The sequence below is a fragment of the Lepus europaeus genome, unplaced genomic scaffold (assembly GCF_033115175.1).
Source record: "Lepus europaeus isolate LE1 unplaced genomic scaffold, mLepTim1.pri SCAFFOLD_3_1, whole genome shotgun sequence".
In the NCBI taxonomy this organism is placed as follows: domain Eukaryota; kingdom Metazoa; phylum Chordata; class Mammalia; order Lagomorpha; family Leporidae; genus Lepus; species Lepus europaeus.
Window position 1 is genome coordinate 11,237,269 of NW_026909276.1, and position 72,089 is coordinate 11,309,357.

Below are 72,089 nucleotides of genomic sequence, written 5' to 3' on the forward strand. Positions count from 1 at the left end.
GTGCATCTTTCTTAGAAAGATGTGTTTCTTGTAAGCAGCAGATAGATGGGTTTTGTTCCTTAACCCAATCCGTAATTGGTGTCTTTTAACTGGATTGTTCAGGCCTTTAACGTTTAATGTGACTATCGATAAGTAGTAACTTTGCCCTATCATTTTTGGGTTTCCTGTGATCTTTTGCTGTGAAGTTTCCTTCCTTTACCTTCTTTCATATTGGTTACCATGTTTCTGTGTTTCTGCGTGTATCACACCTTTAAGCATCTTTTGCAGGGCTGGACGAGTGGGGACAAATTCTTTCAATTTCTGTTTGCTGTGAAAGGTCTTTATTTCACCTTCATTCACAAATGAGAGCTTTGCAGGATATAATATTCTGGGCTGGCAGTTTTTCTCTCTTAGTACCTGGGCTATATCTCGCCATTCCCTCCTCGCTTGTAAGGTTTCTGATGAGAAGTCAGGAAGTCAGCTGTGAGTCTAATTGGGGATCCTTTGAGAGTGTCTGATGTTTCTCTCTTGTGCATTTTAAGATCTTTTTTTATTTTTCACTGTGTTGAGTTTAATTATGATGTGTCATGGTGAGGATCTCTTTTGGTCATTTTTATTAGGGGTTCTATGAGCTTCCTGTACAAAGATGTATCTGTCCTTCTCCAAACCTGGGAAATTTCCTGCTAGTATCTCACTAAAAAAGGCCTTCTAATCCTTTCTCCCTCTCCATGCCTTCAGAAACTCCTAGAACCCGAATGTTGGGTTTTTTAATAGTATCCTGTAGATTCCCGACAATATTTTTTAGATTTCTAATTTCCTCTTCTTTTCTTTGGTTTGCCTGTTTCCTCTCCTGTTCTCTGTCTTCTAAGTCCGATATTCTCTCTTCTGCTTCACCCATTCTGTTTTTAAGGCTCTCTAATGTGTTTGTCATTTGATCTATTGAATTCTTCATTTCAGTATGGTTTCTCGTCACTATCAGTGTTTCTTGTTCTACTAGTTGTTTCATTTCATTTTGATTCCTCCTTAATATTTCATTTTCGCGCGAGAGATTTTCTATCTTGTCCATTAAGGATTTCTGTAGTTCAATAATTTGTTTTTGAGAACTTCTTAATGACCTTATCAATTTTTTGAGATCTGCTTCTTGCATTTCTTCTATCTCATCATCTTTATAATCTTGAATTGGGGTGTCTTTTTCATTTGGGGGCGTTATAGTGTCTTCCTTGCTCTTGTTTCCTTGGTTTCTATGTTTGTTTGTTATCTTGGAGGTGTGGCCAAAGAGCTCTGTTTGGTTCTTCAGTGTTGCCTAGGCTAAGGAGTTTGTTTTACTTATGTAAAGTGGTCCCTGCTCTTTGTCTTTCTGGGGTTTGTAAGGAGAGTGCAGAGAGAGGCTAGTATCCCAGCTGGACCCCCCCCTTTTTTTTTCTTCCAGTCAGCCTGGTGTAGTTCCCCCTCCTTCCCGCGTGAACTAGGACCAAGGTCTAACCTTCGCGGCCAATGTTTCGGGTTACCTTTCCTTCCATCACCGGATCTCAAATTCTGTGGGTGGGCTTCTGTAGCTTGGCTCGCTGTTTTGCCAACTCTTGTGGCCCCCGTGTCCATGGCGTGGCTCAGTTTTGGTCGGGGCGGCGCGGTGCGGCGCAGCTGGGCGCTGCTAGGTGCGGCTCAGCGTGGCTCTATGCGGCTCAGCAGGGCTCAGCGCGGCTCCGTGCGGCTCAGCAGGGCTCAGCGCGGCTCGGCTCAGCAGTGGGCCTCCTTGCTCTCCTCGTAGGTCCTCCGTGTCACATCCACTAGATCCGGAATAGTTTCCTCTACAGTTTTTTCCTCTGAGTCTCTTCTTAAGGGTACAGTAACTCCACCCCTGTTAAAATTTCTTTTCCCCAACTGTTGTGTGCACCCTCACTCCTCTGCCATCTTGGCTCCACCCTGGATGATAACCAACTTTATTATTTGTTTGTTTTTGAGTGAATAATAGTCACTTTAACTGAGGTAATGTGAAACTTATTATGGTTTTTCTTTGCATTTCTGTGATGGCTGGTAATCATGAGCATTTTTCATGTGCCTGTTGGCCACTAGAATTTCTTTCTTTTTTTTTTTTTCAACAAAGTAATTTATTTTTTCTGGAGAGAATAAATTCAGTACAATATTTGTTTTCATAACATCCAACATGTCTTATGTCAAACTTAACCACTCTCTATGCAGGGACTGTGATGGGGTGATCTACTTTATTGATTACCCTCAATGTAATTCATCTGGGTAGCTCTAAGGCATATATCAGTGATCAAAATGTTTCTCCCTACAGTTACTCCTGCAATCTCAATCAGTTTCTTCCACACATCATCTAAAGAAAATTTATGTGGTGTTATTACACTCTTTTTTAATACCAGGATTTCTAAAACCAAGAAAAACACCAACATTTTAAAACATTAGTGTTTCGGCCGGCGCCGCAGCTCAATAGGCTAATCCTCCGTCTTGCGGCACCGGCACACCGGGTTCTAGTCCCGGTTGGGGCACCGATCCTGTTCCGGTTGCCCCTCTTCCAGGCCAGCTCTCTGCTGTGGCCAGGGAGTGCAGTGGAGGATGGCCAAACTGCTTGGGCCCTGCACCCCATGGGAGACCAGGAGAAGCACCTGGCTCCTGCCATCGGAACAGCATGGTGCGCCGGCCGCAGCGCGCCTACCGCGGTGGCCATTGGAGGGTGAACCAACGGCAAAAGGAAGACCTTTCTCTCTGTCTGTCTCTCTCTCACTGTCCACTCTGCCTGTCAAAAAAAAAATAAAAATAAAAAAAATAAAAAAATAAAACATTAGTGTTTCTAGTCAAGGATATTTCAATTAAATTTCATCAGTACATTATATTTTAGTTTAACTCATGCTAGAAATGTTTAAAACCCAAGATCTTCTGAGTCACATAATACCAACATTTCATGTTAATGAATAAATTACTCGGGTTCCATACAAAGATAGTAAGTCATGAGAAACAGAAAAAGCCAAGCTTTTAAGAGTTCTTTTTTAAAAAAAAAAATACAGAAGTAAACTAATGAACACAACTACACAAATATACTAACCAATTGCAAACTAAACTAGTTAAAGATTAACCTTAAAAAATACATTTTAGAACTTCGTGATACCCTCAGAAAAGGCAGGAAACTAAGGGTATTAAAACAATAGTCATTATTCTAGTTACTGTGCATCAAGTCTAAAAGATCCAGATAAAGGAACTGTTTTGTTTTGATTCAATTTAAATACTTTAAAATTGGAATTATTAATTGATAGTATAATTAAATTTTAAATAATATACACAAATGATTTGAACAGGTTTTATATTCAGTAACTTGCATGGTTTTTACACTGGCACTTTTATCACTAATTTAGGAGAATCAGATGCATTTCCCTCCATATACTTAGGCACTAAGATTTCAAATTTATAAATATGGTAGTATTTTAAATTTTTACATGAATATTGGGTTTATTTTTGTTTTCCTTTGTTCCCTAGGTATTATCCAGTTTTGTAAGGAAAACACTTTTATATCACAATCAAAACTTGTCTTGGTTACTAGACTGTAGCCATAATTGGGTTACAGTCACTTAGATTCATTATTTGGAATTAATACTTACTAAAACAGAACTAAATGAAACTTATCTCCTAGAATTTCATATTTGCATTTACCTGCACTGCAGAATGGGTTTAAACAATATTTTAGCTGTTAGGAAATACTAATATACTTAAGCAAACTTGTTATCTTTGACTACTCAGAACTTTTGAGTAGTCAACTTTTACCTTTGAGTTCACTTTAAACTCTATCTGATTCATTCCAAAAAGAAGATTTTAAAATAGAAGTTAGACTTCATTAAGATATTAACTTCAAATCGGGAAGAAAAATTAATGTACTGAAAGTTTGACAAGTTCATTAAAATTTTTTTAGCATGTCTTGATACATTAACTTATCAGCTTTTTCTTCTTTGTGCTGGCATTTCCTTAATGTTTGTTTGTTTCACCTCGCTGGCTCATTGGATTGCTTCTACTTATACTTTCATGGATTTTATCTTCACAGTTTATGATATCTTGCAAAGCCTTTTCCATGTCTGCTTGACCAGCTGTACTGGCTGTTTTGGGCAAAGTCATTTGCAGTGCACACCACAGAGTAGTGCGTGCTTTCCTCGTTGCCAGGGCAAAAACATCTCTGTCATCTTTGCATCTAGGAACTCCCTGCCTTTGCCGATTTGATGCACTGACAATTTCATCCTTTCGACGTGACTGTACAATGTGAATGGACTCCAAGTGTCTATCAAGAGCAGTAGAGATATTAGCATGAAGAGGAGAGCTTCGGAGAAATTCCATTTTGCCTAGCAAAGTCACAACTCTGGCTTGTTCTCAAAGTTCATCCACAATTAAGCGATCAACTCTAGATGGGTTAGAGGTCAGCCTTGGAATTGGAGTATTGTTAGTGCTGGATACTTTTTTTCCTGGATAATTCTTGGCAAGGGCTAATTCAGTCTTTTTCCTCTCCTTTTCTAATGCTCTCCATTGTTCATAGCATTCTTCTAGACGAACATGAAGTTCACTGGCTGGTCCACCACTGGCGGGTTTTAATTGGTCTTTGAAATCCAAAAGTTGGTACGAAACCAGAAAAGGAATTATCACCATACATCATATCATTAAAATAAGGGTATAAATGGCTTAAGTCATCATAAGAAAACAAATCATAGGAATCCAACAGTGGAACAACTGAATGGCCAAATGGGTGAGTAGCTCTTAGGGGAAACCCATTTGAACCAAGTTGTTGAAAACCCTGATTATGCCTTAAGTCTCCCATCATATAATTATTAGAAAAGCATGATGCCTGTGTGCGACCCACACGGCTATTAATATTGCTATCTCCACTTCCTTGTCTGTGGCTATTAAAATGACCCTGTGACTCCAGCAGATCTTGATACGTGTTTTGAGATAAGCCATCTAAATGCTTTGGACCTTCCTCAGGATCATAATGTCCACTCTGGGGCTTGGCTTGAAAATTATGTTTGTTTACATTTTCAATGATCCCATACTGCTGAGCTGAATAGCTATCACAAAATCCATTTGGCTGCTTTATTTTTTTATCAGTAACCGATTCAAAGAGATTTTCTTCTCCAGTTTTTGTCAGTCCTTCCATATGATTGACAGATTGGATTCTTTCTGCACCATTGTAACTGAGATCAAAACTGGAAAATGCTGAGGGATTTTCTTGGCAATATTTCTGAAATAAATTGCTATTTGGGGTTAAATTTGTGGATGATAGTTGGGGGAAATCTGAAGAATGGTTAGAACCCTTTGAAGCTGCATTTAAATGACTGTTTAATTTCATCAAGTTACCTTGATTTCGATAAGGAATAGGAGTGTTGTTTTTTGTTTGAACATTCATCCATGTTGGTCTGTTTAAGTTGATACCTCCTGAAGATGCTGCTGAGTTTGATAATAAATTCACTGATTTAAAATACTCAGAATTTGGGGGATCAGGTTTAGCAAACTGTTGCTTTTCTGTGACATTTGCAAAATCATTAGTTGGACAAGCTGTGTGAGGTTTTAGTACATATTCTGGTTTTAAGCCAAAATCAGCAGCAAATGCTACTTCTTTTGCAAACTGTTTTTCTGTCAGGTGTGGTGTAGTTTTTGGAAATGTGAAATTCTGTTGGTCAGGTATTGTCTCCTCCATTTTTTTCTGATTTGCTGGTTTAACCTGAAATAACTTTGTGTACGTGTCTGCTTCTACATTTGGTGTTTCAGGTGTATTGCTATTAGCTAATTTTTTACTATCTTGGACACTAAAATTTGAACACTTATTAAGTTTAGCCTTATTAGGATGAGTATATTCTGGGTATCTACAATAATCTGCATTTTCATTATATCTGTTAAATTGAGAAAGAAACATCTCTGCTCTTTTTTGCTGTAATGGTGCTTCAAGACCTTTAGCACATATTTTTTCTCTTCCATAAGGGTATCAATAACTGATTCTTTCATGATATCAGACAGACCAGTCTATGGTGTAAAACAGTTTTTGATAAATGGATATTCCTGGAATGTTGTCTTAGCTGTATCATTTGTCTGGATATTGTAACAGAATGATCACTTCGTGATGGGTACATCCATTGTTCTTCAAGGTCTAAACCAGTAAATCCATGATAAAGTTCATCTATTTTTTGTTGTGGTGTGAGATTGCTATTATGCAGATACTGCTTCTCCACTGCTGACACAGATTCACCACTATAAAAAGCTTGCTGAGAGATGGCTGTATCTATTGGCCTTTTGGTTTCTGTTAAGAGGTCATGGTGATCTGCAAATCTGCTTGTGTTCATTGGCCAAACTGACTTTAAGTTGGAGGAGCAGGTCCTGTTCTTTACATTGATCTGAGAATTAGAAGATTGCTTAATATCATCTCCATAAGTAGACCACGGTGCATAGAAAAGTGAAGAATCTACAGAATTTGAATATTCTGTTGAGGAAAGTGGAGTGTAGGTCTGCCTTAGGTCTACATTGTCTTCACTCTACGGTTTGTAGCAGTCGTAGAAGGAGGCGGAGCCCGTGAGCAGCACGCTGTTGAAGACGTCGGTTAGCCGGCTGCTGCCGTCGGCGCTCAGGTTCCAGCAGCGACTCGCACCTCCCCGGAACGCCACCTTGGGCTCCATGGGGCTCCCCAGCCCCTCCTGGACGAGGTGCAGCTCCTGGGGTAGGGGGCTGAGGGGGGGGCGTCGAGGCCCGGCTCCCTCGACCCGCGCCCCGCTACCGCCGCCGCCGCCCCGGGCGCTGCCTGGAGCCGGTCTGAAGGTGGGGGGCCCGCCGCGGGGAGGGAGGCCCAGGGAGAGGCCGTTACATAGCCGACCACAGGCTCGTGACCCGCACGCGATCCTAGAATTTCATCTTTGAAAAATGCCTGTTCATGTAATTTTCCCATTTCTTTACTGGATTGTTTGCTTTATTGTTGTAGAATTTCTTGAACAATTTATTGTTTCTGGAAATTAATCCTTTATCACGTACATAGTTTGCAAATATTTTCTCCCATTTTGTCAGTTGCCTCTTCAATTTGTTGAGTGTTTCCTTTGCAGTCTAGAAGCTACTTAGCTTGATGTAATCCTATTTGTCTTTTTTAACTTCTATTGCCAGGGCTTCTGTGATGTTTCCTAAAATGTCTTTCCATATGCCAATGTACATTTTTCTTGATGTTTACCTCTAGTAATTTGATAGTATCAGGACATATATTTAGAACCTTGATATATTTAGAGAAGACTTTTCTATAACCTGTATGGTAGGAATCCTGTTTCATAACTCTGCATGTGAAGATCCAAATTTCCTGTATCATTTTGAAGACTGTTCTTTCTTCAGGGATTAATTTTAGCTCATTAGTCAAAGATTAATTGGTTGTAATGTGCAAATTAATTTGCAGATTTTTATTCATTTGCAATGGTCAACATGTCAATTTTTATGCAAATACTATGCTGTTTTGAGTATAAATATCATATAGTACGTCAAAATCTACCATGATGATGCTTCTGGTGCTGTTTTTGTTAAGATTGTGTAAGTTTTTTAGGGTCTCTTATGTTTCCATATGATTTTTAGCAGTGTTTTATCAAGATCCCAGAAGAATGTCATTATTATCTTGATTGCGATTATATTGAATCTGTAACATGCTTTGGGTAGTGTGCACATTTTGATGATACTTATTTTCCTAATCCACAAAAATGGAAGGTCTTTACAACCTTGCCTGTCCTATTCATTTCTTTAATGTTTTGTAATTTTCATTGTAGTGATCTTTAGCATCCTTGCCTAAATTTATTCCAAGGAGTTTAAATATTTTAAGCTATTTAAATGGTACTGATATTACAACATTTTTTTCAGCCATGGCATCTTCTATGTTTGCAAAGGCAACTGATTTTTGTGTGTTGTTTTTTATATCCTGAAACTTTGTTAACAAACTCTAAAATGAATTCCAATAGTATTTTTTAAAGATTTACTTACTTATTTGAAAGTCAGAGTTACACAGAGAGAGGAGAGGCAGAGAGAGAGAGAGAGAGAGAGCAAGAGAGAGAGGTCCTCTAAATGCTGGTTCACTACTCAATTGGCCACAACAGCAGGTGCTGTGTTGATCTGAAGCCAGGAGCCAGGAGCTTTTCCCAGGTCTCCTATGTGGGTGCAGGGGCCCAAGGACTTGGGTCATCTTCTACTACTTTCCCAGGCCACAGCAGAGAGCTGAATCAGAAGTAGAGCAGCTCGGTCTTGAACCAGCACCCATATGGGATGCTGGCATATCAGGCCAGGGTGTTAACCCTCTGCATCGCAGCACTGGCCCCAACAATAATACCTTATTGGAGTCTTGCTTTCCCTAATTATAGAATCATGTCATCCACCAACAGGGATAGTGACTTCCTCCTTTCCAATTTGTATTTCTTGATTTGTTTTCTTGCTTAAAGGTTCTGGATAAATCTTCTAGAACAACATTTAATAGCAATTGTGAGAGAGGCCATCATTGCCTGGTTCCTGATTTTAGTGCAAATGATTCCAATTATTACAATTTAAATATGTTCTGTTTGTGATTTTTTCATATATTGTGTTGATTGAATTAATGAATGCTCCTTCTATACAAAAGTTGCTTAAGGTTTTTATCAAGAAAGAATGCTGTTTTATCAAATGTTTTCTCTTCATCTATTGAGGTAAAATAATATTGTTTAATAAAATTAACAATATGTATCACATTCATTGGGTTTTATATGTTGAACAATCTGTATATAAGTAATGAGTTATACTCAGTCTGGGTGAATAAACTGTGTGGTGTGTTGTTGGATTCCATTAGCTTGTACTTTCTTGAGGATTTTTTCACACATGTTCATCATCTTTGTTGTATCATTTTCTGATTTTTGAATTAAGGTAGCATTGGTCACATCAATGCAGGCAAGTGAATTTTATGAACTTACTTTGGTAAACGATCAAATTCATAGATAACAATATTTTAAATTTTTGTCTAGGCTATGTTTCTCATAAATAAGGTAAGCTGAAAACTATGCCTCTGTCAGAATATAATATGTTGTCACAATGTAATATGTTGAATTATTACACATAGGCTTTAAAGTTTCAATTCTTAGAACACAAAATTTAACTGTAAATGTCTCATTTCATTTTTAAATCATTCATAATATATGCTCAACCTCAATATTTAAGTTTTCTATGCTTCTCATCAATGTACGGCCATGTTCTGGTCATCAGAACCCCTACAACATGACCAACTTTTAAAAGATTTTATTTATTTATTTATTTGAGATATAGAGTTACAGAGAAATGGGGAGAGACACAAAGAAATGTCTTTCATCCACTGGTTTACTCCCCAGATGGTCACAATGGGCAAAGCTGAACCAAACTAAAGCCAGGATCCAGGAGCTTCTTCTGGATCTCCTATGCAGGTGCAAAGACCCAAGAACTTCAGCCAGCTTCTACTGCCTTCCCTCACCTTAGCAGAGAGCCAGATTGGAAAAGGAGTAGCTTGGATTAGACCTGAGGCTTATATGCAATGCCAGAGCAGTAGGCAGAGGCTTAACGCAGTATACCAAAGTGCCAGCCTGAATGTGATGTAATTTTAAAGCCAATTCTTAGAGAGGAAGCAGACACAACATAAATAACAGAACGAATCTTGTTGTTAAAAATGTTAGGTGTCAGCACTGTGGAATAGTGTATAAAGCTGCCACCCGCAGTGCCGGCATCCCTTATGGGTGTCAATTCAGCTGCTCCAATTCTGATCCATCTCTCTGCTATGGCCTGGGAAAGCAGTAGAAGATGGCCTAAGTCCTTGGGACCCTATACCTGCATGAGAAGATGCAAAGGGAGCTCCTGGTTCCTGGATAGGTGCAGACCTAGCTGTTGCAACCAACTGGGGACTTAACCAGTGGATGGAAGACATCTCTCTCTTTTTGCATCTCCTCCTCTCTCTGTAACTCTGAATTTCAAATAAATAAATAAATCTTGAAAAATTGAGCTTGAGAGCATATATATTTTTTCCAGAAAAAAATAAAAAAAAACTCTATAGATTATAGAATTTTGGATCTTCAAGTATGTCTGAGTACAGATTTTTACCTGCTGTTAGATAAGTCTGAAACAAGAATTTCACAGATCCCACAACATGAAGACAGAAAAACAAAAGAATATATTTTGATGTCTTTACCATTGTTTTCTGATTATTGTTGAAAGATGTTTCACTCATCTTCTTTATTTTTTGATAAAAATCAGAAGAACCATAAATCTTTAGTGACAGACATTTCTATTCAGCAACAAATTATATTTTTAAAATAGTAATCCTTGCAGATAATCAGAGCAATCTTATTATGGACAATTAGGTATAGAAAACATGCAGGAGAAGATACAAAACTACAGATACATGTATTTTGAAAATCAACCTATCTATTTATCTATCTATCTATCAATCAAATTATCTTTCTATTTTGGGAGGGTGCCAAACCCCTTTGATGGCCTGGGCTAGGCCATTCCAAAGCCAGGACCACAGAATTCACTAAGGATTCCATTTGGTTGGAGGAGATCCAAGCATATGAGTCATCACCAGCTACCTCCTAGAATGCACACCACCAGTAAGCTGGAATCAGAAGTGGAGCTGACTCAAGAAACCACGTTCTCATATGGAAGGTGGGTATTCTAAGTGATGTCTTAACCACTAGGCCAAATTCTCACCTCTTCTGCCTACTGAAAATATGCCTGACTGAACAACTGCCTATTTTTTATATTTATTTTACAGGTAGAGTTATAGACAGAGAGAGAGAGACAGAGAGAAAGAAAGGTCTTCGTTCCATTGGTTCACTCCCCAAATGGCTGCCATGGCCAGCACTCCGATGATCCAAAGCCAGGAGCAAGGAGCTTCTTCCTGGTCTCCCATGAGAGTGCAGGGGCACAAGCACTTGGGCCATCCTCCACCACCCTCCTGGGCCACAGTAGAGAACTGGGCTGGAAGAGGAGCAACTGGGACTAGAACCTGGTGCCCATATGGAATGTCGGTGCTGCAGGCGGACAATTGACCAAGTGAACACAGCGCCGGCCCAAAATGCCTAATTTTTTTTATCATATATGAAGTACATTATTAAATAATTATATATATATATGTCTTTGTATTTTTTTACTGAAAACATGTAACATGTTTTCATGTGTAATCCCTAATCTAGAATATTATGGGAGTCTTTTATTTTTCATTTGTATAAAACATTTTTAGAAATAGTTGCTGTTCCATAGCAAAACTAATACATTCCATTCAGCATAATCTGTAGAATTCAAATTACATAAACTTCAAGCAACACATATATTTCCTTTTTTAAGGAATTATTTATTTATTTGAAAGAGTTACACAGAGACAGAGAGGTCTTCTATCCAATGGTTCACTCCCCAGTTGGTCACAATGGCTGGAACTGTGTCAATATGAAGCAAGGAGGCAGGAGCTTCTTCCAGATCTCCTCTGTGGGTGCAGGGGCCCAAGGACTTGGGCCATCTTCTACTGCTTTCCCAAGTCACAGCAGAGAGCTGGATCAGAAGTGGAGTAGCCAGGTTTCCAACCGGTGCCCATATGGGATGCTGGCACTTCAAGCCACGGCATTAACTCACTGCACCACAACACCGGCCCCTCAACACATATATTTCTTAAAGTCATAATCAAAACTTTGTAATAATACCCATGCCATTTAGGAAAATAATTCTTCATAAATAGCAATCATATAAAATTGAAAAGCAAAAATAAAATTACATATCTTTAAAAAACAAGAGTACTTATTTCTATTAAAAAAATTATGGAGTGAGCATTTGACACAACAGTTAAGATGCTGCTTCAGACCCTTATATCCCATTTCAGAGTGCCTGGATTTGATTCCTGGTTCCATTCCTGATTCCAGCTTCCTGATAATGCATTCCTTGTAAAGCAACATGTGGTGGTCAAAGTAGTTGAGGCACTGGCACTCATGAGGGACACTTGGCTCCTAGTATGGCCCAGTCCAGTCCTGATTGCTTGTCGTTGGTGATGTGAAACACTAGATGGCAGCACATGGTGTCTCTCTGTTTCTCTGCCTTTTGAAAAAATAAAAAAATAATAATAAAATGAATTAACTATGACCCCAATTAATAATGCATTGAAATCTCAGTCATAATTATCTTATTGGAAAATAAAATAAGAAAGACTAAAAATAAGAAATATGTTATTAACCAGAAGAATAAATATATTCTCTCATGCTCAGGAGACGATACAGAAAGAGAAAAACAAAGAGTGAAACATAACCAAAGAAAACTAAAAATTACTAAATTGGCAATGCAAATATACTGGTAGATACTGAATTACATGACTCTAATTTTACCAAAGAAAATCATGCACTGATGTGGAAATAATTCAAGAATAATTTCAAGATTTATTTTTTCTGTTTTCCTTAGACTCAACATTATAATTTTCGTAATGAAATAATGGTTTTATAAACAAAATACAAAAGGACACCATGAACTCGAACAACTCAGTAGAAATAAAATAAATTATTAAAGGACATGAAGTGTCAATTCTCACAAGAAGACATAGAAATGATCAACAGGTAAATATAAAAATGTGCGTAACATCAATAGTCATTAGGAAAATACAAATTAAAACCACAAGGAGATATCTCACACCTGATAAAATGGCTATTTTCAAAACAAAAAAAAGAGAGAATGTTGGTTAAAATATGGAGAAAAAGGGAACCTGGTATCTCCCTTGCAAGAATGTAAAAAAAACAGGTCTGTTATGGAAAACACTATGGAAGACTCAAAAGCATTAAAAATAGAGCCATCATATACTGTGGCAACAATATCTCTGGAATATATACAAAGCACATGAAATCAGAATGTCAAAGAGAGAGATTCACTGTGTTTTCATGGCAGCATTATTTACACAAACCATGTTATAATTGCAACCTAAATGTCCATCAGTGGATGTATGGATAAAGAAAATGTGATAACATGTACCTTAAAATGTTTGTTTGAAATGCAAATCAAGGAAAAGCTACTTTACTGCAAACATTTTTGAACCATGGGTAATTTCTCTAGACTTTTCTTAAAAACTCTTTGAAGATATGTGTGTGTGTGTGTAAATTTCTTTGTACTTAAACATATTTTAATTCCATTTTCCATGAACTTTTTGAGGTGTGCTTGTATTTAAATGATGGAATGCTTTCCAACTTTGATGGGGAGGTGGTTTCCTGCCCTGCAGAAACAGAAATGAAGCTATCAGATATTATGCCTAATTAAATAGCCAGGCACAGAAAGACAGCACTACATGATCTAACTAATATATGGAATGAGAAAAGTGTAGTTACAAAAGCAGAGTACGATAATGGCTAGTTGGGGCTCATACATGGGAAATGGTGTGATAGTGAAAACACACTACTGTTTAGTTGGATAGGAGGATCTGTTATACAACAGGGTAACTCTAGTTAATGACAATGTAGTGTTGCTGAACTTTGCTAAGCAAGTAGATTTGGGTATTCATATGACACACAAATAAAAATTCGAAATAAGAAAAAGAAACATTACATCCCAACAACTTGATTTTTTTTTTGCTAAATCCAAATACCCACAGACTTACTTTTCTTCATAAATGCAAGGTCTTATCTTGTTTTAGTTTATAGAAATATTGTTTTATTGTGGCAGAGAAGAACTTCTGGAGGAGCCAAATGTAACAATTCTTTCTCCCCACCTGATATGGACTAAATGTTTCTCCAAATGATTACTGATGCCATAAACAAGAGTGTCAAATTGTTAAGTCAACAACAGGAGTCACTGTGTACTTACTTATGTGGGATCTGTCCTTAATGTGTTATCCAATGTGAAGTAATGCTATAACTAGTACTGAAACAGTATTTTTACACTTTGTGTTTCTGTGTGGGTGCAAACTGATGAAATCTTTACTTAATATATACTGAATCAATCTTCTGTATATAAAGATAATTGAAAATGAATCTTGATGTGAATGGAATGGGAGTGGGAGTGGGAGATGGGAGGGGTGTGAGTGGGAGGAAAATTATGGGGGGAAAGCCATTGTAATCCATAAAATGTACTTTGGAAATTTATATTTACTAAATAAAAAAGAGTAATATTTCCTTTAAAAAGAGTGTCTCTCCAAATTTAATGTCTTGAAGCCTAACTCCCAGTATAATGATATTTGGACATAGATTTGTGGGGGAGGAAATTAGGGTGAGGTTGTCTTGAGCATGTGCCCTTCATGATGCGAGCTCAACTAGAAAAAGAAAAGTTCTAGACAGGCATGCCTGGAGGAGAGACATGTGAGGATACAGCATGTGTGGCTATCTGCAAGGCAGGAGCAGAGTCCTCACCAAGAGCAAAATTGGTGTCATGTTGGTCCTTGACTTTCCAGCCTCTAGAATTGTATGGTGTCCCCTAGTCTTTGATATTTTGTTATGGTTCTATAAACACATAGGCTACTAGCTTAGCAATACCTGATATTGGATGGTAAGTTGTAAGGAGATTGTGGTGGATTAATGGGAAGGACTTATTCTCTGATAAACGAATGAGATACCAATAACTTAGGCTTTTTTTAAACTTGAGCTGATCATGAATAAATTATGTGCTTAAATGTAAGAGTGATTTAACACTAGAATACCAGCTATTTATATAACTAAACTATATTAACATTAACAAATAGAACAAGAAAAGCTTTTTGATCCTCTCAATAGATGGAATGAATGTATGATAAAAATAAATGTTAATTTCAATTTAAAAATAAATTTTGAAAATTAAGAGCAGAATAAAACTGTTGTTCTCCAAATTATCATTTGTATTCAACACTTTTAATCAAAACACCAAAAGGTAACTCATGGAACTTTCATATTCTCCAAAAATCTTTAGATGATAGGAGAACAAGAATGTCAAAGATGCTGTAAACTGGGACAACTCATCTTTGCAAACTTAAAATTTGTAAAATTATAAGAACGCAGTGGGATATAAGTACAGAAACAATTAAACTAATGGATTCCTCTGCTATTAATTATGAATATGCTGGATCAGAGCTTTCTGCTAGTGTACCTGGGAAGGCAGCAAATAATAGCTGAAGTGCTTGAGCCCCACATTTTGAGAATGAACCAATAGACAGAAACTCTCACTTCTTTTCATATTCTACTTTCTCTTCTGCTTCTCTTCTCATCCAGCTTCCCTTCCTTCCTTCCTTCCTTCCTTCCTTCCTTCCTTCCTTTTTTCTTTCCTTTCTTCCCTTTTTCTTTCCTTCCTTCCTTCCTTCCTTCCTTCCTTCCTTCCTTCCTTCCTTCCTTCCTTCTTTCCTACCTCTTTCTCTTCATTCCCTCATCCACAACCCCATCTCCCCTCCCCCTTAAATTCGTTTGTTTAAACCTTTGTCAAAATAGCTTTTAAAATGGTACTGGATTGGTGCCTTCTCATAGGAGAATATTTAAATTAAAGCTTCACTTCTCATCTTTAAAAATTAGCAAGAGCATATGTGAACATTATAAGAATCAAATATCAGCGAAAATAGGATATCAGGATCAACCGATTATTTCTGAACTAAACAAAAAATTGTAAATGTAGAATTTGATAAATATATATATACCTAAAGTTAAATTTAAAATTTATGTGCATTAAAAATATAAAGACAAACTATGAGAATATATGTGCATATGTATAGACAAAATTCTGATATATCTATATCTTGAGTATACATCCATATATCAATAAGAAAATTATGGAAAAACTAATAAAATATGAGTCTATTTCTGCTACAGAGGAAGTATCTATATAATTAAAATCTATGAAGGCAATATAACTAGTCATCAAGTCATCAAAGAGTTGAAAATTAAAACAAGGTATCATTTGATATCCTTCAGATAGTCACAATTGTTGGTCTCAACAACAAAATCATAATTTAGGAAATGAGAACAAAAGTTGCTAGTAACAATATAGATATATACATATAGCTTAGGCATTAATTTGACAAACATTAAAATTGCAGCTATAACTTGGCGTTCAGGAATTCTAAATCTGATGTACTTTGGCCTACATACACACAGAACGACTTACAAGGATGTTATGACAGTGCATGTAGAAATCTCAGAGCCCTTCAGTAAGAAACTGATTTATTCCTACAATGGAATACAATATAGCAGGTAAACAGCTTTTTATTACAGATTCATTCATTTATTTGAAAGTTATAATTACAGAGGGGGGGGGCAGAGGCTAGAAGAGTAGTCCTCCATCCACTGGTTCACTCCCAAATGGCCTCAATGGCCAAGGCTGGGCCAGGCTTAAGTCAATAGCCAGGAGTTTATGCTGGGTCTTTCACAAGCATGGAAGAACTCAGACCATTTCTGATGCTCTTTCCAAACATCAGCAAGGAGCTGTATCAGAAGTAGAGGAGTCAGGACTCACACCAGACTGAGGATTGCCCTGCCATGCCACAGTACAGACTCCAGTAAATAGCTTTTCTACAGTGATTCTGCTTCAACAGGACACATATTCCAGAAGAATCACTGTTCTATCTGTGGCTGTTGAGAAATAACAAAGCATGTGGGAAAATTACAGAGAAAAATTGTAAGAAGCCCCCAAATTTGTACAACTTTATGACTAGAGCTGTAATAACTATTACAACAAACATTAACATAATGTTATACAACTAACATTAACAGATGAGAGGTAAATTATTAAACTACTGAGCTTTAGTTAAAAGTTGCTTGAGGAAATGCAGAGCTGTATCTTTATAAATATTAATGAAAAGTAGTTCTATAAAGATGTGGGACCTGGCTAATATATCCTTCCTACTCAGCACATCTGGGACTGTGATTTTGTAAGTGCTTGTTTTCATATAGATTGTTGATTATAGATTAAAAACCTACTATTAAAAACAATTGACATCAGGATTTGAAAAAATACCATTTAATATGTATTTGGAAAATAATTTTGAATCCTTAATATCTTTTCAAATTCACACAAATTTCTGCTTATATAGACCATATGATGAAACCCATTTCTTCTCTAGTTTGAATTTTTTACCACTATTAGCACTCTCCAAAGAAATATTGGGAGCCCCTGTGTCCTGTGTAAGTTACACATGCTTGTGTAGTAAAGCATTGGAATGGTGACTAATCTAAATAAATAACTGTAGTTTGACATGCAAGTCAAGATTCCCTGGTCTTAGCTATTGTGAACTGAGCTGCAATAAACATTAAGGTGCAGACAGCTTTTTTGTTTGCCAATTTAATTTCCTTTGGGTAAATTCCAAGGAGTGGGATGGCTGGGTTGTATGGTAGGGTTATGTTCAGGTTTCTGAGGAATCTCCAGACAGACTTCCATCGTGGCTTAACCAGATTGCATTCCCACCAACAGTGGGTTAGTGTCCCTATTTCCCCACATCCTCACCAGCATCTGTTGTTGGGAGATTTCTGAATGTGAGCCATTCTCACCGGGGTGAGATGAAACCTCATTGTGGTTTGGATTTGCATTTCTCTGATTGCTAGTGATCTTGAACATTTTTTCATGTGTCTGTTGGCCATTTGGATTTCCTCTTTTGAAAAAAATCTATTGAGGTCCTTGGCCCATCTCTTAAGTGGGTTGTTTGTTTTGTTGTTGTGGAGTTTCTTGATTTCTTTGTAGATTCTGGTTATCAACCTTTTATCTATAGTATAGTTTGCAAATATTTTTTCCCATTCTGTCAGTTGCCTCTTCACTTTCCTGACTGCTTCTTTTGAAGTACAGAAACTTCTCAATTTGATGCAATCCCAAATGTTAATTTTGGTTTTGACTGCCTGTGCTTCTGGGGTCTTTTCCAAGAAGTCTTTGCCTGCACCTATATCTTGCAGGGTTTCTCCAATACTCTCTAATAATTTGATGGTTTCGGGTTGTAGATTTAAGTCTTTAATCCATGTTGAGTGAATTTTTGTGTAAGGTGAAAGGTAGGGGTCTTGCTTCACGGCGCTGTGGCTCACTTGGTTAATCCTCTGCCTGCAGCATCCCATATGGATGCCGGGTTCTAGTCACAGTGCGTCCTCTTCCAGTCCAGCTCTCTCCCGGATTTCGTTTTTTGAAAAATATCTATTGAGGTCCTTGGCCCATCTATAAGTGAGCAGTAGACTGGATAAAGAAATTATGGGACATGTACTCTATAGAACACTATACAGCAGTGAAAAAAAATGAAATCTGGTCATATCTAACAAAATGGAGGAATCTGGAAAACATCATGCTAAGTGAATTAAGCCAGTCCCAAAGGGACAAATATCAAGGAAACCTGTCGAAGTGATATGGACACTATGAGAAACAGTGACTTGATCAGCATTTGTCCTAACTGTTGATGTACAATTTAATACTTTATCCATTTTAGTATTTTTTGTTCTACTTAATACTATTGGTTGAACTCTGTAATTAACACACAATTATTCTTAGGTGTTTAAATTTAACTGAAAAGAGATCTCTGTTAAATATAAGAATGAGAATAAGAGAGGGACGAGATGTACTATTTGGGACATGCTCAAGCTGACTTGACCAAAATGGTAGTGTTAAAAACATGCGAGGGGATTCCAATTTAATCCCATCAAGGAGGCATGTACCAATGCCATCTCACTAGTTCAAGTGATCAATTTCAGTTCACAATTGATCACACTAAGAGGACTAAGAGTCAAAGGGATCACATAAACAAGACTTATGTCTGCTAATACTAACTGATAGAATAAAAAATGAGAGAATGATCCAACATGGGAAGGGGTATACACAGCAGACTCATGGAATGACGTATGTCCTAAACAGCACTCTGGCCTCAGAATCAGCCTTTAAAGGCATTCAGATCTGGCTGAAGATCCCATGAGAGTATTTTAGGCATGGAAAGCCAAGGCACTCTGGAAAAAAAAATAAAGATCTCTGTGAGTGAGATCCCAGTAGAAAGAATTGGCCATCAAAGAAGGAGGTACCTTTCTCTGAAGGGAGGAGAGAACTTCCACTTTGACTATGACCCTGTCGAAATAAGATTGAAGTCGGTGAACTCAAAAGGCTTCCATGTCCTTGGCAACTCATGACAAGAGCCTAGGGAGATTACGGACGCCATAAGCAAGTGTCAAATTATTAACTCAACAACAGGAGCCGGTATGTACTTACTCCTCATGTAGACTATCTGTCCTTAATGTGTTGTTCAATGTGAATTAATGCTATAAATAATACTCAAACAGTATTTTACACTTTATGTTCTGTGTGGGTGCAAACTGATGAAATCTTAATATATACTAAACCAGTCTTCTGTATATAAAGAGAATTGAAAATGAATGCTGATGTGAATGGAATGGGAGAGGGAGCAGGAAAGGGGAGGGTTGCGGGTGGGAGGGAAGTTATGGGGTGGAAAAATCCATTGTAATCCATAAACTGTACTTTGGAAATTTATATTTACTAAATAAAAGTTTAAAAAAAATTCCCCGCAAAAAATGGTGGTTTTTAGAACACAGGATTATAATGAAAGACAACTAAAAATTGACTTACACATTCTGAACAGAAATAGGGCTTCAGAAATAGAAATATTCCCTTTGTAATGCTGAAAAGTCTACATTGCTGAATATAAAATTGATGAAATAATGGGGCAGAGCCAAGATGATGGATTAGTGAGGGCGGGCACCAATAGTCCAGGAAAAGATAGTTTAATAAAAGTAGAGTTCCTGTAGCCTCGGGAAAAGGCTCAGGGAAAATTGCAGAGGAAACTCTTCCAGATTTAGTGGATGTGACCTACAGGGAGAGCCAGGTCACCCGACACATGGAAGCCCAACCACAGAATCTGTGTGCCAGCGCTGGAAGGGGAAGTGAGACAAAAACCTTGGTAAATTGAGACATTGGTGGGGAAAGGCAGAAAGAGCCTAGAGGGAATGAGGCCTGAAGCCCCACTGGGGAAAGTTCACCAGGCTGATGAGGAGAGAAAAAAACGAATAAATAAAGGGAGCTGGCATGGACACTAGCCTCTCTGTCCACTCACCTTACAAAGTGAGCAAGATAACTAGGACTCCAACAGTATTTTTTCACTTTGTGTTGCTATGTGAGGGCAAACTGTTGAAATCTTTATATATACTAAACTGATTTTATGTATATAAAGAGAATTAAAAATGAATCTTGATGTGAATGGAAGGGGAGAGAGAACGGAAAGGGGAGGGTGGTGGGTGGGAGGGAAGTTATGGGGGGGAAGCCATTGTAATCCATAAGCTGTACTTTGGAAATGTATATTCATAAAAGAAAAGATAAAAAAGTAAACAAAGCTGAGCAAGACAAAGAGCAGGTGCCATTTTACATATGTAAAGTGGCACCTGCCATTAGCCAAGCAGAAAAACCTCTCTGGTGGGGAGAAATAACAGGAGGTTAGGACCTAGTGAAAGTGTGGAGCTAATGAACTGAGACTGTGAAAATCTGAGGGGGGGTGAGAGAACTCACCAAGTACACAAACTTGGTAACCTTGGCAACCCAGTGAGAGACTGCGGAGAAATTTGAGACCACACTGAGGGCTGCATAAACTCTTTGTGTGGTGCCAGGGGTAGAGCAGATGAATACACACAGGGGCCAGATTTCATACATCAACTACCCTCAATTCTACTCAGCTGTGCGGAATTACTTCCCAACTGAGTCAAAAAAAAAGAGAGAGAGAGCGGGAGCAAGTGAGTGAGAGAACCATCTGGGTGAGTCACCTTTGGCACATCCTTAACCCTGAAGATCCAAACAGAGCTCTCTGGCCACACACATCACATCCTTTAAGGATCCATCAAAAGCAGACTGTCCACTTAATCTAGAGTCACAGTATAACAAGAAAAAGCACCACAGCAAAGAAACCAAGAATATCTCCACAATGTCAAACAAACACAGAAACTGAGGTAACCAGAACAAGGAAGACACTATGATGCCACCAAATGAAAAAGACACCCCAATTCAAGATGATGAAGATGATGAGATAGAAGAAATGCAAAAAGTGGATCTCAAAAAACTGAAAAGATCATTAAGAAGTTCTCAAAAACAAATTCTTGAACTACAGAAATCCTTAATGGACAAGATAGAAAATCTCTCACATGAAAATGAAATATTAAGGAGGAATCAAAATGAAGTGAAACAACTAGTACAACAAGAAACTGTGATAGTGAAGAGAAATCATAATGAAATGAAGAATTCAATGGATCAAATGACAAACATATTAGAGAGCATTAAAAACAGAATGGGTGAAGCAGAAGAGAGAATATCAGACTTAGAAGACAGAGAACAGGAAAATATACAGTCAAATCAAAGAAAAGAAGAGGAAATTAGAAATCTAAAAAATATTGTTGGGAAGCAACAGGATACTATTAAAAAACCCAACATTCAGTTCTAGGAGTTCCTGAAGGCATAGAGAGAGAGAAAGGATTAGAAGGCCTTTTTAGTGAGATACTAGCAGAAAATTTCCCAGGTTTGGAGAAGGACAGAGACATCCTAGTTCAGGAAGCTCATAGAACCCCTAATAAACATTACCTAAAGAGATCCTCACCACAACACGTCATAGTTAAACTCACCACAGTGAAACATAAAGAAAAGACCCTAAAATGTGCAAGAGAGAAATGCCAGATTACTCTCAGAGGATCTCCAATTAGAATTACAGCAGACTTCTCATCAGAAACCCTACAAACTAGGAGGGAATGGCAAGATATAGCCCAAGTACTAAGAGAGAAAAACTGCCAGCCCAGAATATTATATCCTGCAAAGCTCTCATTTGTGAATGAAGGTGAAAGAAAGACCTTTCACAGCAAACAGAAATTGAAAGAATTTGTTGCCACTCAACCAACCCTGCAAAAGATGCTTAAAGATGTGTTACATACAGAAACACGGTAACCAATATGAAAGAAGGTAAAGGAAGGAAACCTCACAGCAAAAGATCACATGAAGTTCAAAACATATATTAGAAAAAATCGTTGGCAAATGACTGGGCAAAGTTACTCCTTCTCAATAGTCACATTGAATGTTAATGGCCTGAACTGTCCAGTTAAAGACCCCGACTGGCTGATTGGGTTAAGGAACAAAACCCATCTTTTTGCTGCTTACAAGAAACACATGTTTCCAACAAACATACATACAGACTTAAATTGAAAGGCTGGAAAAAGATATACTATGACAACAGAAATGAAAAAAGAGCAGGCTTAGCCATCTTAGTATTGGACAACATAAACTTTACCACAAAAACTGTTAGGAGAGACAAAGAGGGGCACTATATAATGAATAAGGGATCCATTGAACAGGAAGATATAACGATTATCAATGTATATGCACCTAATCACAGGGCAACGGTTTATTTAAAAGACTTGTTAAGGGACTTAAAGGCAGACTTAGACACCAATACAATAGTTCTGGGGGACTTCAATACTCCACTCTCAGAGATAGACAGATCAACAGGACAGAAGACCAATAAGGAGACAGTAGATTTAAACGACACTATAGCCCAAATGGATCTAACAGATATCTACAGAACTTTTCGTCCTACACACAAATCATTTACATTCTTCTCAGCAGTACATGGAACCTTCTCTAGGATTGACCACATACTAGGCCATAAAGCAAGTCTCAACAAATTCAAGAGAATTAGAATCATACCATGCAACTTCTCAGACCACAAAGGAATGAAATTGGAAATTAGCAAATTGGGAATCCCTAGAGCACATACAAACACATGGAGACTGAACAACATGCTCTTGAACGAACAATGGGTCATAGAAGAAATTAAAAGAGAAATCAAAAAATTTCTGGAAGTAAATGAGGATAACAGCACAACATACCAAAACCTATGGGATACAGCAAAAGCAGTGTTAAGAGGAAAGTTTATATCAATAGGTGCCTACATCAAGAAATTGGAAAGGCACCAAATAGATGAGCTTTCTTTTTTTTATTAAACTTTTACTTAATGAATATAAATTTCCAAAGTACAGCTTATGGGTTACAATGGCTTCCCCCTCCCAAAACTTCCCTCCCAAACACAACTCTCCCCTTTCCCGCTCCCTCTCCCCTTCGAATCACATCATGATTCATTTTCAATTCTCTTTATATACAGAAGATCATTTTAGTATATATTAGGTAACGATTTCAACAGTTTGCCCCCATATAGCAACACAAAGTGAAAGAAAAAATACTGTTGGAGTACTAGTTATAGCATTAAATAACAGTGTACAGCACATTAAAGACAGAGATCCTACATAATATTTTTTTAAAAATTAATTAATTTTTTATGCCATTTCCAATTTAACACCAGGGTTTTTTTTTCATTTCCAATTATCTTTATATACAGAAGATCGATTCAGTATATAATTAGTAAAGATCTCATCAGTTTGCACCCACACAGAAACACAAAGTGTAAAAATACTGTTTCAGTACTAGTTATAGCATCACTGCACATTAGACAACACATTAAGGACAGATCCCACATGGGACGTAAGTCCACAGTGACTCCTGTTGCTGACTTAACAATTTAACACTCCTGTTCATGGCGTCAGTAATCTCCCTAGGCTCTAGTCATGAGTTGCCAAAGCTATGGAAGCCTTTAGAGTTTGCTGACTTTGATCTTATTCCAATAGGGTCATAGTCAAAGTGGAAGTTCTCTCCTCCCTTCAGAGAAAGGTACCTCCTTCTTTGATGGCCCAATTCTTTCCACTGGGATCTCACTCACAGAGATCTTTCATTTAGGTCTTCTTCTTATTTTTTTTTCTTTTCCATGATATCTTGGCTTTCCATGCCTACAATACTCTCATGGGATCTTCAGCCAGATCCGAGTGCCTTAAGGACTGATTCTGAGGCCAGAGTGTTGTTTAGGATGTCTGCCATTCTATGAGTCTGCTGTGTATCCCACTTCCCATGTTGGATCATTCTCTCCCTTTTTGATTCTATCAGTTAGTATTAGCAGACACTTGTCTTGTATAATTTCATTATCCAGTCTACTGTTGATGGGCATTTGGGTTGGTTCCAGGTCTTAGCTATTGTGAATTGAGCTGCAATAAACATTAATGTGCAGATGGCTTTTTTATTAGCCAAATTAATTTCCTTTGGGTAAATTCCAAGGAGTGGGATGGCTGGGTTGTATGGTAGGGTTATGTTCATGTTTCTGAGGACTCTCCAGACTGACTTCCATAGTGGCTTAACCAGTTTCATTCCCATCAACAGTGGGTTAGTGTCCCTTTTTCCCAAAATCCTCTCCAGCATCTATTGTTGGTAGATTTCTGGATGTGAGCCATTCTCACCGGGGTGAGGTGATACCTCATTGTGGTTTTGATTTGCATTTCTCTGATTGCTAGTGATCTTGAACATTTTTTCATGTGTCTGTTGGCCATTTGGATTTCCTCTTTGAAAAGATGTCTGTTGAGGTCCTCGGCCCATCTCTTAAGTGGGTTATTTGTTCTGTTGTTGTGGATTTTCTTGATTTCTTTGTAGATTCTGGTTACCAACCCTTTATCTGTAGAAACATATTGTCTGCCAAGAGGGATGGTTTGAGTTCTTCCTTCCCAATTTGTATCCCTGTAATTTCTTTTTCTTGCCTAATAGCTCTGGCTAAAATGTCCAGAACTATATTGAAGAGCAGTGGTGAGAGTGGGCATCCCTGTCTGGTACCAGATCTCATTGGAAATGCTTTCAACTTTTCCCCATTCAATAGGATGTTGACCGTGGGTTTTCCACATATTGCTTTGATTGTATTGAGGAATGTTCCTTCCATACCCAGCTTGCTTAGAGTTTTCATCATGAAAGGGTGTTGTATTTTATCAAATGCTTTCTCTGCATCTATTGAGAAAATCATATGTTTTTTCTTAGCAGTCTGTTAATGTAGTGTATTACGTTGATTGTTTTGCGAACCATCCCTGCATACCAGGGATAAATCCCACTTGGTCTGGGTGGATGATCTTTCTGATGTGTTGTTGCATTCTACTGGCCACAATTTTATTGAGGATTTCTGCATTTCTGTTCATCAGGGATATTGGTCTGTAATTCTATTTCAACGCTGCATCTTTTTCCTGCTTAGGAATTAAGGTGATGCTGGCTTCATAGAAAGAATTTGGGAGGATTCCCTCTTTTTTGATTGCCCTGAATAGTTTGAGAAGTATTGGAGTTAGTTCTTCTTTAAATGCCTGGTAGAACTCAGCAGTGAATCCATCTGGTCCTGGGCTTTTCTTTGTTGGGAGGGCCTTTATTACTGTTTCAATTTCTGTGTCAGTTATGAGTCTGTTTAGGTTTTCTATGTCTTCCTGGCTCAATTTAGGTAGGTTGTATGTGTCCAAGAATCTGTCCATTCCTGATAGATTTCCCTGTTTGCTGGCATACAAGTCCTTGTAGTAATTTCTGATGATTCTTTTTATTTCTGTGGTGTCTGTTGTTACGTTTCCCTTTTCATCTCTGATCCTATTGATTTGGGTCTTTTCTCTTCTTTTTTTAGTCAGTTGAGCCAATGGGGTGTCAATTTTGTTGATTTTTTCAAAAAACCAACTCTTCGTTTGGCTGAATTTTTGTAATGTTTTTTTTTTTGGATTCAATCCTGTTGATTTCTTCTTTGATTTTAATTATTTCTCTTCTCCTACTAGCTTTGGGTTTGGTTTGCTGCAGATTTTCTAGATCCTTGAGATGACTTGAAAGGTCATCTATTTGGTGCCTTTACAATGTCTTGATGTAGGCACCTATTGATATAAACTTTCCTCTTAACACTGCTTTTGCTGTATCCCATAGGTTTTGGTATGTTGTGCTGTTATCCTCATTTACTTCCAGAAAATTTTTGATTTCTCTTTTAATTTCTTCTATGACCATTGTTCATTCAGAAGCATGTTGTTCAATCTCCATGGGTTTGCATGTGCTCTAGGGATTCCCAATTTGCTAATTTCCAATTTCATTCCTTTGTGGTCTGAGAAGCTGCATGGTATGATTCTAATTCTTTTGAATTTGCTGAGACTTGCTTTATGGCCTAGTATGTGGTCAATCCTAGAGAAGGTTCCATGTACTGCTGAGAAGAATGTAAATGATTTGTGTGTAGGACGAAAAGTTCTGTAGATATCTGTTAGATCCATTTGGGCTATAGTGTCGTTTAAATCTACTGTCTCCTTATTGGTCTTCTGTCCTGTTGATCTGTCTATCTCTGAGAGTGGAGTATTGAAGTCCCCCAGAACTATTGTATTGGTGTCTAAGTCTGCCTTTAAGTCCCTTAACAAGTCTTTTAAATAAACCGTTGCCCTGTGATTAGGTGCATATACATTGATAATCGTTATATCTTCCTGTTCAATGGATCCCTTATTCATTATATAGTGCCCCTCTTTGTCTCTCCTAACAGTTTTTGTGGTAAAGTTTATGTTGTCCAATACTAAGATGGCTAAGCCTGCTCTTTTTTCATTTCTGTTGTCATAGTATATCTTTTTCCAGCCTTTCAATTTAAGTCTGTATGTATGTTTGTTGGAAACAAAGCAGCAAAAAGATGGGTTTTGTTCCTTAACCCAATCAGCCAGTCGGGGTCTTTAACTGGACAGTTCAGGCCAATAACATTCAATGTGACTATTGAGAAGGAGTAACTTTGCCCTGCCATTTGCCAAAGATATTTTCTAATATATGTTTTGAACTTCATGTGATCTTTTGCTGTGAGGTTTCCTTCCTTTACCTTCTTTCATATTGGTTACCGTGTTTTTGTATGTAACACATCTTTAAGCATCTTTTGCAGGGTTGGTTGAGTGGCAACAAATTCTTTCAATTTCTGTTTGCTGTGAAAGGTCTTTCTTTCACCTTCATTCACAAATGAGAGCTTTGCAGGATATAATACTCTGGGCTGGCAGTTTTTCTCTCTTAGTACCTGGGCTATATCTCGCCATTCCCTTCTAGCTTGTAGGGTTTCTGTTGAGAAGTCTGCTGTGAGTCTGATTGGAGATCCTCTGAGAGTAATCTGGCATTTCTCTCTTGCACATTTTAGGGTCTTTTCTTTATGTTTCACTGTGGTGAGTTTGATTACGACGTGTCGTGGTGAGGATCTCTTTTGGTCATGTTTTATTAGGGGTTCTATGAGCTTCCTGAACTAGGATGTCTCTGTCCTTCTCCAAACCTGGGAAATTTTCTGCTAGTATCTCACTAAAAAGGTCTTCTAATCTTTTCTCCCTCTCCATGCCTTCAGGAACACCTAGATCCCAAACGTTGGGTTTTTTAAGAGTATCCTGTAGATTCCTGACAGTATTTTTTAGATTTCTGATTTCTTCTTCTTTTATTTGGTTTCACTGTTTCTTTTCCTGTTCTCTGTCTTCTACGTCCTATATTCTCTCTTCTGCTTCACCCATTCTGTTTTTAAGGCTCTCTAATGTGTTTGTCATTTGATCTATTGAATTCTTCATTTCATTATGGTTTCTTGTCACTATCACAGTTTCATGTTCTACTAGTTGTTTCATTTCATTTTGATTCCTCCTTAATATTTCATTTTCATGAGAGAGATTTTCTATCTTGTCCATTAAGGATTTCTGTAGTTCAAGAATTTGTTTTTGAGAACTTCTTAATGTTCTTATCAATTTTTTGAGATCTGCTTCTTGCATTACCTCTATCTCTTCATCTTCATAATCTTGGATTGGTGTGGCTTGTTCATTTGGGGGCATCATCGTGTCTTCCTTGTTCTTGTTACCTCTGCTTCTACGTTTGTTGTTTGGCATGTTGGAAATAATTTATGTTTGTTTTTTTTTTTTTATTGGCTGTGGTGTTTTTTTCTCGTTATACTATGCCTCTATGTGGGCTGTCTGCTTTGATGGATCCTTAGAGGCTGTGATGGGTGTGGCCAGAGAGCTCTGCTTGATTCTTCAGGTTTAAGGCTGTGCAAAACGTGACTCACCCAGATTGTTCTCTCCCTTGTTCCTTGCTGGATCTCTCTCTCTCTCTCTCTCTCTCTTTTTTTTACTCAATTGGGAAGTAATTCCGCATTGCTGAGTGTAATTGAGGGTAGTTGAAATCTGGGATCTCTGTTCTTAATATGTTGTACATTGTGATTTAATGCCATAACTAGTACTCAAACAGTATGTTTCACTTTGTGTTTCTGTGTTGGTGCAAACCTTTGAAATCTTTATTTAGTATATACTAAATTGATCTTCTGTATATGAAGAGGACCGAAAGTGAATCTTGATGTGAATGGAAGAGGAGATTGAGTGGGAGAGGGGAGGGTTTCGGGTGGGAGGGAGGTTGTGGGATGGGGAAGCCATTGTAATCCATAAGCTCTACATTGGAAATTTATATTCATTAAATAAAAGTTTAAAAAAATAAATAAAAAAAAGTAAAGTAGGTGCCACATAGGTTAAAATTGATTAGATTTGTGAACTGGAAGACCATGCCTTTTCCATGTCCCTGTGTGAACTCATGCCCCTACCTGGCCTCACCTGGGTGCCAACCAGCCCATCAGGTTAATTAACTACTCCCCTTTGGAAGTGGGTTAAAAGCCTGGGGCACAGTGTGTCCTGCCCACTCTTCTTCCCTGGCCTCTTGTCAGGAGGGGGCTTGCTGTAGCCTTTTGCCTCTAGGGTGCATGGCCTTTGGGTCATGTGCTCTAGGCTTCCTGGCCCAAGTACAGGCCTAGATGCTCTTCCACGTGGCTGGTTCCTGGTGCTTTGTATGAACCCCTGTTCACCTCTCTTAAATAAAGCTCTCACTCTCCTATGCATTTTTCTCACTAAATAAAAGCTTAAAACATACCACGCTGCCTCATTTATCTGTGCTGGTATTTATAATTCTTCTCTAAATATTAGGCAAGAACCCTCTTGGGCTTATTAATATTGGGGATTTAGTAATAAGCCAGTGGTGAAATTGTATGGCACCCCAAATTCCGGTAGCACATGTGGCACCCCGGATAGCATTTCTAGGGAACTTTTAGGGGCCACACTTCAGTGTGCATTTTAGGGGATCTTCTCTGATTTCAGAAGCATTATTATAATAAATTAAATCACATATGAAACCATAATGAATAATAAGTAAGATATTTAAAAAAGTGCAAGAGTGGTTAACTTTAAAAAAACCAAGCCATATAAATTTTTCAGGTAGGTGAAAATTTCAAGAGAAAAATTGCATGATGATTAAGATTAAATGTTGAAATGCCTTTCAAAAATTCAATATCTAGTAAAAACAATACTGCTAGAAATATAGTAAAAATGTAGTGGCTTTCTTATTTGCATCAAGGCTTTTTAAAAGGATCCTAGAACATGGGATTGATGTTGTAGCATAGTGGGTAAGGTCACCACCTGTAGTGTTGGCATACTATATGGGTGCCAGTTTGAATCCTAGCAGCTCCACTTCTGATCCAGCTCTCTGCTAAGGCCTGGGAAAATAGTAGAAGATGGCCCAAGTCCTTGGGCCCCTGCACCCACATGGGAGACCTGGAGGAAGCTCCAGGCTCCTAGCTTTGGATCAGCTCCAGCCATTTCAGCCAACTGGGAAGTGAACCAGCAGTTGAAGACCTCTCTCTCTCTTTCTCTGCTTCTCCTTCTCTCTCTGAGTAACTCTGACTTGCAAACAAATAAATAAATCTTTAAAAAAAGGATCCTAGATCAAACAATGCAATTAATACAAGATCATTAACAGCTTTCTCCGTGGAAGAAATCCTAGGCCATGATGCCTCCACTACCTCCAAATTCTTATTTGGAGGAGTGATCAGCAGGAAAAAAGAGCAAAAAGAAAAGAATAAGGTGTAATGATCAATTTATAAACAATAAATTATCAATATGTTGGCAGTATTTATATACACATAGTCCATAACTTCTAAAAATAAATACAACTGATGAATGAAGTTAATTTGATTTCTGGAAAGATTGAAATATAAAGTCCCCTAGATTACCAAATACCAACAAGAAACAAATAGAAAACCTGCAAGGATAATAGGCAGACTAGAAAACAACTTTCAACATGAGAAAAGAGAAATAAAAGTATTAAATTCTGTGAAATAAAAGGAATACATTATATGATATCTTTAAACATTTTTTAAATCAATATCAAAAACAAAAAGTATTCAACAGGAAAATGAGCCTAAATATGAGGGAAAAAATAGGTCCAGAAGCTGATAAACAGAACTGTAACTCACTAAAGCTGGTTACTGCAAGCTCCAACAGGACCTGCTAGGGAGAAGGATAATGCAACAGGAGGCTATCCCAGCAGGTGGCAGGAGAACAGGAAGGAGAGGCCCTCCTGCTGTGGGAAGGTGGAACCCAGAAGGAGGCAGTCTCCTACATGAATCCAGGCCTTGCCTGTCGCTATTCCCATACAGCACAACATGCACTTAGGGGTCCATGCTATGGAAGATGTTGACTGGCTGCTTTTGTGATATTGTGTGTGCTCACTGCCAAGCAAACTGTCCAATCAGGCATGGTGACCCCCACACCATGTAAACTCAGGGGTCTTGATGTCAGTCATCTGTCAGTTCAGGGAAGCAAGGTCCTAGGATACACCTTTGCTGTTTGGAGTCTCGCAAGATAAGTTGGGATCTGCCGCACTCCATCTTCACTCACTAGGAGATGCTGGACACAGGAAATTGCAAACTGCTTCATGGTTAATGTGTGAGCCAGGTTGTCTGTAGAGGGGGAAGGCAGAGCCTATGGAAGCTGCTAAAGGACTAGAATGGCACAGGCCTCCTAGAGGTCATCTCTAGAATCTGTCGGTGTCATATTGGTGCTGGCACAATGCTTTCCTCGATCCCCTCAGACTTGTGGGTTGGGAACACGACTGGCACCCAAGACGCCTGACATCCTGCTCCTTCTCTGCTCCAGGGACTTCTCAGCCCCAGCACCATCTCTGGGCAGCCATGTAGTGGCCACAGCACATCTGCCCGGATTGTGCGGTGGGGGCAGGGTGGTCACAAGGGATAATGCGGATTTTGTGTATGGAGATCATGTGAGATGGGCACTATTGATTATATTGCCCTTGGTTCCTCTGTGCTTCCTTTGGGACCTAATTCCCCTGAGTTTTCTAAATATGTGGTCTGCAAGGTCTTATACAAGACTGATTTCCTTACATAGCTGTTCCTAGGGTGTCTTATTTGGTTTACTGTTTCCAGTAACACAGTAACATTGATTGGGTCAGGTAAAAAGAAAAATGTTATTTGGCTTGGGGTTTTTATCCCAGTTTTAGAAGAGCAGGAGAACCCTTTGATTTGGTACTTGAGTTTCATTTTCTTGAGACAGACTACAATCTGCATTTGAATTTTTGCAATATAAATTTTGGCTACCAAATTTATCAGTATTTTAAAATTATTTCTATCCCATGAAAACCTTTCTGATTCTGTAGATATGTGTAGTTTACTAAGTTATTTTGAATTTATATTTTAATATAGGAGCCTTCTTCTTTTTTAGTTTTAATTTTTTCAAGATTGTTAGAGTATGATTGACAATATTTGTGTATATTCAAGGTATGCAACATGATGTTTTGATATGTGAGGAAACTTTCAAAAGTTATGGTAAATTAACATTACCTTTTAATTACTTTTTTATAAACTTTTTATATCCTCATACATATACACTATGAAAATATTAGGATGCTAGACAATATGAAATCCATGAATAGGCTGATTCTTAAAAAAAACTCATGGAAAATGTGTATTATAAAAATATACCTGGCCTGGTCCCAGACTTTGTAGCCATTTTTGGAGTGAACCCATGGAAGAAAGATCTCTCCCCCTCCCTCCCTCCCTCTCTCTCTCTCTCTTTATCCATTTATCTCCCTCTTCCCCTTATTCCCTCCTTCCCTCCTTCCCTCCCTTCCTCCCTCAAGCCCTTCCTGTAAATTTGTCTTTCAAATAAATAAAACCCAATTTTTGTAATCAGGGTAACAAAGTTTAATAAGGTAGAGCATCCATCAGAACAGATAAGACAAAATCAAAGGGAGAGTGCCATCGTTTATACTGGGGAATGCAAGATTACATGGTTTAATAAAATACATCTGATGGGCAAAGTGGGTGGTTACTCAGCAGTGTCTTAAAATTTTAGAGTTGATATTAAAGTTTTAAAAACTCTAGTACATTCTCTTTTATAAATGATCATTAGGATTTAAACAATGTTTCACAAAAAGAATTTCTATATTTCTTTCTCTTTTTTTGACAGGCAGAGTGGATAGTGAGAGAGAGAGAGAGAGACAGAGAGAAAGCTCTTCCTTTGCCGTTGGTTCACCCTCCAATGGCCACCGCGGCTGTGGCACTACAGCTGGCGTCCTACGGCCGGTGCATCACACTAATCCAAAGCCAGAAGCCAGGTGCTTCTCCTGGTCTCCCATGGGGTGCAGGGCCCAAGCACTTGGGCCATCTTCCACTGTACTCCCAGACCACAGCAGAGAGCTGTCCTGGAAGAGGGGTAACCAGGACAGATTCCAGCACCCTGACCGGGACTAGAACCCAGTGTGCCAGCGCCGCAAGGCGGAGGATTAGCCTATTGAGCCATGGTGCCGGCCTGAATTCCTATATTTCTATTTCTCCTTTGCTAAACAACTTGGAATTTTATTATAAGCATCTCATAAAGAATGACAATAAATTAGTCTAGTTTTTTATTTAGAAGATAATTGTTTATGACTGACAACTGTCTAGAGTCAAGTGAAAATATATTTTATAAGCTAAACCAATTTTTTGCTACTTTACTGATGTTTAGTTTCATGAGCATTTTTCCCAAACATAACATCACATCAGCTCTTAAATGAATGATTTTTCATTTAAAAAGTTTTGGATACTAACAAAAAAAACATTAGGTGCAGTTTTGGTAATAACTTATAGAGATTAAAAGAGACAAGAAAGACAAATCACAAGACAAAGAAATAATCCATTTATTTCTATCACCAGTGAATTTTTTAAAAAATTGACATTTATAGTGCTGGCTAATAAGTACCCTGTGACATATATAAAATATTTTTCCCAACTAGGTTTCTAAATAATTGTGTATGGAATTTAGAAAACCAGTTTCCAATGACAATTTTTGTAAGCAATAATGGTTTTTTAAGGAAATACTTATGCTTTATATGTCAAAATATCATATCCTGGGGCAAGCTCTGTGGTGCCACAGGTTGAATTGCAACCAGCCATGCTTATATCTAATACAGTCTCAAGTTTGAGTTCTGGCTCACTCATTTCAGAACCAGCTCCCTGTTAGTGTGTCTGCATAATCAGCAGAAGATGATTCATATCCCTGAACCATTCACCCATTTAGGAAACATGGAGGAAGCCCATGGCTCCCGGCTTCAGCCTGGCCCAGCCTTGACTCTTGTGACCATTTGGGAAAGAGAGGATAGAAGATTCTCCCTCTCATCTCCCCTCCCCCCTGAAATGATACCTTTCAACATAACAAATAAATCTTTCATAAAAACCTAATGGTGGGCGAGCGGGGCGGGGTGGGGCTGAGCGAGGCGGGCGGGCTCCTGAAGGTTCCAGAGGCTCTGCGTGTGAGAGGCGGGCCGCGCACAGTGGGGTGCACACGCAGGCCGCGGGTTGGTGCAAGGAATGAGCGCGCTCGGGGTGGCGTTTCCTGTTCCTGTCGCTCACGCCGCTGCAGCTTGGGCCTTGGGCCTGCCCCCGCCGGACCATGGCTTCGGCTTTGGAAGAGCTACAGAAGGATCTAGAAGAGGTGAAGGCGTTGCTGGAAAAGACTACCAGAAGAAGAGTCCGTGATGCCCTTACAGCAGAGAAGTCCAAGATTGAGACAGAGATCAGGAACAAGGTGCAACAGAAGTCACAGAGAAAAGCAGAACTTGACAATGAAAAGCCGGCTTCTGTGGTTGCTCCCATCACAGCGGGCTATACAGTGAAGATCAGTAATTACGGATGGGATCAGTCAGATAAGTTTGTGAAAATCTACATTACTCTAACTGGAGTTCATCACGTTCCCACGGAGAACGTGCAGGTGCATTTCACAGAGCGGTCATTTGATCTTTTGGTAAAGAACTTAAATGACAAGAATTACTCCATGATCCTGAACAATCTGTTGAAACCTATCTCAGTGGAAGGCAGTTCAAAAAAAGTCAAGACTGACACAGTTCTTATCTTATGTCTTATCTTATGTAGAAAAAAAGCAGAGAACACCCGATGGGACTACCTGACTCGGGTTGAAAAAGAATGCAAAGAAAAAGAAAAGCCCTCCTACAACACAGAAACAGACCCTAGTGAAGGACTGATATGAATGTGCTGAAGAAAATTTATGAAGATGGAGACGACGACGACATGAAGCGAACTATCAATAAAGCCTGGGTGGAGTCGAGAGAGAAGCAAGCCAAAGGAGACACGGAATTTTGAGACTGGAGTCCTGTTGGAACTGTGCTGTGGAAGTGCTGACCTTTCCAACAAGGGAGTGTTGCTGAGCTGCATATGTCACTTGACAGATAATACTCACATACCCTTTAAGGAAAGGCAATGAATTCTCCGTTTCTTACTGGAAGATTTATTTAAATAAAATGTGCTTATTAAAAAAAATCTAATGGCCCAGATTTAATTGATAGACATAAGCATAACAAGTGGGCAAACATATAAAAACTTTAAACATATCTTAACTCAAAATTGCCTGGACTTTTTAATTATGAAAACTTATTATTATTACTGGAAGAAAAAATTAATAACTTGGGAGGAGAAATAAAAATGAGCTAACAGAAAGTGAAGCGCAGACCATTTCAATTGTATCAAAATGAATATTAAAATCCCAAAAATGTTATAACAAAGGTCATACCCTCTATCACAGAATTAAATAAGCAGGTCAGGGGAAAAGTGCTGTAGTGCAGTGGATTAAGACTCCAATATGTATGCCTTCATCTATCATTGAGATTCCTGGATAGGGTATGACATATTTTGCTCTCCTGATCAGCTTCCTGCTAATGTAATTCAGAGGCAGAAAATCATGGCCTATCAGTGCCAAAGAGACAAATATCATTTGTTTTCCATGATCGGCGACAACTAACTGAGCACCAAAGGGTAAACCTGTGGAAGTGAAATGGACACTATGAGAAACAGTGACTTGATCAGCTCTTGTGCTGACTGTTGATGTACAATGTAATACTTTATCCTTTTTAGTTTTTGTTGTTGTAGTACTAGTGGTTGAACTCTGTAATTAACACACAGTTATTCTTAGGTGTTTAAATCTTAACTGAAAAGTGATCCCAGTTAAATATAAGAATGAGAAAAAGAGAGGGAGGAGATGTACAATTGGGGACATGCTCAATCGGACTTGCCCCAAATGGTGGAGTTAGAATCCTGCCAGGGGATTCCAATACAATCCCATCAAGGTGGCATGTACCAATGCCATATCACTAGTCCAGGTGATAAATTTCAGTTCACAATTTATCACACTGATAGATGTAAGAGTCAAAGGGATCACACAAACAAGACAAGTGTCTGCTAATACTAACTGATAGAATCAAAAAGGGAGAGAATGATCCAACATGGGAAGTGGGATACATAGCAGACTCATAGAATGGCAGATGTCCTAAATAGCACTCTGGCCTCAGAATCAGCCCTTAAAGCATTTGGATCTGGCTGAAGAGCCTATGAGATTACTTTAGGCATGGAAAGCCAAGACACTCTAAAAAAAAAAAAAAGAAGGAGACGACCTAAATGAAGGATCTCAGTGAGTATGATCCCAGTGGAAAGAACGGGGCCATCAAAGAAGGAGGTACCTTTCTCTGAAGGGAGGAGAGAACTTCCACTTTAACTATGACCCTGTCAGAATAAGATCAAAGTCGGTGAACCCTAAAGGCTTCCATAGCCCTGGAAACTCATGACTAGAGCCTAGGGAGATTACTGACGCCATAAACAAGAGTGTTACATTGTTAAATCAATATCAGGAGTCACTGTGTACTTACATCCCATGTGGGATCTGTCCTTAATAGGTTGTCCAATGTGAAGTAATGATATAGCTAGTACTGAAACAGTATTTTTACACTTTGTGTTTCTGTGTGGGTGCAAACTGATGAAATCTTTACTTAGTATATACTGAATCAATCTTCTGTATATAAAGATAATTGAAAATGAAAAAAAACCCTTGGTGTTAAATTGGAAATTACATAGAAAATTAATCAATTTTTTAAAAAAATATCATGTAGGATCTCTGTCATTAATGTGATGTACACTGTTATTTAATGCTATAAATAGTACTCCAACAGTATTTTTTCACTTTGTGTTGCTATGTGAGGGCAAACTGTTGAAATCTTTATATATACTAAACTGATTTTCTGTATATAAAGAGTATTGAAAATGAATCTTGATGTGAATGGAAGGGGAGAGCGAGTGGGAAAGGGGAGGGTTGCGGATGGGAGGGAAGTTATAGGGGGGGAAGCCATTGTAATCCATAAGCTGTACTTTGGAAATTTATATTCATTAAATAAAAGATAAAAAAAGAAAATGATGGCCTATATAATTGGTTTCCTGCCATCTACATGAACATCTCAGATGGAGCTTCTGGCTGATGGCTTAGGATTTCTCAGCTCCAGTTGCTGGGGAAATTATGTGGGTGAAAAAACATATAGAATTTTACAGCTCCATCTTTCTTTGCCTATAAAATAAATCTTTAAAAATTAAAAAATATGACTACGAAATTATATGCCACACCTGTTCAAAAATAAAAGCTAAATTTAGATCACCAGAAACATCAACAAAATCTGTGAAATGTAACCTATAAAAGGATAATGGCCAAATCTTGCCTTAAATTTTTTCTGAAAATAATGTTCACATAAAGAATGTGGTAAAGTTACAATTTCACAGGGTTGATAACATCACACTGAAAAAGATAACATAGCAGGGTCTGGCATCTAAGTACTGAGGACACACAATCATGGTAGATATATTGTCAAAACAGAAACAAAAAATGGTAGGAGATGCAAATGTAATAAACTATAGATTGTGATCACTGTGAGAGAAATAAGCAATTTGTTAAGCAACAGTAAGGGTCGAGTTATTGATTTAATGGTTCAAGACAGTATCCTCTATGGGCACCAGATAATCCACATCTGATCCAACTCCCTGCTAAGTACCTGGGAAAAGCAGTGGAATAAGGCCTAAGGGTTTGGGCCTTTGCCACTCATCTGGGAAACTCAGATAAAACTCCTAGCTTTCAGCTTGGGTCAGCCTTGGCTGCTGCAGACAACTGGGTGGTGAACCAGCAGACAGAAGATGGAAAATTCTCTCTCTCTCTCTCTCTCTCTCTCTCTTTCTCTCTCTCTCTCCTCCCTCTCTCCTTCTCCCACTCCCCCCTTTCCTCCTTCCTTATCAATAACTCTAATTTTGAAATAAATAAAACTTTAATAAAAGGAATAAGGGCTAAAAAACCAATGTTGGACAAGGTGATAAAAGTAGTCCATTATAATTGCATTGAAAGGGGAAAATTAATGAAATCTTTCCCAGGAAATATAAATTAAGCATATATAATGGGGTTAAAGATGGCAAACAGGGAGGGAGGTTACTTATTTAGTCCAAGAAAAGATAGTTTAATAAAAGTGGAAATAGTCTAGTCTCAGGGAAAAGTTAGGGGAAAAATGGCATAGGAAGCTATTAAAAAATTGGAGGGACACAGTGGACCTATGTGGAGGGTGTGGGCACCCATGGCTTGGGATCCCAGGAGCAGAGAACCTCTGCACCAGCACTGGAAAGTGAGGTGAGATGAGACTGGAGTAGCCCCAGACACTTGAGAAAAAGTTGCATGCAGAGCCTAGTAGGAATGAGGCTTGAAGCCCCATATGGGAAAATACACCAGTCTAACTAGAGGAGAAAAAAAAATAAAAGAGATAGTATGGACACGATTCTCTCTATCCAATCATCTCACAAAGGTATATGAGCTGATAAAGTGGGCCCCATTTTGGACATATGTAACAGCTGTGCCAGCTTGTGTCTGCACAAAACAATCAGCTGATCAGAGAAACCTGACTCTGGTGGGAAGTAATAACAGGAGACTAAGACCTAGTGAATGTGTGGAGCTTCTGAACTTGGACTGTCAAAAAACAAAAACAAACCAAAAAAAAAAAAACAAAAAACAAAAAAAAAACCAAAAAACAAAAAACTGAGGGTAGAACTCATGGTGTGGCTGAGACTGTGAGTAGTGTTGGTGAGAGCTGTCCCAAGCTTGGACAGCCCTGGCTACCTGGTAAGAGACATTGCAGGAGAATCTGAACTTACACTGAAGACTGCACAGATCCTTTGTGTGGTCCTAGAATAGATGAATATTATACCCACTGGGGCTAGTGCTCAGTCACTGATTGTCATCGACAAGAAGAGCTAAGCTGAGCAGAATTACTTCCCTTCTGATTAAGAGAGACAGAGAGAGAAAAAAATTTTCCACAGCAAAACAGGGGGACTTCAACTACACTTTCTGCAATAGACAGATCAACCAGACAGTAAATCAACAAGGAAACAGCAGATTTAATAGACACCATAGACCAAAAGGATATCTACAGAACTTTTCATCCTATACTTAAAGAATACACATTCTTCTCAACAGTGCATGAGACTTTCTCTAGGATTGACCACATACTAGGTCATAAAGAAAGCCTCAGCAAATTCAAAAGAATTGAAATCATACCATGCATCCTCTCAGACCACAGTGGAATGAAGCCAGAAATTAGCAACTGAGGAATCCCTAGAGCACATGCAAACACATGGAGACTGAACAAAATGCTCCTGAATGAACATTGGGTCAGAGAAGAAATCAAAAGAGAGATAAAAAACTTTCTGGAAGCAAATGAAGATAACAACACATGAAAACTTATGGGCTACAGCAAAAGCAGTGTTAAGAGGAAAGTTTATAGCAATAGGTGCATGCATGAAGAAATTGGAAATGCACCACATAAATGAGTTATCAATGCATCTCAAGAATTAGAAAAACTACAGCAAACCAAACCCAAAACTAGGAGAAGAGAAATAATTAAAATTAGAGAAGAAATCACAAATTTGAATCCAAATAAAAATTAACAAAAGATCAGCAAAACAAAGAGCTGATTTAAAAAAAATTAACACACCATTAACCCAAATAAACAAAAAGGAGAGAGAAGACACCAATCAATAAAATTAAAGATGAAAAAGGGTATATGGCCAGTGCTGTGGCTTAACAGGCTAATCCTCCACCTAGCAGTGCTGGCACACTGAGTTCTAGTCCCGGTCAGGGCGCCAAATTCTGTCCCAGTTGCCCCTCTTCCAGGCCAGCTCTCTGCTATGGCCCAGGAGTACAGTGGAGGATGGCCCAAGTGCTTGGGCCCTTCACCCCATGGGAGACCAGGAGAAGCACCTGGCTCCTGCCTTCGGATCAGCATGGTGTGCTGGCCGCGGCGGCCATTGGAGGGTGAACCAATGGCAAAGGAAGACCTTTCTCTCTGTCTCTCTCTCTCACTGTCCACTCTACCTGTAAAAAAAGAAAGAAAAAAAAGAAAAAGGGTATATAACAACAGACACCACAGAAATAAATAGAGGTATCAGAAGTTACTACAAAGACTTGTATGCCAACTAACTGGGAAATCTATCAGAAATGGATAGATTCCTGGACACATACAACTTACCTAAATTCAACAATGAAGACAGAGAAAACCTAAACAGACCCATTAACCAAGTCAGAAACTCCCAACAAAGAAAAGCCCAGGACTGCATGGATTCACTGCTGAATTTTACCAGACATTTAAAGAATAACTAATACCAACTTTTCTCAAACTATTCAAAACAATTGAAAGAGAAGGGATCCTCTCAAATTCTTTCTATGAAGCCAGCATCACATTAATTTCTAAACCAGAAAAAGATGGAGGAGAAAAAGAATTAGAAATCAATTTACCTAATGAACATAGACAAAAAGATCCTCAATAAAATTCTAGCCAATAGAATTCAACACCACATCAGAAAGGTCATCCACCCAGACCAAGTGGGATTTACCCCTCTTAGGCAGGGGTGGTTCAACATTCACAAATCAATCCATGTGATACACCACATTAACAAAATGCAGAGGATTGGCCAGCGCTGAAGCTCAATAGGGTAATCCTCCGCCTGCAGCACTGGCACACCAGGTTCTAGGCCTGGTTGCTCCTCTTCCAGTCCAGCTCTCTGCTGTGGCCTGGGAGTGCAGTGGAGGATGGCCCAAGTGCTTGGGCACTGCACCCACATGGGAGACCAGGAGAAGCACCTGGCTCCTGGCTTTGGATCAGTGTGGTGTGCCAGCTGCAGCATGCCAGCCACAGTGGCCATTGGAGGGTGAACCAATGGAAAAGGAAGACCTTTCTCTTTGTCTCTCTCACTGTCCACTCTGCCTGTCAAAAAAAAATTTAAAAATATAAAAAAATGCAGAGGATAAACCATATGATTATCTCAATAGATGCAAAGAAAGCATTTGATAAAATACAACACCCTTTCATGATGAAAACCCTAAGCAAATTCAGTTTTTAAGGAACATTCATCAACACAATCAAGGTGATTTATGGCAAACCCATGGCCAGCATTATATTGAGTGGGGAAAAGTTGGAAGCATTTCCACTGAGATCCAGTACCAGAAAGGGATGCCCACTCTCACCATTGCTATCAATATAGTTCTGGAAGTCTTAGCCAGAGCCATTGGGCAAGAAAAAGAAATTAAAGTTATACAAATTAGGAAGGAGGAAGTCAAACTATCCCTTTTGCAGATGATATTATTCTTCATATTGTAACATATAGAAGAGTTTGCCAAATTAGTAAGACATAAAATCAATGCACAAAAATCAACAACCTTTGTATACACAGACAATGCAACAGCTGAAAAGAAACTTCTAAGATCAATCCCATTCAGAATAGCTATACAAAAATCAAATATCTTGGAATGAACTTAACCAAGGATGTTAAAGACCTCTATAATTAGACTTATAAAACTTTAAAAAAGAAAAAGAAGGAAATAAAAAAACTGGAAAAATCTTCCATATTTATGGATTGGAAGAATCAATATCATTGAAATGTCCATTCTCCCAAAAGCACTTTGTAATTTCAATGTGATACCAATCAAAATGCCAAAGACATTTTTCTCAGATCTGGAAAAAAATGACAGTGAAATTCATATGGAGGCACAGGAGACCTCAAATAACTAAAGAAATCTTGTACAACCAATAGAGCAGGACGCATCACAATGCCAGATTTCAAGACATACCACAGGGCAGTTATAATCAAAACTGCATGATACTGGTACAGAAACAAAAGGGTAGACCAGTGGAACAGAATGGAAACACCAGAAATCAATCAAAACATCTAGAACCAACTTATCATTGATCCAGGATCTAAAGCAATTCCTGGAGAAAGAAAAATTTTCTCAGCTGGTGGTGCTGGGAAATCTGGATTTCAACATGCAGAATTATGAAACAAGACTCCTAACTTACATCTTACACAAAAATCCACTCAACATGGATTAAAGATCCAAATCTATGACCCAGCACCATCAAATTATTAGAGAATACAGAAGAAACTCTTCAAGATATAGGCACAGGCAAAGACTTATTTAAAAACATCCCAGGGCTGGTGCTGTGGCTCAATAGGCTAACCCTCTGCCTGCAGCGCTGGCACCCCAGGTTCTAGTCCCAGTCAGTGTGCCGGATTCTGTCCCGGTTGCTCCTCTTCCAGTCCAGCTCTCTGCTGTGGCCCGGGAGTGCAGTGGAGGATAGCCCAAGTGCTTTGGCCTTGCACCTGCATGGGAGACCAGGAGAAGCACCTAGCTCCTGACTTCAGATCAGCACGGTGTGCCGGCCACAGTGCGCCAGCCGCAGCAGCCATTGAGGGGTGAACCAACAGAAAAGGAAGACCTTTCTCTCTGTCTCTGTCTCTCTCACTGCCCACTCTGCCTGTCAAAAAATGAATCTTGATACAAATGGAAGGGGAAAGGGAGCGGGAGAGGGGAGGGTTGCGGGTGGGAGGGAAGTTATGGGAGGGGGAAGCCATTGTAATCCATAAGCTGTACACTGGAAATTTATATTCATTAAATAAAAGTTAAAAAATATATATCCCAGAGGCACAAGCAGTCAAAGACAAAATTAACAATTGGCATTACATCAAATTAAGAAGTTTCTGTACTGTAAAAGAAACAGTGAGGAAAGTGAAGAGGCAAACAACAGAAAGGGGAAAAATATTAACAAATTATGCAACTGATAAAGGATTAATAACCAGAATCTAAAGGGCAAGCACCATGGCTCACTAGGTTAATCCTCTGCCTATGGTGCTGGCATACCATATGGGTGCCCAGTTCTAGTCCCAGTTGCTCCTCTTCCAGTCCAACAGTGCTGTGGCCCAGGAAGGCATTTGAGAATGGCCCAAGTGCTTGGGCCCCTGCACCTGCATGGGAGACCAGGAATAAGTACCTGGCTCCTGGCTTTGGATCGGTGTAGCTCTGGCCATAGCAGCCATTTGGGGGCTGAACCAACAGAAAGAAGAACTTTCTCTCTGTCTCTCTGTCTCTCTCACTGTCTAACTCTATCTGTCAAATAAATAAATAAATAATAACCAGAATCTACAAAGTTATCAAGAAAATTTGAGACAACAAAAGAAACAACCCACTTAAGAGATGGGCCAAAGACCTAAATAGACATTTTTTTCAAAAGAGGAAATCCAAATGGGCAACAGACAAATGAAAAAATTTTCAGGGTCACTAGCCATTAGTGAAATGCAAATCAAAACCATAAGTTTCACCTCACCCCGGTTCAAATGGCTTACATACAGAAATCAACTAACAACAGGTGCTGGTAAGGATGTGGGGGAAAAGGCACATTAATACACTGTTGGTGGGATTGAAAACTGGCAAAGCCACTGTGGAATACAGTTTGGAGATTCCTCACAAACCTGAATTTAGAACTACCACACAACACGCCATCCCACATTTTGGAATTTACCTAAGGGAAATTAAATTGGCAAATAAAAGAAATGTCTGCACCTCAATGTTTATTGCAGCTCAATTCACAATAGCTAAGACCTGGAATCAACCTAAATGTCCATCAACAGAAGATTGGATAAAGAAATAATGGGATGTATACTCTATAGAATATTACACAGTGGAAAAAATGAAATCCGATCATTTGCAACAAAATGGAGGAATCTGGAAAGCATCATGCTGAATTAAGCCAGTCCCAAAGGGACAGATATCATGTGCTCTCCCTTATGTGTGACAACTAACTGAGCACCTAAAAGGAAAGCTGTAGAAGTGAAACTGATACTATGAGAAACAACGATTGTATCATCCCTTGTTTTGACTGTCGAGGAACAGGTTACTCTTTATTCTTTTTAGTATTTTCTTTTTCTAATTATTACCATTGGCTGAACTCTTTAATTAATACACAATTATTCTTAGGTGGTTAAAGTTAATTGAAAATTGATAGCTGTTAAAAAAATAGAGTGGGGGCCGGTGCCATGGCTCAATAGGCTAATCTTCCACCTGTGGCGCCAGCACCCTGGGTTCTAGTCCCAGTTGAGGTGCCGGATTCTGTGCTGGTTGCTCATCTCCAGTCCAGCTCTCTGCTGTGGCCCAGGATTGCAGTGGAGGATGGCCCAAGTGCTTGGGCCCTGCACCTGCATGGGAGACCAGGAGGAAGCACCTGGCTCCTGGCTTCAGATCAGTGTGGTGCACCAGCCTCAGCATGCCGGCTGCAGAGGGAGGTGAACCAGCGGACATTGGGGGTGAACCAATGGAAATGGAAGACCTTTCTTTCTGTCTCTCTCTCTCTCGTTGTCCACTCTGCCTGTTAAAAAATGATAAAATAAATTTAAAAATAGAGTGGGAATAAGAGAGGGAGAAGTTGTACAGCTTGGTACATGCTCACTTACCCCTAATTAGAGCTAAAGGCATGCCATGGGACTCCAAATCCCATTAAGTTGGAAGATACCAATGCAGTGTTACTAGTGAAAGTGATCAATTTAAGTTTATAATTGATAATAGAGAAAGTAATAAGTGTCAAAGGGAACCCATAGATAAGACCAGTGTCTGTGATAAAATTAAAAGGGAGAGAATGACCCAACATGGGATGTGGAATACACAGCAGACTCATATCATTGCAAATGCCCTAAACAGCACTCTGGCCTCAGAATCAGCCCTTAAGGCATTCAAATCTGTCTAAAAAGCCCATGAGAGTTTTTCAGGCATGGAAAGCCAAGACACTGTGGCAAAAAAAAAAAATGACCTATATAGAAGATCTCTGTGAGATCCCAGCAGAGAGAACAGGCCATCAAAGAAACAGGCATCTTTCTCCAAAGGGAAGAGAGAACTTCCACTTTGATTATGGTCTTACCTAAATAAGGTCAGAATTTGAACTCAAGAGGCTTCCATATCTTTGGCAGCTCATGACAAGAGGCTCTTGTGATTACTGACATCATAAATAAGAGTGGCAATTGTTAAATCAACAACGAGAGTCACTGTGCACTTACTCCCTATGTAGGATCTCTGTTTTTAATGGTTTATACTATGCAAATTAATGGTAAAACTAGTATTCAAATAGTGCTTTATACTATTGAGGCGGATTGAGGAAGGGAGAAAAGTGTGATCATATTTCTTGAATTGTATCTATAAACCACATGAAAACTTCTCTCTATAGTAATAAAAATTTAAAATGAAACAAAATTCATTTGTCATTACTCTGAGAGGAAAATTGAAACAGTAATTGCTCAAGAAGGAGATATGAGATGATACAACAAAGTAGACCAATACAAGTACATTGAAAAAAGGAAATAAAAATATTTTGCAAATATAACTCTAAGATCATATAACTTACCACAATAACTTGATTTTATAACCACAACTATTCTAAAGAAAATATTCATTTAGAATTATTCTATTGAAACTTTCAAAATTGAAGATAAGAATCTCGAAAATCAGAAATGGTAAACATTCGCTAACCACAAGAATGAATTATCAGAATTTTCAGATGAATCTAGGCTGTCTCTGAAAATGTGTGTACATGATGATTGCCAGCAAGAACTGTAGTATTTGGATGGAATTGATAATTTCATAAAGAAAAGGCCAACCATGATGACCATGCATTCACAGTACTAGGACTGGCTTACAATATCAAGTTAAAGAGATATATAGGTGTAAGCAATGAACTCAAATGCAAAAGCAAATAAATAGGATGTTGTGAAATAAAGTATATTATGATTAGTATGAAAAAATGAATAGTTTTTAGTAGCAATGAAATTTAGTAGAATGAAGAAAAAGACACTTTTGAAAACTAGACTATTGAGGCTGGCATTGTGACTTAATGGATAAAGTCACTGTCCGCAGTGCTGGCATCCCAAATGGGTACCAATTCAAGTCCTGGTTGCTCCTCTTCTGATCTAGCTTCCCCTACTGGGAAAACACTAGCTGATGGACCAATTCCTTGGCCCTTGTATCCATGTGGATGACATGGAAAAGTTCTCTGGGCTGTGGATTCAACCTGGCTTGGCCATAGCCATGGCCGGCATTTGAGGAGTGAACCAGGATGGAAGATCTTTCTCTTTCTGTTTTTTAATATTTTATTTATTTATTTGACAGGTAGAGTTACAGACAGTGAGAGAGAGAGAAACAGAGAGAAAGGTCTTCCTTCCGTTGAAACACTCCCCAAATGGTCACAATGGCTGGAGCTGTGCCAATCCAAAGCCAGGAGCCATGAGCTTCCTCCTGGTCTCCCATGCGGGTGCTGGGGCCCAGGAACCTGGGCCATCCTTCACTGCTATCCCAGGCCACAGCAGAGAGCTGGACAAGAAGAGGAATGGAGAGGACTAGAACTGGTGCCTATATGGGATGCCAGCACAGCAGGTGGAGGATTAACCTACTGCACCACTGCACTGGGCCCATATCTTTTTCTTTCTTCTCTCTCCCTCTCTCTCTCTCTTTCTCTCTCTCACTCTTACTCTCACTATCTGTCTCCCTCTCACCCTGTATCTCTGCCTTTCAAATAAATAAAATATTTTTAAAAGTATACCATTATAGTTAATATAAAAAGAAAAAATAAATAAAAGCTTTTTTTAGGAATGGTTAATCAAAGAAAAATGCACCTGCTAAAATAAAAACACCAGTACCAACCAACACGGAAAATGGGATACACAGCAGACTCATAGAATAGCAGATGTCCTAAACAGCACTCTGGCCTCAGAATCAGCCATCAAGGCATTCGGATCCAGCTAAAAAGCCCATGAGAGTTTCACAAGCATGGAAAGCCAAGACATTCAGGTAAAAAAAATGACCTAAATGAAAGATCTCTGTGAGATCCCAGCAGAAAAAATGGACCATCAAAGAAGGACATACCTTTCTCTGAAGGGAGGAGAGAACCTCCACTTTGACTATAGCCTTGTCTAAATGAGATCAGAGTTAGCAAACTCAAAAGGCTTCCATAGCCTTGGAAACTCATGAAAAACGCCTCAGGTAATTACTGATGCCATAAACAAGAGTATAAATTCATAAATCAACAACAGGAGTCACTGTGCACTTACTCCTCATGTAGGATCTTGGTCCTTAATGTGCTGTACTATGTGAATTAACAATATAGCTAGTACTCAAATAGTACTTTACACTTTGTGTTTCTGCGTGGGTGCAAACTGTTGAAATATTAACTTAGTATATACTAAATTGATCTTCAGCAGGATCAGGAGATGGGATGGTTGCAGGTGGGAGGGAGGTTATGAGGGGAAAAGGCCACTGTAATCCAATGACTGTACTTTGGCAATTTATATTTATTACATAAAAGTTAAAAAATAAAAATACCAGTAAAATATCTGTATTTGGATCTAACCTACTGAGATTTAAAAAAAACAAAACAAAACAAAACAAAAACAACAACAAAAAACTCGAAAGTGATGGAACGGTTCCATAATGATTCACAATTACCATGAAATCTGATGTCTTGAAGTGGGTAATGATCAGATTTTCCTAAAATGGCTCTGAAAAACTGTACATAAAAGTTCCCAGAACAGAGGGGGCAGAGCCAAGATGGCGGATAGTGAGGAAGTGCGACGACAGTCTGGGAAAATTTAGTTTCATAAAAGTGGAATTACTGTAGCCTCAGGAAAAGACTCAAGAAAAAAACTGCAGAGGAAACACTTCCAGATGTAGTGGATGTGACACAGAGGACCTACAGGGAGCCCACCACGTAGAAGCCCCTCTGTGGGAGCCGAGCTGCAGAATCTCGCCAGCGCGGGAACCAGAGGTAGGACAAAAGCCTCAGAAACCTGAGACATTGGTGGGGAAAGGCAGAGGCCTCTCTCTCCACTTGAGCAAAACAAAGTGCAGGCACCAATTTACATATATAAAGCGGCAACAAGACACAAACTCAGTAACTTTGGGTCTATGGTGAAATTGAGAACACATCGAGGGCTGCATAAACTCTTTGTGTGGTCCCAGGGGTAGATCAAATGAATACTCACAGAGGTCAGATTTCAACTACCCTCAATTCCACTCAGCTGTGTGGAATTACTTCCCAACAAAGTCAAAAAAAAAAGAGAGAGAAAGATCCAGCAAGGAGCAAGGGAGAGAACAATCTGGGAGACTCACTTTTTGCAGAGCAAGGAAGACACTATGATGTCCCCGAATGAACAAGCCACACCAATCCAAGATTATGAAGATGAAGAGATAGAGGAAATGCAAGAAGCAGATCTCAAAAAATTGATAAGAACATTAAGAAGTTCTCAAAAACAAATTCTTGAACTAGAGAAATCCTTAATGGACAAGATAGAAAATCTCTCTCGTGAAAATGAAATATTAAGGAGGAATCAAAATGAAATGAAACAACTAGTAGAATATGAAACTGTAATAGTGACAAGAAACCATAATGAAATGAAGAATTCAATAGATCAAAGGACAAACACATTAGAGAGCCTTAAAAAAAGAATGGGTAAAGCAGAAGAGAGAATATCGGAATTAGAAGACAGAGAACAGGAAAGGAAACAGTGAAACCAAATAAAAGAAGAAGAAATCAGAAATCTAAAAAATACTGTCAGGAATCTACAGGATACTCTTAAAAAAACCAACATTTGGGTTCTAGGAGTTCCTGAAGGCATGGAGAGGGAGAAAGGATTAGAAGGCCTTTTCAGTGAGATACTTGCAGAGAACTTCTGAGGCTAGGAGAAGGACAGAGACATCCTAGTACAGGAAGCTCATAGAACCCCTAATAAACGTGACCAAAAGAGATCCTCACCATGACACATCATAATTAAACTCACCGCAGTGAAACATAAAGAAAAGACCCTAAAATGTGCAAGAGAGAAACGCCAGATTACTCTCAGAGGATCTCCAATTAGACTCACAGCAGACTTCTCATCAGAAACCCTACAAACTAGAAGGGAATGGCGAGATATAGCCCAGGTACTAAGAGAGAAAAACTGCCAGCCCAGAATATTATATCCTGCAAAGCTCTCATTTGTGAATGAAGGTGAAAGAAAGACCTTTCACAGCAAACAGAAATTGAAAGAATTTGTCACCACTCATCCAGCCCTGCAAAAGATGCTTAAAGATGTGTTACATACAGAAACACAGAAACACGGTCACCAATATGAAAGAAGGTAAAGGAAGGAAACCTCGCAGCAAAAGATCACAGGAGTCTCAAACCATATATTAGAAAAAATCTTTGGCAAATGACAGGGCAAAGTTACTCCTTCTCAATAGTCACATTGAATGTTAATGGCTTGAACTGTCCAGTTAAAAGACAACGATTGGCTGATTGGGTTAAGGAACAAAACCCATCTTTTCGCAGCTTAAAAGAAACTCATCTTTCTAACAATGATGCAATCAGACTGAAAGTGAAAGTCTAAAAAAAGATATACCATGCCAACAGAAATGAAAAAAGAGCGGACGTAGCCATCTTAATATCGGACAACATAAACTTTACCACAAAAACTGTTAAGAAGGACAAAGAGGGGCACTATTTAATGATTAAGGGATCCATTCAACAGGAAGATATAGCGATTATCAGTGTATATGCACATAATTACAGGGCACCAGTTCATTTAAAAACTTGTTAAGGGAATTAAAGGGAGACTTAGACCCCAATACACTAGTACTGCAGGACTGCAACACTCCACTCTCAGAGATAGACAGATCAACAGGACAGAAGACCAATAAGGAGACAGTAGATTTAAATGACACTATAGCCCAAATTGATCTAACAGATATTTACAGAACATTTCATCCTACATTTAAGGACTTTACATTCTTCTCAGCAGTACATGGAACCTTCTCTAGGATTGACCACATACTAGGCCATAAAGCAAGTCTCAGCAAATTCAAAAGAATTAGAATCATACCATGCAGATTCTCAGACCACAAAGGAATGAAGTTGGAAATTAGCAACTTGGGAATCCCTAGAGCACGTGCAAACACATGGAGATTGAACAATATGCTCCTGAATGAACAATGGGTCATAGAAGAAATTAAAAGAGAAATCAAAAATTTTCTGGAAGTAAATGAGGATAACAGAACATCATACCAAAACCTATGGGATACAGCAAAAGCAGTGTTAAGAGGAAAGTTTATAGCAATAGGTGCCTACATCAAGACATTGGAAAGGCACCAAATAGATGAGCTTTCAAGTCATCTCAAGGATCTAGAAAATCTGCAGCAAACCAAACCCAAACCCACTAGGAGAAGAGAAATAATTAAAATCAAAGAAGAAATCAACAGGATTGAATCCAAAAAAACATTACAAAAATTCAGCCAAACGAGGAGCTGTTTTTTGAAAAAATAAGCAAAATTGACACCCCATTGGCTCAACTGACTAAAAAAAGAAGAGAAAAGACCCAAATCAATAGGATCAGAGATGAAAAAGGAAATGTAACAACCGACACCACAGAAATAAAAAGAATCATTTGAAATTACTACAAGTACTTGCATGCCAGCAAACAGGGAAATCTATCAGAAATGCACAGATTCCTGGACAGATACCACCTACCTAAATTGATCCAGGAAGACATAGAAAACCTAAACAGACCCATAACTGACACAGAAATTGAAACAGTAATAAAGGCCCTCCCAACAAAGAAAAGCCCAGGACCAGATGGATTCACTCTTGAGTTCTACCAGACATTTAGAGAAGAATTAACTCCAAGTCTCCTCAAACTATTGAAAACAATTGAAAAAGAGGGAATCCTCCCAAATTCTTTCTATGAAGCCAGCATCACCTTAATTCCTAAGCCGGAAAAGATGCAGCATTGAAAGAGAATTACAGACCAATATCCCTGATGAACATAGATGCAAAAATACTCAATACAATTCTGGCCAATAGAATGCAACATCACATTAGAAAGATCATCCACCCAGACCAAGTGGGATTTATCCCTGGTATGCAGGGATGGTTCAACGTTCGCAAAACAATCAATGTGATATACTACATTAACAGACTGCAGAAGAAAAAACATATGATTCTGTCAATAGACGCAGAGAAAGCATTTGATAAATACAACATCCTTTCATGATGAAAACTCTAAGCAAACTTGGTATGGAAGGAACATTCCTCAATACAATCAAAGCAATATATGAAAAACCCACGGCCAACATCCTATTGAATGGGGAAAAGTTGGAAGCATTTCCAATGAGATCTCGTACCAGACAGGGATGTCCACTCTCACTACTGCTATTCAATATAGTTCTGGAAGTCTTAGCTAGAACTATTAGGCAAGAAAAAGAAATTACAGGGATACAAATTGGGAAGGAAGAACTCAAACTATCCCTCTTTGCAGATGATATGATTCTTTATTTAGGGGACCCAAAGAACTCTACTAAGAGACTACTGGAACTCATTGAAGAGTTTGGCAAAGTAGCAGGATATAAAATCAATGCACAAAAATCAACAGCCTTTGTATACACAGGCAATGCCATGGCTGAGGAAAAACTTCTAAGATAAATCCCATTCACAATAGTTACAAAAACAATCAAATACCTTGGAATAAACTTAACCAAGGACGTTAAAGATCTCTACGGTGAAAAGTACAAAAGTACAAAACCTTAGAGAAAGAAATAGAAGAGGATACCAAAAGAGGGAGAAATCTTCCATGCTCATGGATTGGAAGAATCAATATCATCAAAATGTCTATTCTCCCAAAAGCAATTTATACATTCAATGCAATACCAATCAAGATACCGAAGACCTTCTCTGAGATCTGGAAAAAAAATGATGCTGAAATTCACAGGGAGACAAAGAACACATCGAATAGCCAAAGCAATCTTGTACAACAAAAACAAAGCCAGAGGCATCACAATACCAGATTTCAGGACATACTGCAGGGCAGTTGTTATCAAAACAACATGGTACTGGTACAGAAACAGATGGATAGACCAATGGAACAGAATAGAAACACCAGAAATCAATCCAAACATCTACAGCCAACTTATATTTGATCAAAGATCCAAAATTAATCCCTGGAATAATGACAGCCTATTCAATACATGGTGCTGGGAAAATTGGATTTCCATGTGCAGAAGCTTTAAGCAAGACCACAACCTTTCACCTTACACAAAAATTCACTCAACATGGATTAAAGACTTAAATCTATGACCTGAACCCATCAAATTATTAGAGAGCATTGGAGAAACCCTGCAAGATATAGGCACAGGCAAAGACTTCTTGGAAAAGACCCCAGGAGCACAGGCAGTCAAGACCAAAATTAACATTCGGGATTGCATCAAATTGAGAAGTTTCTGTACTTCAAAAGAAGCAGTCAGGAAAGTGAAGAGGCAACCGACAGAATGGGAAAAAATATTTACAAACTATGCTACAGATAAAGGGTTGATAACCAGAATCTACAAAGAAATCAAGAAACTCCACAACAACAGAACAAACAACCCACTTAAGAGAAGGGCCATGGACCTCAATAGACATTTTTCAAAAGAGGAAATCCAAATGGCCAACAGACACATGAAAAAATGTTCAAGATCACTAGCAATCAGAGAAATGCAAATCAAAACCACAATGAGGTTTCACCTCACCCCGGTGAGAATGGCTCACATTCAGAAATCTACCAACAATAGATGCTGGAGAGGATGTGGGGAAAAAGGGACACTAACCCACTGTTGGTGGGAATGCAACCTGGTTAATCCACTATGGAAGTCAATCTGGAGATTCCTCAGAAACCTGAACATAACCCACCATACAACCCAGCCATCTCACTCCTTGGAATTTACCCAAAGGAAATTAATTTGGCAAACAAAAAAGCCATCTGCACATTAATGTTTATTGCAGCTCAATTCACAATAGCTAAGACCTGGAACCAACCCAAATGCCCATCAACAGTAGACTGGATAAATTATGGGACATGTATTCCATAGAATACTATACATCAGTAAGAAACAATGAAACCCAGTCCTTTGCAACAAAATGGAGGAATCTGGAAAACATCATGCTGAGTGAATTAAGCCAGTCCCAAAGAGACAAATATCATTTGTTTTCCCTGATCGGCGACAACTGAGCACCAAAGGGGAAACCTCTGGAAGTGAAATGGACACTAAAGATACAATGACCTGATCAGCTCTTGTCCTGACTCTAGATGTACAATGTAATACTTTATCCTTTTTAGTATTCGTTGTTGTTGTTGTTTTTATTGTTCTAGTACTAGTGGTTGAACTCTGTAATTAATACACAATTATTCCTAGGTGTTTAAATTTTAACTGAAAAGTGATCCCTGTTAAATTTAAGAGTGGAAAAAGAGAGGGGCGAGATGTACAACTCGGGACATGCTCAATCAGACTTGCCCCAAATGGTGGAGTTAGAAATGTGCCAGTGGATTCCAATACAATCCCATCAAGGTGGCATGTACCAATGCCATCTCACTAGTCCAAGTGATCAATTTCAGTTCACAATTAATGGCTCTGATAGGTCTAAGAGTCAAAGGGATCACACAAACCAGACAAGTGTCTGCTAATACTAACTGATAGAATCAAAAAGGGAGAGAAAGATCCAACATGGGAAGTGGGATACACAGCAGACTCATAGAATGGCAGACATCCTAAACAACACTCTGGCCTCAGAATCAGTCCTTAAGGCATTCGGATCTGGCTGAAGAGCCCATGAGAGTATTGTAGGCATGGAAAGACAAGACACCATGAAAAGAAAAAAAAAAGAAGACCTAAATGAAAGATCTCTGTGAGTGAGATCCCAATGGAAAGAACGGGGCCATCAAAGAAGGAAGTACCTTTCTCTGAAGGGAGGAGAGAACTTCCACTTTGACTATGACCCTATTGGAATAAGCTCAAAGTCAGCAAACTCTAAAGGCTTCCATATCCCTGGCAACTCATGACTAGAGCCTAGGGAGATTACTGAATCCATGAACAGGAGTGTCAAATTGTAAAGTCAGCAACAGGAGTCACTGTGTACTTACATCCCATGTGGGATCTGTCCTTAATGTGTTGTCTAATGTGAAGCGATGCTATAACTAGTATTGAAACAGTATTTTTACACTTTGTGGTTCTGCGTGGGTACAAACTGATGAGATCTTTACAAATTATATACTGAATTGATCTTCTGTATATAAAGATAATTGGAAATGAAAAAAAAAACCTGGTGTTAAATGGCACAGAAAATTCATTAATTTTTTTAAAAAATATTATGTAGGATCTCTGTCTTTAATGTGCTGTACACTCTTATTTAATGCTATAACTAGTACTCTAACAGTATTTTTTTTCACTTTCTGTTTCTGTGTGTGTGCAAACTGTTGAAATCTTTAATTAATGTATAGTAAATTGATCTTCTGTATATAAAGAGAATTGAAAATGAATCATGATGTGATTCGAAGGGGAGAGGGAGCGGGAAAGAGGAGGGTTGTGGGTGGGAGGGAAGTTTTGGGAGGAGGAAGCCATTGTAACACATAAGCTGTACTTTGGAAATTTGTATTTATTAAATAAAAGTTTAATAAATGAAAAATAAAAGTTCCCAGAACAACTTATACAATTCTGTGGTAGTTGATAACCTCATAATGAAAATTGCAAATCACATGGCCTAAGCTTCACAGGGGTAGGATTTGCTGAAAATAGATTACTAAAGATATACTTGGGTGATAGTTACAAGAACAAACAGAAAAAATAATAAACATAGAGATGCTATGAAATGAAATATACTGTAAGTAAAATAATTTTAGAGAAATAATAGAACAAGTAGATGTAAGTATTTGGCTGGAAACTATATGAATACAACGACCCTAAAAATGAAAATGGATGAAAAAATTACAAAATGGAAATCAAACAAAGATCAAATAAGTTAGCAGTAAAAATTCAAAGAAGTCAGTATCTGTAACTATTATAATGCAACTCTCTTACACTGATAGTAAATATAGAGTCCCTTAAACTTCCACAAGTTAAAAATATGTTGCATGGGATCCAGCATCATAATACAGCAGGTAAAGCTACCATTCATGAAAGAAGCATCCCAGATGGATGCTGATTCCTATCCTTGGTGCTTCATTTCTCATCCATTTCTCATCCCTTGGTGCTTCATTTCTCATCCCTATTAATGGCCTGAGAAAAATAGTGGAAGAAACACCAAGTGTTTGGACTACTGCCTCTCATGTGGAAGATGGGAAGAAACTCCTGGTTGCAGCCTGGCACACCCACCCATTGCAGCAATCCTTAGAGTAGGCCAGCAGATGGCAGACCTTTGCCTCTCTTCTCTCTGAAACTCTTTCAAATAAGTAAACAAATTTTTAAAAGAGAAAAGAAGAAAAGATGCCTTTAAAATTCATTACATAGATACTGTGAATTATCAAGAATCCCAAGATTTCTCAAAATACATGTACATGATGATTGTCAGTACAACTTAAATAATTTTGTTGAAATTCATGACCTCATAGTCAAAATTCAACTTGTTTATAGGTTCACAATGGAAGGATAAACTTAGACCACGATATTAAAAACACACACAGGTAATGGTAATAGGAAATATGAAACATAAAGCATTGTATGCTTTCTGAAATAAAATATTTGTGATTAAGTGAGAAAAAAATGTGTAATCCAGTGGGAGAAATAATAGATTGATAAAAGACATATGGAAAATTGCTGATAACAGACTATTACAACACATTAAAAAAGGAAAATAAAGACTCAAGAAAAACAAAATCAAAGACTGTTGGACCTCTCAGTTGCAGAGATGCCCACTTGCTTGGGAGGACGCCCAAAGATCCAGACTCCAGACCAGTTGATGCAAAAAGCACGAGGTTTTTATTGAACGTTTGCGCAAACGGGCCCCCACCTCAGGCAGTGAGGAGCCCTGAGCGGCAGTTTCACACAGGTTATATAGGCAACGAATTAGCATATTCCTAATGCGCATGCGTAGGATTGGTCAGTTCAGAGGGACAATTAGCATACCGGAGAATGCTGAGGGAGAGTGCTGAGGGAACCTGCTGAGGGAACATGCTGAGGGAGAGTGCTGAGGGAGAGTGCTGAGGAAGAGTGCTGAGGGAACGTGCTGAGGGAGAGTGCTGAGGGAGAGTGCTGAGGGAGAGTGCTGAGGAAGAGTGCTGAGGGAGAGTGCTGAGGGAGAGTGCTGAGGGAGAGTGCTGAGGGAGAGTGCCTAGAGACTCTCCGAAGGGGAGTGGCAGCTCTGCTCTGGGCATGCCTAGAGGTTCTCTGAAGGGGATTGACTTTTCCTTCCCAGAGAACGTCCTGCCCGCTGGACTCTGGGGAACATCTAACCTCATAAGAAGCCCCTGATATCTGCCCAGGCCTAGTTTCTTGTCCCTCTCCCCCATAAGGGGCCTTCATTCCCTCCTTTTCTTTTTGCAAAGATTTTAATCCTCAAATCTATTGGACCGGCCTGGGGAGAGCCTGCCTCACTGGAGGGAGGGAACTCTGTTCTTGCTGGACTGGGTTGGGTTCCACGTTAACAATTGTGGAGCATGGGGATTGGAAAAACAATGGGGAAAGGCCAGGAACATCACAAATATTAAACAGTTTTTGAAAGTCTTAGCTTGAGTGGGTTCTGAGTGCGCTGGAGCTTCCATTTGGCTGGTCTATCCGGATCCTCGGGGCCCTGGGGAGGTGGTGCTCGCTTCACGTGTGAGGCGTGGACCCAAGCAGCGATTCCGTCGACCTTGAGAGCGGTGGGAGTTGTCAACAGCACAGTGAAGGGGCCTTTCCACCGGGGCTCTATAGTCTTAGATTGGTGCCTTCGGACATACACAGCGTCTCCGATTTGGAAAGGATGTGGGATGGTTGTCGTCTTGGGTTGGTAGGCTGCTGCAAGAGGTTTCCAGACCTGGTTCTGGATGATCTGGAGCGCTCTCAACCGGGCCTGTAATTTAGGGGCATCGGCAACGGAGTCACTGGCAAGGTCAAGCAAGCCTGCTACTGGTGGGGGCCCTCCATAAAGGATTTTGTATGGTGTCAGCCCGCAATGAGAGGGTGTGTTTCGGACCCAGAACAGCACCATAGGGAGGAGTTGGACCCAGTCTTTAACGCCAGTCTCCAACGCTAATTTGGTCAAGGTCTCTTTAATTGTTCTGTTCGTTCTTTCTACCTGTCCTGAACTTTGGGGTCTATAGGCACAGTGCAATTTCCAATTTATGCCTAATGCTTTGGCCACCAACTGACTTACCTGGGAGACAAACGCTGGGCCGTTGTCGGACCCGATTACCTTAGGCAAGCCGAACCAGGGGAAGATCTCCTCTATGATCTTCTTGACGACCACCCGGGCGGTTTCCCGTTTTGTGGGGAATGCCTCAGTCCATCCGGAGAAGGTGTCTACAAAAACTAGAAGATACTTATTCCCATAACTGCCCGGCCTTATCTCAGTGAAATCGACCTCCCAGTTGATTCCTGGTCGGTCTCCTCTTACCCTAGCTCCCTCCGGGAGCTTGAGGTGTCTGGCATTTACCTTGGCACACGGAACACAGGATTCAGTCACCTGCTGGACTAAAGAGTCAAGTCCGGGGATGTAATAAGACTGCCTATCTTCCTGTAAGGCTGCTTTTAGCTTTTTGTGTCCCAAATGAGTCCATTGATGGAGGCTGGTAATTATTTCTTTAGCCAATTGGTGTGGCAGGACTATTTTCTGTCCGAGCCTCCAAACCCATATTTGTTCATCATACTCTGCACCGAGCCGCTGGATCGTATCTAAGTCTTGGTCCGAATAGAGGAAAGGTGGTTCCCTCGATACTTGGGTGGGCTCAGTTGTCTTTAACGGGAGCACCTGTTGGCTCAGGGCTGCCGCCCTAGCGGCCTCATCTGCCATCCTGTTTCCCCTTGCTACGGGGTCGTCTCCTCGTTGGTGCCCGGGGCAATGGATTATACTCAACCTTTTGGGCAGGAACAGGGCCTGTAGAAGATCTAGGATTTCCTGCTTATTTTTAATGTCCTTGCCTGCCGAGGTTAAGAGGCCCCTTAGCCGGTATATCTCCCCATGTACATGGGCAGTGGCGAATGCATACCGACTGTCTGTGTAAATGTTGACCTTTTTGTCTTGTGCCAGTTTTAAAGCTTGAGTTAAGGCTATGAGCTCGGCTTTTTGAGCAGAAGTTCCAGGCTTTAAGGCACTTGACCAGATAACAGTTTTTCCATCCACCACCGCTGCCCCAGCCCTCCGCTCACCATTCTGTAGAAAGCTGCTCCCATCCGTGAACCAGGTCATTTCGGCATCCGGCAGAGGCTGGTCGGTTAGGTCTTTTCGGGTGCCGTGGGCCTCAGCCAGGATTTGGTGACAGTTATGGATTACCTGGGCCTGGGGCCCCAGTTCCGGGAGCAGGGTGGCCGGGTTTAAAGAGGTGGCAGTCCCAAACCGGACCCGCTCTGAGTTTAATAACATAGTCTGGTAATGAGTTATCCGAGCATTTGAGAGCCACCGATCTGGTGGCTGTCGGATAACTGTCTCCACAGCATGAGGTGCCACTATGGTGAGAGGTTGGCCTAGAGTCAATTTGTCCGAGTCTTTCACCAGAACTGCCACGGCCGCTATCATGCGGAGGCACGGAGGCCAGCCGGCCGCTACATTGTCTAGATTTTTGAAAAGTATGCCACCGGCTTTTTCCAGGGTCCAAGCATTTGTGTTAGCACTCCCTTCGCCACTCCCTTGTTCTCATCCACGTATAATGTGAAGGGCTTGGTCATATCAGGGAGGCTCAGGGCTGGGGCTGACAATAGGGCCTTTTTTATGTTGTCAAATGCCCGCTGTTGCTCTTCTCTCCATTGAAAGGGAGCATTGGACTTCGTGAGGGGGTACAATGGGGCTGCCAGCTCCGCAAACCCAGGAATCCAAAGGCGGCAGAATCCCGCACTCCCGAGGAATTCCCGCATCTTTCTGGCATCGGTGGGGGGTGGAATTAGAGCAACCACCCTTTTTCGGCTCTCCGTCAGCCACCGTTGCCCTCCTTCTAGGAGGTAGCCTAGGTAGGCCACCTGTTTCTGACATATTTGGGCCTTTTTCGCGGAGGCTCGATAGCCCAATTCCCCCAGTCTCTGTAGCAGGGCCCCGGTACCTTTTAGGCAGTCCTGCTCAGTTTCAGCGGCAAGGAGGAGGTCGTCCACATATTGCAGGAGGACCAGGTCCGGATGGTTGACTCGGAAGTCGGCCAAATCTAGGTGCAGAGCTTTGTCAAACAAGGTAGGCAAGTTTTTAAATCCTTGGGGCAACCTTGTCCAGGTGAGTTGTCCTGAAAACCCGGTCTCTGGGTCTTTCCACTCAAAAGCAAAGATGGATTGGCTCTGAGGGCTCAGTCTTAAACAAAAGAATGCATCTTTTAGATCTAACACAGTGTACCATACGTGGGTCGGAGGCAAGGTATTTAGCAGATTGTAGGGGTTGGGCACTGTGGGATGCATATCCTCCGTTCTCCTGTTAACCTCCCGCAAGTCCTGTACCGGGCGGTAGTCACCCGTACCAGGCTTCTTTACTGGTAGTAGGGGGGTGTTCCAAGGTGAATGACAAGGTTTTAAAATGCCTAGGTGTAACAGTCTCTGGATATGTGGCCGGATACCTTCCTTAGCTTCCTTGCCCATCGGATATTGACGAACTGACACGGGAATGGCCGTGGGCTTCAGATCTATGATCAAGGGAGGCCGGTTGATGGCCAGCCCAATTCCCGCAGTCTCTGCCCAGGCCTGAGGAAAATCTGTGAGCCACTTGGGGTCCAGGGGAGCCATGGTGGACGAGGGCCTCTCGAATAATCGATGTTCGTCCTCCAAGCGTAGTGTTAATACCTGGAGGGGCCGCCCTCCTGAGTCTGTGATGGTAGCTCCTTTCTCATGGAAGTGAATTTGGGCTCCTACCTTCGAGAGTAGGTCCCTGCCCAGGAGGGGGTAGGGGCAGTCTGGCACTAGTAAGAACGAGTGTGTCACAAGTCCTGTACTCAACTGGACCTCTCGATTGGTTGTCCAGCGATATAACTTCCCTCCAGTTGCCCCCTGAACCCAGGAAGTCTTGGAGCTTAAAGGCCCTTTTTCTGAAGTCAGTACCGAGTGCTGGGCTCCCGTGTCAATCAGGAAGGTTACCGGTCTGCCCCCCACTTCAAGGGTTATCCTGGGCTCAGGGGGGGGGGGGGCTCCTGGCCCTGACTCACCTAGTCATCTTCTTCCAGGGACAGGATTGGAACTGGTCTCTTCTTTGGTCCCTGTGGTTTCTTCGGGCAGTCTTTGACCCAGTGTCCTCTTTCTTTACAATAGGCACATTGATCTCTTTCCACCCGAGGCTTTTGCTTGTCTCCCAAGTCCCTATTCTGTCCTGGTCTACTCCTTTCTGTATCCTGCACTACGGTGGCCAAAATTCTACTAAGCTCTCGATTACGTCTTTTGTCTCTTTTGTCTTCCCTTTCCTCCTGCTCCTTGCGGATCCTTTCCTCCTTCTCCTCTCGGGTCTCCCTTTTGTTGTAAATCTTTTCTGCCTCCTTCATTAAATCTTGTATAATATACCCCTGAAGCCCCTCTAGCCGCTGCAATTTATTGCGGATGTCCGGCGCTGACTGTCCTATAAAGGACATGATTACATCTCCCTGCCGGTCCTCTGCCAGGGGATCAAACGGGGTGTACATACGGTAGGCTTCCATTAATCTTTCTAGGAAGCCTGCCGGCGTTTCCTCAGCCCCCTGCACTACTGCACGTACCTTGGCCAAATTGGTGGGGTGCTTTCCAGCCCCTCTGAGACCCGCAAGGAGAATCTGGCGGTAAAGACGAAGTCACTCCCTACCAGCAACGGTGGTGTAGTCCCAATCAGGACGGGTTAAGGGAAACGCCTCCTCGATTTCGTTTGGCAGTAGGGTCGGTCGGCCATCTGCTCCAGGGACGTTTTTCCGTGCCTCAAGGTAGACACGCTGCTTTTCCTCAGTAGTGAGGAGGGTCTGCAGAAGCTGCCTACAATCATCCCAGGTGGGCTGATGAGTCAATAAAATTGACTCGATCAGCCCAGTCAGAGCCTGGGGGTCCTGAGAGAAAGAGGGGTTCTGGGTTTTCCAATTGTAAAGATTGGAAGCAGAAAATGGCCAGTACTGCATCTGGCCAGCCACCGAACGAAGAGGAAAGGCCTGTGAAGTCCAGACACTTCCCGAGCCCCCTGCCTGCCCCCGACGGAGGCGCAGGCGGCTGGAGGGCGGGGAAGGCACTGAGACTTCTTCCCCTGCCCTCGTGGAATCAGGGGATGGTGCAGAAGGTTGCACATCCCGCTCTGGTTGTTGTGGGGGTTCCTGCGGGGGAGCAGGCTGGCCGGGAAGATAGGGTGGGGGAGAGTCAAAGAGCAGAAAGTCCTGATCAGCCGGAAGAACCGGTGGCTTGTCAAGTTTTGGATCTCGAATCTCCTTCAGAGGGTATAGGGAGGAGGTTGGCACAATCAGGATAGGAGGAGGGGGTATCGGGAAGGAAGGTATTAAAGGAGTTGGGGATGGCCGAGGAAGGGGTAACGGGGTCCGTATGGGCTCCGTCGGGAAGGAGAAGGGTTTTATCCAGGGAGGGGGGTTACGTGAAAGATCCTCCCACGTGGTAATGTAGGGCACCTGATCAGGGTGTCCATTGGATCCTGGCTGAAAGACTCGCGCCATAATCTGTAAAATAATATCGAGGTTAAAAGTGCCGTTCCTTGGCCAGCCGACCTCGAAGGCCGGCCACTCTGAGGAACAGAATTTTGCCCATTGTTTCCTTTTAACCTCCACTGAGAGGTGGCGCGCGCGTTCTCGAACGTCCTTCCAGTGATCTAGAGTGAGACTTAAAGGGGTGGTTATTTGTTGACCCATGGGTGCAAGGATTTCAGCCCATTCAAAAAGAATAGCCAATGCACAGACACATAAAACAAACAAGACAAACCACATGGCACCAGATCTAGGACAAATCGAACGCTATTGTGCTATTTTTGGGAGCGGCTGCCTGAGCAGCCCTCCCCGGGAAGGAGGGAGACTTGGTCTCCGACCCACCTCCAGACCACCCCAGGAGCGTCTTCCGGGGGAATGGACCGAGGGTTTCCCCTTCTGGTCTCACAAACCGGAGCGTCCTCCGGGGAACGGACCAGGGGTTGCTGGGCACGCCTGCCTCCCCCACTGGTCTCACAGAGTCAGGTACTGGCCAGTCAGAACACTCAAGACGAAGAACAACAAACAGAAAACACTTAATCGTACCTCCAACTGGTCCTCAGGGAATGGGTCTGAGGGCGACCTAAAATCCCCGTACGGGCCACCAAATGTTGGACCTCTCAGTTGCAGAGATGCCCACTTGCTTGGGAGGACGCCCAAAGATCCAGACTCCAGACCAGTTGATGCAAAAAGCACGAGGTTTTTATTGAACGTTTGCGCAAACGGGCCCCCACCTCAGGCAGTGAGGAGCCCTGAGAGGCAGTTTCACACAGGTTATATAGGCAACGAATTAGCATATTCCTAATGCGCATGCATAGGATTGGTCAGTTCAGAGGGACAATTAGCATACCGGAGAATGCTGAGGGAGAGTGCTGAGGGAACGTGCTGAGGGAACGTGCTGAGGGAGAGTGCTGAGGGAGAGTGCTGAGGAAGAGTGCTGAGGGAACGTGCTGAGGGAGAGTGCTGAGGGAGAGTGCTGAGGAAGAGTGCTGAGGGAGAGTGCCTAGAGACTCTCCGAAGGGGAGTGGCAGCTCTGCTCTGGGCATGCCTAGAGGTTCTCTGAAGGGGATTGACTTTTCCTTCCCAGAGAACGTCCTGCCCGCTGGACTCTGGGGAACATCTAACCTCTTAAGAAGCCCCTGATATCTGCCCAGGCCTAGTTTCTTGTCCCTCTCCCCCATAAGGGTCCTTCAAGACAATAGTTCTTACCAGAATAGTTTTCAACTTCTTTAACTTTCACAAATAAAGATAAATGTAGAGTCTCATAAATATCCATAAAATGTACAGAATATATTACCTGGAAGTGGTGAATGATTACTCCATCCTAAAGTTTCTCTGAGAACCTCTGTACTTGAAAGTTGCCAGGACAGCTTACAGAACTTTGAGGCAGCTGATGACCTCACAATGTAAAACCAAAGCAAAATGGCCTCCATTCCACCAGGCAAATATTGACTTAAACTAGGATGTTAAAGACACATATAGGTGGTATGTAGAAAGTCAAGGAACAAAAAGTTCAAATGTGCAGCAAATATTATGAAATGAAAAGCAATACGCTGTCATTACTGTGAGAAAGAATGAGTACTTTGTTAGAAACAATACAAATGCCAGGAGATAAGAGAAGTTTCCTAAAAATAGCCCATAAAAATTACATTAAATCTGTATGGGTAGTTGTTATATATTCAAAGACAGCAACAAAACATAAAGGTTGCGGATATTTTAAAATAAAATATGGCATTTATCATGAGAAGGAATGATTAATTTTATAGGAGTATTTTATTTAAAATGAAAAAGCAGGATTATGTATTTTCAGTCCTTTCAGAATTTCATTTTTCTAGTAATTAATTTACATTTTACTTAATATTAAATGTTACAAAACATCAATCTACAATGCAATGAGGAAAATGATGGTCCTTTCCTACAGGAGGCTAAAACAGCAATGTTCTAGCAACAGTCTAGAATGCATTATTAAAAGCTTATTTACATTATACTGAGTACAAATATTTAATTAAATGAATAGTAAACTAATTAAAAGATTAATTTATTTATTTGAAAGAGAGTTACAGAAAGGCATAGAGGAAGAGAGAGAAAGGGAGAGAGAGAGAGAGAGAGAGAGAGAGAGAGAGAGAGAGAGAGAGAGGTCTTCTACCCACTGGTTCACTCTGTAGATGGCCAAAATGACCAGATTTGTGCCATTTGGAAGCCAGGAAACAGGAGCTTCTTCCAGGCTTCCCACATGGGTATGGGGTTCCAAGGACTTGGACCATCTTCTATTGCTTTGCCAGGCCACAGCAGAGAGCTGGATCAAAAGTAGAGCAGCTGGAACTTGAACTGGCACCCACAAGGGATGCCAGCACTGCAGACAGTGACTTTACCCACTACACCACAGTGTCAGTTGCATAAACTCATTCTTAAAAGAAGGGCCCATAAGCTTTCTATTTATGCCCACATTCCATTTCTCTGAGAGCATGCAGATATGCATATTGCTAATTTAATTTTATATTTTTTATTATTATTAAACTTTTATTTAATGAATATAAATTTCCAAAGAATAGCTTATGGGTTACAATTGGCTTCCCCCCTCCCATTACTTCCCTCCCACCCGCAACCCTCCCCTTTCCCGCTCCCTCTCCCCTTCCATTTAATTTTATATTTTTGTTATCTATTTATTGTATCACTCTGTGTTCTTAATATTGGAATTTGTATTAACAAGCATAATCTCTCTTACTAGTAGATGGCAGATGTTAATCATAGCTACAAAACATCTACAGAGCAACATCAATAACAATGTTTTGCCACATTTAGCAAAATAGTGCAACTAAGTTGACTAAGTTGAGTTGTTGATTACAATACTCTCTGTCAATACGAAATCCATAATATGTCCTTAAACCAAATGTAAACTTGAAATAAATAAAAGTCCTTCTCCATGTCAAATTATACAACTATACTTAGACCAAAAATGTTGGTCATTCTTTATCTAATGGGAAAATCTTCATTTCCAATTGGTGTACAAAACAAATCATTCCACTCAATTACTGTCATCATGTGAGTTGCACCAAATGAGCAGGATCTAAACAAGACATTGCAAGTTTCATTAAATCTTATTTAAGACTGTGAGAAGTAAGCTGTATGAAGATTCAAGGATTTTATATAAGTATTTATGCCAGAATCCAATGACCTGGGATAGGCTGGGAAACATTCTTATAAAAATGACTGCATATTGGGCTGTACCTAAGTTGCTACCGAGGAAGAAGGCTGACAGTTGGTAGGCATTCATAAGGCAGCATATTTTGCACTTCTCAAACTATTTTATTTCATTAAAAAAAACAGATCTGATGGATGGTGCTGTGGCTCACCAGGCTAATCATCTGCCTGCAGCTCTGGCACCCCAGGATCTAGTCCCAGTTGGGGCACTGGATTCTGTCCCGGTTGCTCTTCTTCCAGTCCAGCTCTCTGCTGTGGCCCAGAAAGGCAGTGGAGGATGGCCCAAGTGCTTGGGCACTGCACCCACATGGGAGACCAAGAGGAAGCACCTGGCTCCTGGCTTTGGATCAGCACAGTGCCAGCCATAGTAGCCATTTGGGGGGTGAACCAACAGAAGGGAGACCTTTCTCTCTGTCTCTCTCTCTCACTGTCCACTGTGCCTGTCCAAAAAAAAAAGATCTGCTGACCTTTAAGCTGGACCCAAACTTGCAAAGAATTTTGTAGTAGTTCTGACCTGTGGGTTGTAAAACCAAAACTTGGATTATAAAAACAGGAAGATACTCTGGTAGCAGAGATATTCCTGGTGAGTATATACTCTTTTTTGTTTCATGGCTAGCCTTGATAGGATCACAACACAAAAAAAATTCATGTTCTCAAGAAAGAACTTTTTTTTAAATCTATAGCAACTAAATCTATACCACTTGAAAACTAGCTCTTGGTGTGCTCCTAGGTTCTAGTAAGGACTGGGAATTTGACTATGCTGTATCAAGTGACTATGAGACCAAATATATAGTCTGTCAGTCCTACTAAGTTCTAAAGAAGAGTAGATGGAAATATGAATCAAAGCTCAGGCATCTGCAGGCCCAGAAGGCATATTTAAACTAACAGTGGGGCTCACCTCCCTCTGAGCAATAGTGGTTGCATAGATTCTACCATATGACTGTCAGAGAAAGAAAACAAAAAAACAATTGTGTCTTGTTCATGGATGGTTGGCTTAATATATTAATATCAGTTGAAAGTAGGTGCATAGGTGCCAGCACTCTGGTGCAGTGGGTTAACGTCCTGGCCTAAAGCGCTGGCATCCCATATGGGTGCTGGTTCTAGTCCCAGCTGCTCTGCCTCTGATCCATTTCTCTGCTATGGCCTGGGAAAGCAGTAGAAGATGGTCCAAGTCCTTGGGCCCCTGCACCCATGTGGGAGACCCAGAAGCTCCTGGTTCCTGGCTTCAGATTGGCGCAGCTCTGGCCGTTGCAGCCATCTGGAGAGTGAACCATCAGATGGAAGACCTCTCTCACTGTCTCTGCCTCTCTCTGTAACTTTTTCAAATAAAAAAAAATTTTAAAAAAGTAGGTGGATAACAGTAGTACCATGTTAAGGATCCTGTAAGGTAGTGGTATAAGCAAAGCTCTGGATATCATAATAATCTATTTCATGGAGAAAAATACTGCCAAAACATTGATAATTATAATTTCACAGACAGGACATAATAATTTACCTGGTTGATCAGAAGAATGAAAATTAAAGATGTGTAACATGGAGTTTTGAGTAGGAGGCATCAAATGTGTCTATCAGAGTGGCTATTATGTGTGATCTTTATACTGCTAACTAATAATAACCAGACAGTAACCATGGACATAGAGCCAGTAAGTATCCACATAGACAGAATGACATGAGCCATTGATTTCAACAGGCCTCTGCCACTGCCCAGTCCCATTTATTACACAGTGGATACACAAATACAGTGACCATACTGGCCAAAATGGAAAGTGATCATAGACTTATTAAACATAAACTTGTTAGCATGGGCTGCCACTCACTAATGCTGATCCAAGTGTTGCCACTGGTGTTTTTGCAAGCTGCCATCCATAGGGGTAAACACTGACTGTGCTTCCCTATTTCATGAAGTGACCATTAACGTAATTGATTGAAAATTAAGAAAATTGTTTGGAATCTATAAACATATCTTAAGTCCTAGTTTGCTTTTCTCCCTGCAGGTCTTCAGCCATCACTACTATTTAAGGAATTACTGAGTTTTGACACCACACATGGAATTATATATACAATGAGATTACATATCCAATTTCCTAGGCATAGAAATAGCATTTTATTTCAAATAAGCTGAGGCAAATGACTAAATATTTACATCCACTGTTTCTGTCATATATGCCACTACCCAGAATTTGTCATCATGATAGGGCATTAATATGATTTTAGATGACATGATGCTGTGAGACAAAGGTGGCATGTAGATCACTCTCTATCTTTGAAATTAATGGACTTACAAGGTATTGGCAACTTATTCTGTAGAAGGCATATATTCAAGAAATAAGAATGAATGAAGTAGTATCATTGCTTATCATGACTCCTACTTGGCATTTTGGTGGTTATGGGCACCAAGATTTTAGTTTCTGTGCCCTAAATGTTGTCATTCTCAAAGCAGGAATGCTTTTACAGGGAAGAATATAAGAATTTAATGAATTTGAATGTGTGGCTGCTGCCAAGTCACTTTGAGCTACCTGTTGTCTCAAAAGACCTGATGCCAAGAAAGCTTTTGCTTCTGGAAACATTCAAAGACTCTGAGCATGTAATGGGTGGGGAAAATTTTTCCTATCATGGGTTTTTTGGATATTTATAATAGCATCACAGGCCAAACAATTTTATTAGCTGAAAAATTAGCTTGCTATAGATTTATTGAATTGTGAGGCCTTTCTGTGGTTGCCTAGGTAGGACACATCAAGTGATTTCATGGGAATCATATGGTCTGTGGGCCATATATTCTGATAGGAAAGGTATTGCTACCAAAATGTATGTTTAGTATATGCATGCACATTAGAATGACTTCTGCTTTTCCAAAGTCCAGTTGTAGGGTATGTGCACTAATACAACAGTCACTTTCTTAGCAGCCCACAAAGCTTAGTGTTGTGAGTTTTAACCATCTTAATGACCACTGTAGACTGTAACATAATAGATTAATTTGTACAAATTAACATTTTATTGTGTTGATGGAATAAAGCAAGAATTGGCAAATTTTTTTCTATAAGGAGTCAAATATTGTCAGGTTTGTGGGTCATAGGATTTCTGTTATGACTTATCAAACTTTTTTTAGTGTACAACCAAGTGTACACAAAGTAAAAATGAGAAGCATGGTAGAAATGATCTCAACTGACATTTGGTCTCTATGAATAGATTCACTGTAATACTATAAAGATAACTATGCATAGATAATACCATAGAATTTCAAGAAGCTATCATTTTGTTTGGATTTACATTGTAATTTAAATTCTTGTTATAAACATGAGTTCTTTCTATACATCTAAAATTGGTAATTTAAATTACTTAGTGCCCATTTACTGAACAATACATATTTGTTATATTCAGTGACAATCACTGGAAATACCATCTTAAATGATTCAAAAATATATTTCTAAATGATTCCCAGAGCTTATGCTACCATAAATATGGTAGTCATAATTTCAAAGATCTCTGGGGACTGGTGCTGTGGCATAGAATGCTAAGCCTTCACCTGTAGCACTGGCATCCCACATGGACACAGGTTCACATCCTTTCTGTTCCTTTTCTGATCCAGCTGTCTGTGTGTGGCCTAGGAAAGTGAAAGATGGTCCAAGTGCTTGTGCCCTTGCACCCATGTGGGAGACCCAGAACAAGATTCGGGCTCCTGGCTTTGAACCACTCAGTTATGGCTGTTGTGAATATTTAGGGATTCTAGCTTGTGAAGCCAGCTCACTAGGAATGCATTAATGAGTAAGGATAAAACAACTTGAGTTCAGTTCAAACATTGTAAGTTTCAATTACCTTAAATATAAGAAGACCTCAAAGAGTTCATGAGAAAAAAATGAAATTTTTTTTGTGTGTACAGAAAATTCAAAATTTCTGCTCATTTCTTCAAAATACAGACTTTTAAACTTCTGTTGGCTGAGTGACTCTCAGGCATCACATTAAAAAGAAGCATCTGAATATAAAGTTGGATAATACATGCACTTTGGGAAGTCTTTGATGTACAGAGTTGAATCCATAGGACCAAATGCCTAAGAGTTGAATAGGATCTGCATTCCATCATTGAGGAAATCCCAAAGTTAATATTTTTTGAGGAAAATATTACCTTGAGAAAGAGACCCAGAAAGAACAACCAAAGAATCGAGTCAAGAAGCTAAAGAGGGGGGGAGCACAGTGACATAACAGGTAAAGCCATCATCTGCATTGCAAGCATCCCATATGGGCATTGGTTCAAGGCCAGGCTGCTCCATGTCTGAACTAGCTCTCTGTTATGGCCTGGGAAAACAGTGGAATATGGCCCAAGTTCTTGGGCCCCTGCACCCATATGGGAGACTCTGAGGAATCTCCTGTCTTGTGGCTTTGGACTGACCCAGCTCTGGCTTTTCCGGTCATTTAGGGAGTGAACAAATGGATAGAAGACTTTATCTCTCTCTCTCTCTCCTCTCTCCCTCTCTCTGCTTCTGCCTCTCCCTCTCTGTAACTCAGCCCTTCAAATTAATTAATTAATTAATTAATCTTTTAAAAGAAGCTAAAGAAAAAAAGAGCTTCATAAAGAATCAAGTGTTTAAGAGTGACTTATATGATTGAGAATTCAAGTAAGGTGAGGATGAGGAATGTCCACTACATACCATATGTTAACAGTGATTATAATAATTATTTCACATGAAAAACAGAACATTTCTCAGAAAGAATTTGATTTATGTCTGTGGCTATGACAAATAATGGGGACAATTAGAACAGTAAAGTTAGTTAAATCAAAAAGAGAGGGAAGAAATAAACCTGTGTGTAGTAAGAATCTCTTAAGTAGAAAATTATGTGCTTATATGCTTATTTTGAGTTTTCTAACAATATTTTCAGAAATATTTGTTTATTTGAAAGGCAGAGTTACAGAGAGGCAGAGGCAGAGAGAAAGACATACAGAAAGAGAGAGAGAGAAGAGAGAGAGAGAGAGAGAGAGAGAGAGAGAGAGAGAGAGAGAGAAAGGTCTTCTATCAGCTTGTTCACTCTCTAAATGGCTGCAGTGGCCAAAACTGGGCCAATCTGAAGCTAGGGTCCATGAGCTAGTTCTGATCTCCCACCTAGGTGCAGGGGCCCAAGGACTTGGGCCATCTTCTACTGCTTTGCCAGGCTTTAGCATAGAGCTGGATCAGAGATAAAATGTAATGAGATGAGAAAATAATCCCTGGAAACTAAGGAAAGAGATGAAATATAAGTAGTTCATAGCATAATTTTTCATATATATTATGAAAAGTGAAAATAGTTGAAGACAGTAATATTGTGGTATTTATCTAAAAATAGTATATCAGAAATAGTACATTTTATGTTTTTCTTCTTACTATTTATTGAATTCTTAATAATGTAAATTTACTCTTAGCAGTATTAAATGGAAAGTAGATCATCATAATAATGAAAATAAAGAATAAGAAAGGGAGGAAGAAGGAGGGTATAAAAATGAGGAGGAGGGAGATTAGGGTGAGAAGTATTAATATGCTCCTTTGTCTGTATATATAAGGTACATGAAATTTTTTTCACTTTAAAATTTTTAAATATAAAAAATAAAAAGGAATAATATATTTTAAAAGGGGCTATTTCAAATATAACTTGGGACTGAAAAATCTTTGTTACTAGAAGAAATATAATTTAAACATTTAAAAATTGTACAATTTACAACTATGTGATGACATGATGGATGAGATGAAGCCCTATTTTTCTCTATTGTGCTCTGTTTGCATAGAAAACATTTTTAGAGCTAAGAACAGAGAATGAATCTTGGCTTCTTTGAATTGAAGTCAACAAATACTGATGGGATTATGTGAGGAGTAATTTTTTTCCTACTGGCTATGATTAACTATGTCCTTAGTTACTGAGAGAAGCTGAAAATATGAATGCCAACAAGTGTCTATGCTCTTTAATTATTTTTCAAATTAAAGAGACTGAACATGTATTTGAACCCCAAAACTAAACTACTAGAAGTAGGTTATATTCCTTCAAGCTCAGAAGAATTATTCTATTTAGTTCTCCATATAATATTCATTATAAAAATGCCATAATACAATGACATAAAAAATCCCAAGGCAGTTTTGCATATATAGGACATTCTTCATGATAATTATTATGAAAAAAATACAAGGTACCTGCTATTACAATGAGTTTTTTTTTGTAGCTCTCAGATACTGGAATATTCCTTGAGAATCAGTGACTCAGCTCATCCTGGTTCTGGCTGGTGGCTACATCTCATGCTCAGACTCCCTCTGCTTCTAGGAGGGAGCTATGATGCACACTTCACACACTCGTGTGGGACATGCTCTAGACTGTTTTAAAAACAATGACCCTGAAACTTTGGTCTTTAAGATCCTTTTTATCCCAGGGCCAGTGTTGGGGCATAGCAGGTAAAGCCAATGCCTGAAATACCAACATCCATTATGGCTGTTGTTTGAGTCTCAGCTGCTCCATTTCCCATCCAGTTCTCTGCTATCATGGAGAAAACAGCAAAAGATGGCCCAAGTGTTTGGGCCCCTGCACCTGCATGGGAAACCCAGAAGATGTTCCTGGTTCCTGGCTTCAGATCTGCCCAGATCTCTGTTGTGGCCATTTGTTTAGTGAACCAGTGGATGGAAAATTTCTCTCTCCCTCTGTCTCTGTCTCTCTATAACTATGTCAAATAAATAAATAAATAAATATGTGTAAAAAGATACTTTTATCCTATAAATAACTATTGCAGATACCAATGAGTTTGTTTAAGTGAGTTATTTTATTTATATTTTGTTAATATTAGAACTGAAAAAAGTTAAAAACAAACATTTCAGTAGCAATAGAAAAATTACCATTAAACAATAGAGTTAGTGGTGTTAAGAAGTCATATCTGTGAAAAACCCCACTGGGCATTTTTAAGAGAGTTACAGTAAACATGCAAATAACATTTAGCATGGACATAACTTGAAGGATTCTGAGATCACAATGTTGGGTAATAATTTTGAACCCTATATATAAGGTTTGTGGATACCAGATAATAAAGAGATTTTAATTATGGAATGATTTTTAAATTTTCACTTCTATCTCATGGCTTTTATTCACTTATCCTTAAAAATCTGACATAATTTTGCTCATAAAGGAAAAATTTTGTTATATATCTGTTTTCTGTCTCATTGCCTTATTTTCTATTAGAAGCTAGCATGGATCTAGAATTATCCTCTTATTACATGGGGACAATTGTTTCATTAAGGTCATGATTATTCATATAAATTTTTAATGATTGTCTCATGCTTAAAAAGTCTATTATGGGGACCAGCACTGTGGCATAGCAGGTAAAGCTGTCATCTGCCATGTCAGCATCTCATATAGGCTCCTGTTCAAGACTTGGCTGCTCCACTTCCGAGTCAACACTTTGCTATGGCCTCAAAAGCAATAGAAATTGGCCCAGGCTTTGGGCCCCTGCACCCATGTGAGAGACCTGAGAAAAGCTCCTGGCTCCATGTTTCAGTCTGTCCAGCTTCAGCCATTGTGGCAATTTGGGGAGTGAACCAGTGTATGGAAGATCTCTCTCTGCCTCTGCCTCTCTGTAACTCCAACTTTCAGCTAAATAAATAATTTTTAAAGTATATTATGAAGATATTGGTTTATTAAAGAAAAGTCATCTCATTTGATACATTTTTAAAGTTCTATATTCATTAAAAGTATTCAAGCTCATGTCTAAAACATAGACACTTTCTTGAAGCATACCTAAATGTAAAGCAGATACAAACTTTATTATTTAAAAACTATGTATTCATTAAGAATTTTAATTCTTATGAAACAAAGCTGTCATTTAAAAATGAATTATGCAGTACAAATTCCTGAGCCAATCAAAGCAATACCAAAAAATGAAAATGCACAGGAGAGATATTAGTTTAACTTACCTTGGTGAATGATAAATATAAGATATGTAATACACAATAAGCCATTTATCAGTAGTGTGGGAAGAAAGGGATGATGTGGGACTACTTTTCAGATGAAAGGGTATATA

At 39.7% G+C, this 72,089-nt stretch overlaps 3 pseudogenes; 1 reads left to right on the forward strand and 2 right to left on the reverse strand.

The window, feature by feature from the left end:
* Nucleotides 1-3,954: 3,954 nt before the first annotated feature.
* LOC133755199 (meiosis-specific coiled-coil domain-containing protein MEIOC-like) lies at nt 3,955-33,517 on the reverse strand (annotated as a pseudogene).
* On the forward strand, nt 33,481-34,388 carry LOC133755264 (calcyclin-binding protein-like; annotated as a pseudogene).
* A 24,600-nt stretch (nt 34,389-58,988) lies between these two features.
* On the reverse strand, nt 58,989-60,307 carry LOC133755200 (uncharacterized; annotated as a pseudogene).
* Nucleotides 60,308-72,089: the final 11,782 nt, after the last annotated feature.